The sequence below is a fragment of the Bubalus kerabau genome, chromosome 9, assembly GCF_029407905.1.
Source record: "Bubalus kerabau isolate K-KA32 ecotype Philippines breed swamp buffalo chromosome 9, PCC_UOA_SB_1v2, whole genome shotgun sequence".
Classification (NCBI taxonomy): domain Eukaryota; kingdom Metazoa; phylum Chordata; class Mammalia; order Artiodactyla; family Bovidae; genus Bubalus; species Bubalus kerabau.
The window spans coordinates 36,662,162-36,734,250 of NC_073632.1; the positions used below are offsets into that span (position 1 = coordinate 36,662,162).

The window sequence follows — 72,089 nt, forward strand, 5'->3', positions numbered from 1 at the left end:
CATGATATGAAATGGTTCAGCAATTAACAGTCTCTGCCACATACCTTTATACTGTTTTGATCAACTGTGTATTTATAATTGGAGACAAACTTTAATGCTTGGAATTTTAAAGTTACAGAAAGTAATTTCAAATTTAGTTGCAGAGAAGTGCAACAGTTACCGTCAATGTATGACTATCATGCATAATAAAAGTAGTATAAAATTCTTTGGAGAAAGTGGAATGGATAATGATGAACACCAAATCACTATGGTATTTAGATATACATTTTAGATATACATTTAAAAGCATGTAGAGAAGGCAATGGCACCCCACTCCAGTACTCTTGCCTGGAAAATCCCATGGACAGAGGAGCCTGGAAGGCTGCAGTCCATGGGGTTGCTAAGAGTTGGGCACGACAGAGCGACTTCACTTTCACTTTTCACTTTCATTCATTGGAGAAAGAAATGGCAACCCACTCCAGTGTTCTTGCCTGGAGAATCCCAGGGACGGGGGAGCCTGATGGGCTGCCATCTATGGAGTCGCAGAGTCGGATGCGACTGAAGTGACTTAGCAGCAGCAGCAGCAGCAACTTTTTAAAAATGGCAGTATTAACAGAATTCTAAATTCCTCCTGGCTACTTAAGATGAAAGTGAAAATATGAAAGTGAAGTCGCTCAGTCATATCCAACTCTTTGTGACCCCATGGACTGTAGCCTACCATGCTCCTCTGGTTCATGGGATTTTCCAGGCAAGAATACTGGACTGGGTTGCCATTTCCTTCTCCAGGGGATGTTCCCAACCCAGGGATCGAACCCGGGTCTCCCGCATTGTAGGCAGACGCTTTACCATACTTAGGATGAAAAAGTTTAAATGTCACCTTAAAAAGTACTAGGAGATACAAGGTTTTCAAAATTATTTTTAAAATACTTCTCGAGTTATCCTTAAAGGAGAAGAAACTTAATCATATCCCCCAGTGATGAAAGGAAGGGAAAAAGAAAAAGTCTCTGAAGCTATCTCTCCTCTCTAACTCTTGGCACTTTTATGCCGAAAACTGTTTTGAGTTCTTGAATTTGTTCACCAAGATCCCACTGTCAGAGCCAAGTATTTTAGGATCTGCTAAGGAAGGGTTTCTTACCCTTCTGTGCTAGGCTTTATTTCAATTTTCATATCATAGTAAAAGAAATTCCAAGATACTAAGAGAGAGTCTATAGCCAATAAGGAAAGCCATCTCTGTAATTTCTCATCAAACAGCCCTATTTTAAAAAGCATTCAGATACTAGCTCACTGCTTTCAGTTCTCTGCTTGAAGGTAGAATTCTTCAGGTGATATTTCTCTGGCCTTGCATTAAGTCTCTCTAATCCTTCTGAGCAAATGTTTCAAAGTGATTTAACTGTTTCTCTTTTCTCTCAAGGTGAAAATTAAAGGCACTTTGCATCCAGTGATAATGTTCATACCTAATTTGGACAACTGGAAGCATTCTTTTCTCAATTCTTTATTAGAAACATAGAAAGTAAGCCAGTATAATTTTTAAACAAAGAACTTAAAACACATTAAATTTGGAGTCATTGTACTTTCCTCCTTGTTGCAATATCCTCTGAGATGAGGCACAAAGAGCTTGGTATGATTCATGTTTAGAATAATGGACAACAGACAAAGTTCACAGTTTACATCTACCTACTTCATATGAAAAGGAAAGACTGTCACATGTGGATGTCACTCCAAAGAAGACACATAACAGACACTAGATACGCAACATTCATTATATTTATTTTACTAAATAGTATGCTTCAAAAAAACACAAAACAAGCCAGAAAACTTTTACTTAAAACTAGTCCAGTGAGCTGGGATGGGTTGACACCATCCCATCCCCTTCTGTCTATAATATATGCAGCTGAAGCTGTATCAGACAGCAAGCACTCAAGTATATGTTGCCTTCCTTTTGAACATGAATGAACTTCTCTGAACCAAGAGAGACAAATGAAGTTTTACAAGATACAGGCACTTTATGTTCCCAGTTTTATAAAGAAGTCATGTGAAAATACTCAATAAAAGCAACTGGAACAGAGAAAGCTTTAGGAGTTCTACCATTAGTTATCGTGACTTACACTCAAGGCAAACAAGACAGCATCAAACAAGTAAAACAAACAAACGAAAAGTTTAACTGGGGTTAATGAACATATATGTAAAAAAGAAATCCAATTTAGTGTAACTGGAGAAAACGGCCATTTGAATCCAACTTAAAGATATGCCAATAATGTGACTTAACACATCAAATCTTTATGTACCTATGTAATTGAGTAACACCTGAAAGCTTTGCAAGAGTGGGTGGTTAGTGAGAAAAGCAAAAGGTGCTTCTGATTCCACAGTTATCTGATAAAATGAAACAAAGAAATTTACAAAAAAAAGTACCAAATGATACTTTAAAATAAATAGTTCATCATTTTGATGAATATATACACGTAGAGTCCACTTCTTGGGGATTTAGCTATCTAAAAGTGGCATGTCACTATCCAGAGGTGCAGGAGCGAGTTCACATAAATAAAACAGTGTGGCTTCACTAGCTTCAGCTTCAGTCAATGGCTCCAGGCGAACAAGCTTACTTTGGGTTGGTTCTGGGTCCAAGCTGCTATCCAGAAGCTCATCAACTTCTATGGGTTTATCTACAGAGGACATAACTTCTGACGATGTGGTACTCCCCTGTTCAACAGAAGAAGCAGGGTTCCCATCGAGGAATGCAAGAAGTGGAAAAGCAGTGTACTGGATAAGCTGCTTATCTATAATGAAGATAAGAAAAATGCTCTTTTACCATCAGCTTATACAGAATTCAAGCTGAAGGTGGAAAAAACAGAAGTAGATGCACGTATGTGCAATCATTACCCTTATATACAGTCAAACATGATACTTTGTGTCAGTAAATTTAAAAATATGTAAGTCAGAAAATGTAATCTTATATTCACTAATTAAGAAATGAAGGTTCTTTCAGTTCTTCTGAAGTTAAATAGGGTGGGAAATTACAAACTTTAAGAACTATCACCACACCAATTTCCTTTATACGCTGGAACCTTGATATGTTATGAATACAATGAAGACTAATACATATCCATGTTCAATAATTAAGCATGGCAAAACCTTCCTTTGCTCACATTAGTTTCTACATAGAAACCTTAATTTTAAAAAACAAATACATTTATACCTACCTGTTTTGGGCTTAGATTTTCTTCCCTCTTCTGAAACTGGCTGAACTACATTGTTCTTGGTTTCTAATCCTTTATTCTCAGACTAAAAGAGAAAAAAAATTATAAAAATCCTTGTCTCGTATTTTTTATGTTCCTGAAAAACAGCAAAACATTTAAAATTGGTACAGTATATGAATACTGGTATGTTCTCTGAAATACATGGGAAAGGGGAGCTTCAGGAGAGATGAACTAGAGAGAGACAGAGAGAGAGAGAGATCTGAGTAGATGTAATCAAACTGGCTAAGAAAACTACTGCTGTCACCAAGTGGATGAAACAAAGAACTTGAACTAGGATGCCAGGAAGTACAAAAAAGGAGGGGCATTTCAACAGCAGAATAGACAGAATCTGTCAAGAGTAGAAGATGGTAATGAATCAAAGATGGCTAGTTTCAAATTGCTAATGAGCTAATTCTTTAAACAATTTTAAACAGTTTTGACTTAAAATGTATTACACATTCCACTCACAAACAGAATATTTAGCGTAAATAAACATATTTACAGTAGCCCAGGATGACATGATGACATCCTTAAAACTATTTATATTTGGAAGCCTCAAATGTGAGGTGGTATTTCTTCATTTCCTTTTTGTGGCTCTTTCAGTTCTTTTCTGTCATTTAAATTACTTCTTTTGACACTGTCTTTTCTCCTTACACCTGACTGTAAGGGAATTAAATCTTTAATGTTAAGTTCTTCAGTGCTCTTTTCAATGATGTTCAAACTGAAGTGCAGAGGTTCACAATTTTTCCTGAATAGCTGTTAAGTCCCAGATATCTGCATGCTTGTAAATTATATATGGTGTAACATACTAATTCCTATAATTTCCCTGATATCAACATAAAATTAAGCAGTACAAATTTCCAGAATTCACAGATAATACTGACTTCATGACATAATAAAAACTACTTAAACTTCCCCCCAAATTATTTCTCATTTAGCATTCACAATAAAAAAAAGCATTAATGCAGTAATATTTTCTTTGTGTTTCTACTTCCTGTGCTAAGTTGCCTCAGTTGTGTCTGACTCTTTGCAACCCTATGGACTGTAGCCCGCCAAGCTCCTCTGTCAATGGGATTCTTCGGCAAGAATACTGGAGTGGGTTGCCATTTCCTCCTCCAGGGGATCTTCCTGACCCAGGGATCAAACCCAGGTCTCTTATGTCTCCTGCACTGGCAGGTGGGTTCTTTACCACTAGCGCCACCTGGGAAGCCCTAAATATGTATTTTTCAAGGATGCCACTGTTGTTATTCTAATATGAGAACCAGGAAAACAAATGGGTTTCATGTCTTAAGCAAATTTTTGCTTATTCCTAGCGGCCACTGAGACTGCTATACTGAGACTGCTATACTGATACTGATTCATTAGTAAAGAGTGCTTTAATACACATCGTACAATACTTGTCCCCAGCAACGGAATGAAAGCTGATGTGCTAATTATTTAAAATTAATCGAAATTCTAAAACATGATAAAAAAATCACTCTCAATTTTAATTTTTCTATAGTATTGTAGAACACTATAGAATTTGGACTTCCCAAGTGACTCAGTGGTGAAGAATCCACCTGCCAATGCAGGTGACATGGTTCGATCCCTGGGTCAGGAAGATCCCCTGGAGAAGGAAATGGCAACCCTCTCCAGTATTCTTGCCTGGAAAACCACATGGACAGAAGAGTCTGGTGGGCTACAGTCCATAGGGTTTCAAAAAGAGTCATACATGACTCAGCAACTGAACAAAAAGTATTGTAGAGAATATGCAAACTTGCCATTTAACTTATTTCTGAAAGCTTTTGGGAACAAGATGATCCAAGAACAGAGAATGCCTTCATGTCTAACAATAAACAAACAGTGCAACACATTCACTATATATATGCATGATCCTTGTTCACTCAACCTAAGGTCTGCTGCTGCTGCTGCTGCTAAGTCGCTTCAGTCGTGTCCGACTCTATGCGACCCCATAGACAGCAGCCCACCAGGCTCCTCCGTCCCTGGTATTCTCCAAGCAAGAACACTGGAGTGGGTTGCCATTTCCTTCTCCAATGCGTGAAAGTGAAAAGTCAAAGTGAAGTCGCTCAGTCGTGTCCGACTCTTAGCGACCCCATGGACTGCAGCCCGCCAGGCTCCTCTGTCCATGGGATTTTCCAGACAAGAGTACTGGAGTGGGGTGCCATTGCCTTCTCCAACCTAAGGTCTAACATTCAGTAATACTGTATTACTAAAACACAATCGGACTGTGGTCCATAAATTCTTATAATGTAAACCTAGGCAAACTATAATCCACATGCCAAATTCAGCATTCTACCTGTTTCTTAAAAAGTTTTACAGAAGCACAACCACACTTATTCTCTTATGTATTGTCTATGGTTGACTTTGCAGACCTGAGTAGTTGTGAAAGAGAATACCTGGCTTCCTGCAAAGCCCAAAATATTTAGTCTTCAAAGAAAAAGTATGCTAACCCCTGATATAAACCATCCAAATACCAAATATATAACCAACTTCCTAGTTCAAAAATTCACAAGTACCTTCAACTTTTAAGTTACCCAAGCTATAACTGAAAATGTGGTGAGGCTATCCTCACACATGACAATAGTTAGAAAAATTCCACCTCCTCACTCTAATACCTCATATTTATTAGATATATGTTCATTTTTCATTAAAAAATATAAATTAAATTTTGATTCTACTGAAGACTTTGTACAAATTTCAGGGCAACTGATTTACCTTTTTATTCAATGAAAAACAGGAATTATGAAATGATTTGGTACAAATACAAGATAAATGAAGTATACACCTACTCAAGACAATAAGCCATACAAAGTAACAGACTGATTTCTAAATGTCCGCTCTAATAACTTGATATTATCCTTATTACTCACTGAAAACCAGTTCTAAAGAATCTGTTAACTCGTGCTAATCCCAACTATAGTTACTATGTTTAAGAAAATAAAAACTCCCCTTAAAAAAGTCCCAAATCCATACTTCACTGATTGAACTCGCCTTCCCTACAAATAATACAAATTCCTGTGCTTTTACTATATGCTAATAAAATGAAGGAATTCATTTTCAATATGAATACCCTCAAATTTCAACAAAAATGCTGAGGTGTTATTTATAGATGGAATAAGAATGTAAAATGAAGACATCAGAACATGAAGAAATAATATTTTAATAATTTTTTTCAGCAATATACCTAAGTATGCCAAATTTTGTCAGTTTATCTTCCAGAACGTTGAATGCTAATTTCACATTCACATTTAACAGCACAAGGCACAGAAGAATTGGGCAATGATTCACCTCATAACCAAAAGCTAATTTTTCATTTAGAATTTTATTACCTTGATTACATGTATTAGGTAAGGGTATAAAATGCTTTTTGTAACTGGGAGTGATACTGCTCTCTACTTACTAGGACTTTTTTTTTCAAATTCTTACAGCTATGGGTCCTGAGCAACATGAATTAAAACTTACTTTTGTATTATTGATGTAATCTGTGGGATTCATCTGCACAGAACTAGTGAAAAGCTGAAAGACCAAACAAGAAAGATGATAAGTTTAAAAAATATTTTAAAAAATTTAACTGTGTGTTCAAAATTTTATACAGCTATGTAGGGAGATGTAGTTCCTGCACTAGAAAGATTCCATATAGTAAAACAAGTTTGGAAGAGAAAAGCAAGAAAGCAGAAAGAAACGCAAACAAAAGCAGAGCAAGCTAGCCCATGCATTAGATGTTTTAAGGATTCCTACCCTATAATAATAGTAGGGTAAATCACTTGAGACAAATGGTGGTTTTCCCACCTCCCCTCTCCTTCATTTATTTTTTTCCTCCCTAAATGCCTTCAGCCTTAAATGGCAACCAGGGCTGAATTCCTTGCCCTTACAATGATCCTTCACTGACTGACTACCTGCTAATTATGCGATAATTGTACAGAATCTGCTCTATGAGAATGGTTCCTAAATTACACCTCAGGTGGAGTCCTCTGATCAAATGGTATAACTCCACGTTGATTATTTCACATAGCAAGGGAAGCCACATAGCAAGGGAAGCCACAGATGCTAAGACCACTGCTTACTGCACTCCTGAGACCAGCCACTTTACAAACATAATTTTTGTTTATGTCATAAGCTTCAAAGTCATCCCTTCCACAGGGATTTACCGAGCATCTAAGAAATAACTGACATCATGAAGAATACAAGATGACACTATACCTGCTCTCCAGGAGCTTACAATCTAAAAGGCAAGATAAGAACAACATCAAATAGCAACATATGATCAGATACAATCCAGTATTATAATAATTAATGGACAGTGGGGCTCAAAAGTACTAAGGAGCTAAGAGAAAGAGAAAAGAAAACAGAGACACACAGGATGAGACAAAATAAACTATGTGACATGTATCAGTTTCTGGAAAATGGTTAGGACCTAAAAAGGAGAGGATGTCATAGCATTAGCAACAATAGAGAAGAAATGGTTGTGAAGTAAGTTCTACAAATGAAATGACTGGTCCAAAGGACAGAGAAGTTCTGACCTGAATAGTTAAGTTGTATATGTAAGGTTTTTAAAAATAAGGCAAGGCCAATGAATGGACAGGACATTCTGTCCACAATGAGCGTCTTGGGAGTGGCCTGAGTAATGAAATATACTGACTAAAGCATTTTAAGAGAATGAGCACACCAAATGGTTTGCAGGACAGAATGAAATGCAGAGGTTCCTTCACCCTCTATAGGCACTCATTTCTCTCATTAAAAGTTCCATATTCACTGTAGCCCTAAAAATATCCTCAGCTCTTCCTTCCCTTTTCCTACTTTTATACCACCTACTGATCCAGGAAGAAGAAGAAACTCGGTTTCTTAACTATAGGTAGGTAACTATACACATCACTGCCAATCTCTACCAGTTCAGCTTGCACATGCCTTGGAGGCCTGACCAGATTTTGTCCCTACTGAGAGTAGCATCTGAGGAGGACCAGCAGTATAAACTGCTCTCTCCTCCTTTGCCCCAACCCCCCTATACGCTGACTAGGGACACCTTCATGTATTCCTAGCAGACGCATGGTCTCAAGTAGGAAAAAGGAGATCATGTATGAGGAACTGACACGGTTCAATTCCAAGGTCAAGTCTCTCCTACTGATTCCACATTGTGTCACTTAGTACTGAACTCTGCAGCAAGAACCCATGAACTTCTCAGCATACTTATTCACACATATACTTATCTTTTCCATTCAGAGAACAATGCGGCTTATGAGTAATTTTTCATTTATAACAACACCACATAATTCAAGAATGAAACAATGAAGGTCTTAGATGAGAAAGGCAACAGTGGAAACAGAAAGGAGGCGCAGTTTGTGAATGCTATTTTGGAAAATACACAGCACCTGGTAAATGGGGAGATAAAGAAACCAAGATGACGATGATTACTATCCTGTGTCAGTAAAGAGAAGTCTGATACCACTACAGAAAATAAAACTAAAAGGTAGCTACTTTAGAGAATAAACAAAAGTTTGGTGTTAAACACAAATAATTTAAGGCAAGATCTAACTGATGATCCCAAAGGCATGGAATTGGAATTCAAGCCAGGTTTACTTTAAAAAATAGTAAGAGCTGGAGATACACTTTTGAGAGCAATCCTACAAGCCAAAATCCCTTGAGAGGCAAGACAGAAAAAAGAAGAGGCAGAAAAAAAATAGGATAAAAGACTGGGTACTTTGGGGAATAACCACAAGTGTAAGACAGCAAGAAAAAGAAAAGCTCTTAGAAGAAACAGAATGGTTAGGGACACAGGAAGAGAACAAAGAGGTCCAGTGCCTTTAAAATCAACATAAAAAGTTCTGTGGAAGAAAATCATTAGTGTTAAAGAATAATAGTGTCAATTATTTATAATCTTTACAAAAGCCCTTCATGTCAGGCATTAGCCATATTTAATAGATGGGGAAACTGAGCAAGGGAGGTTAATTTTTCCAAGATTAATAACATAGCTAGTAATTAACATGAGCCAAAAATGGAACCCAAATCTGTCTGATTCAAAACAAACCTTCTTCTACTAGCCCAGTGGCCTAATTTAGGGAGAAAAAAGTTGCAGTCTATTTACAATAGGTAAACCAAGGCAGCATAGGATTTGAGTAAATAAAGATATTTACTGTCAGATTTACTTGACAGATACATATCTGTCAAGATAATCCAGAACTTCAAAAGAAAATATGGAATAAAAAAAATAACAAACACAGCCACTCATTTCTACAGTTTTGGAGTACAAGGGTTAGAGAAGCCGAATGGTAAACAAGCAGAGCAACACATCAAAATGTTTTATAAGATGGAGATCACCTGTACCTACTGAAGGCAGATGGGAAAGATCAAGGCTAGAGATAGAAAAATAGAGCGGCAGAGGGCAGGTGTACAAACTGTCTTGAAAGAGAAAATAGGTACTTACTTTCTAAGAAGTATATGAGACTGTACAATTGATGAGAGGGCTGATGGTGAATTATGGTGAATTATGCTTTGTGAATAGGGAAGAATTGGCTAGATAAGGTCGTGAGGACAAAAGAATGTGCTAACTGTTCCAAAGTTAAATGACCTAGTTGAAGACAGAGGATTTGTAGAGAGTAAGAATTACAGGATTTTATTTCCTTCTATGTGATGTAAGGGACAGATACTCTAAAAGGTCTCTAAATTCAGACTGGGAACAAAGACTGTAGAATCAAGAAGGGCTGTCAAGTTATTGTTAACAAGTCGAAGTAGGTCATTAGTATGGATGTTAAATTTACTAGAGAGCAACATGGAAAGGGAATCTTCTAAGAAGGTGAAATCCATCCTGTGAGGCACTAATGATTTAGGAAGAATAATAGCCATCTGACACTGACAAGGCTTTCCAGGTGGCTCAGAGGTACAGAATCTTCTGATGTGAGAGAAGCTGCATTTTAAGGGGAAAACATACCAAGAAAAAAAAAAAAAGGAACAAAAGTTTTCAAGAAAAAAACACAACAGAAAATGGAAATAGAGGAAAGAACAAGATTCTTCTGAATAAGACCAGGCCACGTAGGAAGCTTTACCTAAGGGAGACAGGAATGGTAGGAACAAGAGAAAAGAAAGCAAGGAAGGTGGTTAGTGCCAAAAATGATAGACAAGGACTCAAAGTCCAGACAACACTGGAATCAAGTTCATACAGGTGCTGGTGAGGACTGGAATAGGGGAATCTTGGGACTCAAAATATAAAAAATGTTTAAAAATAGCAAATATGACAACATATAGTACATTTGACTGAAAAATTAATTCCCAAATATTGAGAAGTGTCTCCATGATCTTTTTTACAAACTTCTACTAATTTCTATTCAATGACAATTTATTCCAGAGCAAAATGTAACACAGCAACAAGTCCAGACAAGACCTGGATTTAACAGTACTTTTGAGAAGAGCTGATATGTTGTTGCAGAGGGATTAACTGAACTTCTACTCAGAGACAAATAGTGATCACCCTCCTTCACTGTCCTGAAACCATCTGTCCATTCTAACAAAACCATTTCATTTAAAATAAATGAAATGCAAAAACAGGGTAGAATTCAATAAAATGATGCACTGATTTATACACAATATTCACATATACACAAACTGGTAGTACAACAAAGAATATTCAAAGTACCTACATCAACAAGGAGGTCTGGGTCTATGCTAAACTGTCTTCCTGACAGCATGGCTTGGAAGTCCTCTAAACTGCAATCAATACTGTCAAGATAATCCAACAGCTCAACCCTAAGGAAAAAAGATATTAAAAAAAAAAAAAATCAAATATAGGTTTCCTGGCTTTTATGTTTATAATCACACTGCAAACTTGCTGGCAAAATATTCCTAGCAACTGCTGAGTGCTTACCAATTCTTAACCTTAAGAGATCCTATTTAGAACTTAGGATTCAAAAATTCAGTTACTTGAGAACCTACAGCCTTTATATAAAACTTTAGTTTTTAAAGAAAAAAATTCTGCAGTAACACAGTCTGACTTTATCTTTTTCCTCTGTATCATAAATTATAAATGTTTCACCTCTTATTACTGGTCTTTGCTACTAACTTCATGTTTTCTTATACTATAAATAAGCTCCTTAATAGAGATTGTGTTATTTCGTAGTCCTGACAAAAACATAAATACACAAAAACACACACACTTTGAAGACATTCAAAAACAAGTATTTCATTAAATAAATCTAAGGAAATGACAAGAAAATCCCAAGACTGCTCTTGGAATAATCAAAGCTTTCTCAAAATAACATTTGCAGAGTTCAGTCTGGACCAAAATAGAAGGTTGACTACCTGGGTTCATAACCTGCAAGTAAAATCATTCAAAGAGAAAAAGAACATGTGAAGTAAAAAAGAATGTAAATAAATTTAAACAGCATCCAGATGAGTACTCACTTTCCTAAAAGATTGATGTTATCATTTAAAATGGAATCCATCATGGTCACGGGATCTTCTGTGGTCAGACTAGATGAGCCATTTAGCTGGACGGCACTAGACATGAGAGGGCTGGAGCCATCACTGCCTGAACTCAGGGATTCTCTGGCTGGTTCACTCTGATCTCCACTTTGGATGACAGGTGCATATTCATCTTCATTGTCATCTTCAACAATGACAATATCAGGGTACTGGCTACAGCTAGATTGGCAATGTAATAATGTAATGTAATAATAATGTAATAATGTAATGTAATAACCAATTACATTTTCAGACTAATTCAATAAATTCACCCTATCCAGTCATTCACCAGGGAAACTCTCCCCCCGTCCCCTGCAAAGCACCTGACAAAACGTTTAATTTTCTTGAATGTGAGGTTTAATGACAAATATGATACTTCATACAATGTAAGAGAACAAAGACCCAATTAAAGGTCTTAAACTCCAAACCTTAAAATGAGAATTAATTCTCATTACTTTTTGCTGAGAGTCTTTTCACTGGAAGGAGGGAGGTACTTGGTTGAATAATTTGGCTTAATTTTTCAGTTCAACAATTAAAATATGGGTGAGATATTAGTTCATCAATGAATAAAGTAGCTTTAAATTTAGATCTGTTAAGAAAAGCATTATTTTCATAAATGTTACTTCATAATCTCCTTACTTGGAGGGATCAGATATAACATCCTCATTAGTTTCTGGAATAACTGGGATATTTTCTTCATCTGCATTATCATCAGTAACATCATAAATAATGATGTCATCTGAAATCCGCTCCCTTGACTTTAAACCTTCAGTCCTACTGTGTGGAACCTAAAAAAATCAGGTAGAAAATGTATCAGAAAACAAATTATTTTGACTACCAAACAACATAGCATTTAAAAAATGGTAACTGGGCTTTGAGATACAATGGTAAGCAAAACATATTTTCTCTGCCCTTATGGGACTTATACACTAAACTGGTATTAGAAGTACCAATTCACAAAGGTATAAGGTGTATTATCTGCATGCTATTTAACTATTTCTTTCACTGTAAGGGACCATAAAGATGACATACCTCAGAATGTTTTAAAGTATTTTTTATACCCAAAGAGTTAAAAAGCTTAGGACTTCAGAAATCTCAAGCATAACCAGACGGCCACTAGGCTGGTAGAGATTATTTCATCTTCAGCTACTCTTGTTAGACACGTTTTATTCTGACTCATTAGATGGTTTCTTTAACAGGGGAAAAAAAAAAAAAAAACACTTCAACTATCCTACACTAGATGTCAGTTTGGCTTTTTAGCAATGATTTTTTTGTTTTAAATTCAGCTATAGATATATTCAGACTATAAGTACATTAATAAAAAAGCATTCTTCAGAGCAAACTTCAGTAATTATTACAATGCAAAATTATATCAATTTCAACACTAGATAATATAGAGGCATAAGAGAAATCAAATTAAATTATGAACTCTTCATCCATTTACATGAATCTTCAATCCTAAAAACAGATATCATTGATTATTTAGAAACGCTGGGAAAAGAAACCAGATGTTTGGGTGACTCTAACTTGCCTGAGAACAAAAATCTCAACACCCTAATAATAAATCTAAAACAGTATTCAGAATTCTAGGACTTTAAAGTTACAATGATAATCAGATATTAATAAGTCTGGATTCAACTAATCTTCAACTGGGTATAAGTTTGACAATTTATCCAGAGAGCTTGTAATAAAAATTAAAGTAAACAAAAATATTTTTTGCAGTTGCTATACTAAAGAAGTCTAGTCTGTATACATTTATAATAAAAGCTGGAAAAAACTTAATCAATGGACAAGTACATAATTGCATTATCATAATATTCAATTAATCCCACAGAGTAGTTAAGATGAACTAAATCTCTATGTTTAATAAATCACAAAAGAGCAAGTGAAAAAAGTCACACTGCAAATGGATACGTACAAAATAATATTTGTATAAAGTTTAGACATATACAGGCTTTCCTTGGTGGCTCAGATGGTAAAGAATATGCCTGCAACTACAATGCAGGAGACTCGGGTTTGGTCCCTGGGTCAGGAAGATCCCCTGGAGAAGGAAATGGCAACGTATGCCAGTATTCTTGTCTGGGACAGAGGAGCCTAGAGAACTACAGTCCACTGGGTCACAAGAGTTGGACACGACTGAGCAGACTTTCACAACAGAGGTATACAAAGTAATACCAAATACTGTTCATGGATTCACACATCAAATAGTCACGGGAATAATAAATACTAATTCAAGATAGTGATTTATCTCTGGATGAGAGGTGAGAGTGAGAGGGAAAGAAAAACGAACTTGGAAATAGCCAACTGAGACAACTGCATGTGTAATAGTTTATTTCTTAAAATAATCTAAATTAAATAATAAAAAATGTCACGATTTTTAAAAGCTGGAGGATGAGCAGTTAAGATTATTCAGTAAACTTTTTTAAATGCATGAGATACAGCTGTATAAAATTTAGTTTGAGATAATAAATAGAAAACACAATTTGAAAAATTACTTTATGATGGTGATTATCAGCTGGTTCTTTAACTATGTGCTGAAACAAATTCTTCTTTTGGGCTCCATTAGTGTTCAGAAGTAGAGGCCTGAAAATCAGAGGATATATATGAAGTTTGGTGAAGCAAACATACAGGGAGTTTAGGTTGCTTCTAATAATTTACCCACATATAAACACACTCACTTTAACAATGAATAAAAAATTTCAGTAAGGGTCAAAGAAACTCTTAAAAAAAATTACATCTTAGGAATAGAAACTGGGGGATGAGTGTGTCTAGGACTTTTATTTCTCCATTCTTCTGTACTATCTGTTCTAATAAACATAATAAATTACTCTTCCCAAATACACTTAATATTGTGATTGAACTATATAACTCTTTACGGTACTTACATAGTTTAAAAAAAAAAAAAAAAAGGTAGTATCACAAAGAATTAGTAGAAGCAGTTATTTTCACAGCATAAGCTGTAAGGACAAAACAAGGTCTGCTAAAATCCTCAGCCTTACAAGATAATCTTTTTAATCTTTTTCTCCTTCTCCTATTCCTTTGTCACTGTTTTTCTTGTTTTAATTGTGACAAATGTAGTTATTCACATTTATGGGTATTACAACCCATCGTCAATACACAGGTTTTTAGAGACCCTTATGAATGGATTAAACATGAGATAAAAATTTAAACAAGTAAAAATTTTTTGTTTTCTTCAGCATGTATCCTCTTCTAACAGTTTCTCTCATGAGGTCTTCTAATACCACAATAATTTGCTAATGTAAATGAAAAATGAATTCTTTATCAACCATATGTATGTAAAATGACCATTCAGGCTATACTGATCTCTCAAAAACAGCAAGAAGACAACGGTAGAAACAATACCACTTTTGACATGTTGAAAGATAATAAACAAGGGAGGACCATTCATCTGGGACAACAGGCATATTAAGCAAATGAAGGCCATTCATGATTAAACTCTAACATGTTTGGCTGTCTACAGATAGGTGAAAATGAATTATCATAAAAACTTACCTTTTACGTTTTAAACTCACAAGTTGGTTATTCTGAACCAATGTAACAATAAACTGGACAATCTAAAAGGAAAATACAGGAAATATCCCATCATAGATTCCTAATTCTTCTGTCTACAAGTTTTATAAAATTATTTCAGGTACTATATGTCCTCTAAGTCACATAATCTTTCATATTTAATAACACTTTGAATTTGAATGCATCTTATAATACTTAAAAAAACATACCAGCTTCCAGGCAGAATAACCTGTGATAAAGTTGCTGCTACTTAAAATATAGAGGTACCCCTGGTGGCTCAGATGGTAAAGCGTCTGCCTACAATGCGGGAGACCAGGGTTCAATCCCTGGGTCGGGAAGATCTCCTGGAGAAGGAAACGGCAACCCACTCCAGTATTCTTGCCTGGAAAATCCCATGGACGGAAGAGCCTGGTAGGATACAGTCCATGGGGTCGCAAAGAGTCGGACACGACTGAGCGACTTCATTATCACTTTCAGGACATCCATCTTCCCATATAACTATATCTAGCTTCCTCTCCCGCCATCCACCTATTTATCTCTCCGATATTCAATTCAATTATTTGTCTTGGTGATAAGTACCAAGCATGCCTGGATATAGATCCTTACTTTTAAAATTCTTTCAAGAAGATTATGATGCAAAAAAGAAAACTGATGTTTGACAAATATTTTTCTTATACCAGGAACATAATTAGAAACAAAAGAGATTGCCAACTCTCTCAGATCATAATGTTTTCAGATTATAAAAGTTATTGGCTAATTCTAGAAAATTATTGAGACACTGAACATCTGTCAAAGCTTCCAGATGACAATCACAGGAAGCTGATTTTCAGTCTCATTAAATTTAGAAAAAACTATTAAACAGATCCAGATATGCAATCAATTCTTTATATTTTATGACAGTGTTTCTTAAAATATGGTCCATGGACCAGCAGCACTGGCCTAAGAGCTTTTTAGACATTCAAATTATCTACCCCACTCCAGAAATGCTCTAAAATTCTGAGGACAGGGTCCAGCAATGTGTGCTGTTCACTAGCAAGAGCTCCAGGTGACACTGATGTGAATGTGAGACTCACTGGCTCAGGGTATGCCTTGAAATTGTACTGCCTAAAGGAGTTAAAGAAGTAAACTATGAAAACCAGTATATCACTGAGATGCTATGAACAAAGGCCAAGTGACTGACAACTATCTAGAATCTTTGAAGAAGAGTGCCTTGCACAAGCTTATAAAATATAATTACATAATTAAAGAGAATTGACAACCGAAAATACATAATGTATAGCTTTAATATTGAACACTCTCCCCCAAATGAGGCTACTAAATGGCTTGCCTTACAATCAATATTAACTTTTCCACAGAGAAAATAAAAATATTTTAATTGAAGAGTTAGACAGCATTAGTCTATGATGCTTTTGAACCGTGGTGTCTACAGGTAAGTCAAAATGAGTATTTATTGGAAGGACTGATGCTGAAGCTAAAGCTCCAATACTCTAGCCACCTGATGTGAAGAGCAGACTCAGTGGAAAGGCTCTGACGCTGGGAAAGATTGAAGGCAGGAAGGGAAGGGGGAGACAGAAGATGAGACGGTTGGACAGCATCACCAATTCAATGGACACAAACCTGGGCAAATTCCGGGAGACAGTGAGGCACAGGGGGGCCTGGCATGATGTCCCCCTGGCATGGGGGTCATGAAGAATGGGACATGACTTAGTGACGAAACAATAGTCTATGCAAAGGAGGTTAGCCACTAAATTTACTTGTTTAAAAGGAAATGCTGACAGCTGATGAAAAGACAACATTTAACCTTAAAGATACGTATGAAACAGTTTAATTATTTTCGTTAATTTATAAAAAACTGTTAGGGAAAATTCTAAAAGCATTAGTTAGCGGAATTTATAAGAACATGAAATGCTGGTTAAATTTCTCCTGAAATCTGTTGTAAGCTTCAGCTCTCCTTTGACACTTTGGCACTATGTTGTACAGAGTCTGTTTCCTGAAGATGAGGCATTTAACATTTATATCACTGGACTTCTGTACCTGACAAGTTCTCTAACAGATACCTCCAATATATTATTCCAGTTAATCCAAGGCCAAAGAGGAAATGGCAGAGTTAGAAACAAATTCCAGGAATAGGGAAAAAATTATCAGCTATCTATCATGCATTATGGAAACTTCCTAACCCTACTAAAACACATAGGTTCAAACTCAAATTTGAGGAGACAGAATGTTCACTTTCATGAAAAAAATGAAATATTAAGTATTTTACCAACTATCCTTGCTTTCAAGGAAAAAACAACAACAAATTATGAAGTATTATGAGTTAACATTTAACCAAACATTGTTTTGTATTGTGTATCTGAGAAAGATACACAAATTTTTTAAAAATAAAGCACAGGTTAAGATACATGTATCATTTAAAATTAGGTATTCCTAAACAGGACTTCAGGTTGGAATCAACTATGGAAATTTTAAAAATACATATACTTGGACTAAACAATAAAAACTGAATCTTACATTCAACCTTCCCCTGAAACTTATTTTTAAAAATCAGTGTATCTGTTTTGACTATAGGCCAAAGAGTGCAGCTACCATTCATCTCTGTATTCTAAACCTCTCCACTACATCCAGATCCTTTCAGTCATACTCCTATTTTTAGCTAATGGCCTCTGAATAGGAACAAACTGAAGCTCTCCCACCCTCCCTCCCCCTATAAAACCTGTTGCTTAAACTTAAGAGTACAGTTTACTCATGAGCAAAAAATAGCTGCCTTAATTACTTTTATGTTTCACCTATTAACATATGAAAGCTGATATGAGAAGATTAAATCACAAGGACACAATGCAGCAAGGAGATTTTCAGTTCCCCCAGTAATTTTCAGCTCAGATACTAAAATTTAGGATTTATAGTACACCACTTCCTCAACTGCCTTTCTGCACAAGCTAATAATGACATACTTTGATAACTAATTTTTTTTGTTTAGTTGCTTTGAAAATATTAGTCATTTATCTTTCATGACCATATCTTTGCCTTTTAGAGTAAAAAACAGTAAAACAAAATAAAAAAATTTGACTCGGTATAAATGTCTTTTACATGTTAAAAAATTAGTAGTGTATTAACTATGTTCCTAAGAATGAAGCATATTAAAGCTGTTATATCAGGCAAAAGATCTTACTAAAAGCTAAAGAAACATTAGCTGGAAGTATAGTATGATGAAATTTAGCTAACGATAAATTTTTTTAATTCAAAAGAATATGTAACACTTGGCTTGATTTCAGTTTTACTTCTGTGTACCCAATATATATAAGAAACTAAGATCAATCACTGACTATTCAACAGAGGTTTTTTTGAGGGTCACAAATGATACTCATTAAATTCAGATTATAGTCATAGAGAAAAAAACTCACCTTTCGAATCACTTGTTGCTGTTGTGCATGTTTTGCTCGTAATTCAGACACCTCCTTCCAAAGGGACTCATTCTCACTGTTATTTATCAAAAATAAAAATTTTAAAAATTCAGTCAGAAAAGCCAGATCTCAATATCTTTAATTAAGAACACCAGAGAAATAAACTAGTTTTTACTATATATCTTCATGAGAATAGAAAATTTTGGTTCAATTACAAAGAAGGGCAACTAACCTTGACACAACGCAGAATCTTTACTTTGTTAACAGTAGTACCCTGTACTCATGGCAATACATATATTCAAAAACTAAGACACATACCTACATCCATACAATAGTAGGCCATTTACTCCTCTGACAATCTGGTTCATTATTTCTTGTTTAAAAAATTAACTTTTCAAATATGGTTATCATGAGAATTCTGGACTTGTGCTTAGAAAACAATTCTTAAAACAAAGTGACATTTACTCAACACTTCTTATGCCAGGCACTATTCTAAACATTTTATGTGTATTACTTAAACTTTTCTAAAATCTGTCAAGAAAAGAATCATCTCTTTTTTTTTATAGATGAGAAGACTGAGACTCAGCTAACTGAGAAGACTTACTCAAGATCATACAATTTGGTAAGTGTTGATGTAGAACTAAAGACTATCAAGACTATAAAACAGTCTAAAGATCTGTCTCAAATACAATCATATAAATGTCTGGGTTTTTTAAAGCATATTAAAAATGTGTTCTGTTTTGTTTTGTTTTAAGGCATACCCAAATACATGACAGGGACTTTCCAGGTGGCGCTGTGGTAAAGCATCTGCCTGCAATCCAGGAGACGCAAGAGACAGAGGTACAATCCCTGGGTCGGGAAGATTCCCAGGAGAAGGAAATGGCAACCCACTCCAGTATTCTTGCCTGGAAAATTCCATGGACAGAGGAGCCTGGTGGGCTACTCCCATGGGGTTGCAAAGTGTCAGATACAAGCAAGCACACACACACACACACACAAATACATGACAAGCCAATTACATGTCCAGTAGCAATAGCTTTATTTTTTCCCTCACTCATCATCTTCTATGGAAACTGCAGTTATTAAATGTTAATAGCAACGATAATTTTGAGTAAGACATGAAAGAATTCATCTATTAAATGCTTTAATTTTTGCTCTTTTGTTAATTAACTTCCACAAAAGCTATCTTCCTCAATCTAGACTACTATAAAAGATACTGAATTTAAATACAGAAGTATAGAAAATAAGATTTTAATACTTACTGAATAATAACTGTACTTTCTCTCAGAAATATAAATATACTGTCATTTGCCTACTAAAGATAAGTAGGAGAATGGTTACCATGAAGATTTACAGGATAAATTTGGGATCCCAAGCCTTAAAAGCTAAACCTGAGATTCAAGGAACTGGGTCAAAGGACACTTCAGTAGACACAAGATACACACAGTAAACCAACATAAGAGTTTAAATAAAACATGCAGAATGAGTAAGCTTAAAATTAATGCTTATTCACAAAGGGACTCAAAGTTCAAGGTTACTCTCAATGAAAATACTTAAGAATAACTAAACTAATGATCTATGTTACAAATGGGAGAGACAATACATAAAATAACTGCCCTTTAAGACCTTGGTGCCTATTTACATTGAGAAGAATTCTAGCTACTTACTAAGAACAGAAATATAGGTCTTCTTTATATACAAGTTAATGTGGCATTAGAATAATGGTGCCAAAAATTCCAGTTTAAAAAAAACACATTTTTCTGTAGATATGAAGTATGACTAGGACCTTCTCAAGACTATGTAAAGTACCAAGTAGGGCAAGTCTCTTGTGACCTTTTTCCCCTATTTTTTGTGTCCTACTTTTTCCTAAAAGATAGGCCACATAGAAAATGTCTTAAGAAATTTCTACAGAAGAAAAGGACAGGTGACATATGTAGTTTTTATGGCTTGTGGTCCTCACATGTGTGTGAACAAATGAAAGTCAACCTAAACAGAATCATAATTTCCGACACCAACTTAATGATCTATCATCAGTAAGACTGTGAATCAAATTGTTTTGATTGCCCAAGTTTACATACATTCTTTTCACCACCATCATGAAAACATAATAATGGGGTAAAGTCTATGGCTACCAATAAAAATAGAGGGAATTAATACTTTAAAAAAATGGTTTTTGATCTTGGCTCCAACAACATAATCTAGTTACCTAAAGCACCAACTTCCAAACCTCAACACACACACACACACACACACACACACACTCAAACACCAACCCCTGTTATGATGATTATATTTGGAAATACTTTACCTTTTTAATTCAGAAAGCCTGGACTCAATTGTTTCTTGTTTTATTTGAACCTTTTGAGCACTACTTATAATTTTTGTTAAATCTTCCTGACGAATTTTATTTTCTTCTGGTTTTGAAGATGAAACCTTTCAAAAAGTAAATGTAGGAAATTAAACAAACACTAAACACTGTGGTTATAACTCAAAGTTTTCTTGTTATAAACGGTTTTGTAGCCTGTCAAGAAGGTAAGATCCAGTTCCAAAAGCCCAGGAAAATAACAGCATTCATGGCTCAAAGAGAGGATGAGGAATAATCTATTTATTTATTTTCAATGTGGAAAAGTTTCCACGAACAGAAGCAACTTAAGGGCTTTTTTTTAATTTCCTTCTGCCAAATTTCCTGTAATTCCCCCAAGCCTCTTTATTATCACATTCCACTTTTAATTAAATTTATACAGAATAGCTGCACACTAAGGCCATGTTCTTTCATGGTTCACTACCCTTTTATCCCCACCTCCCTTTGTGGATTTAGTCAAAATAGCTCATTTCAGCAAAAGATATCATACATTCAAAAATGTTATTATTAAATACCTACTATATATATGGGACTTAACCTTGGGCATAGGATATTCAGCAGTGAATTACAGAAACAGGCCCTCTAAGCAGCTGACTTTCTAGTAGGAGCGTATGTTTTTTAAGCTAAGTTATAAGGAGTGAGCCACCATAATACAGTTGACTCCTTATCCTAAGTCAGAATGTAAATATTTCCTTCCCTCTAAAAAAGTATTTAAAGACTGAGCCCTGTACAGCTGAACACAGAGGAAAAATCAGAAAATCCATAGAGGGCATACTTAAAGCATTATTAGTCTAAATTGTCCCCAACAAAATCTGTCTATTTCAGTACATTTTTACTTTCAACAAATGAAATATGTCTTGACCAAGTATACATGTTAATGCCCTAATTAAATCATGTTAACAATAACTCACCTTCCTTTTAATGTTCTCAAGTAAATCATCCTGGCCTTGTTTGAAGTAAGGATGTTGAAATTCAACAGGACCATCTCGTTCTTGCTTCACAATTCCAGAATCAATATGTACTACTTTACGAAAACCATCTGAAACACATTCAAAATTCAGGTAAGTTAAATAGACAAAAGTAAAAAACTTAAAAATTAATGGTGCTTCTATGAATATATTTTCCTTTATCATCCTAATGGGAGGAAAATGGTTTAATCAGTGACTGATGGCAGTACTCCAATTAAACTGTTGTTCTTACTTACACATATTCAATTGCCTCACAAAGCTTGCCATGTTATTGTGCTTGAAGTATTTGGGAAGAATTTCTTTTGCAAATCTTTGTTCATCCAAAACCAGAAAACTCTGGCCATTCTGAAAAAAATGGAAAATATCAGTGTTAAGATCCTCCAACAGTAGGTGATACATATGAACCTCAAAACTTGGCAGTCTTTCCATAACACCTCAGACCATTCTGTTCCTGTTAATAGCAAGAGAAACAAAATGAAATTAAGTTCTAAATTTCAATTAAGCTCCAAACTGCAATCAAGCATTTTGATGTCAATCTCAAAAGTTTAGAAAAATGCATCAGACTCTATGGCTAAATATTAAAAAGACTTCTTTCATCTACACAAAAACAAAGAGAAATACATTATGTAGCCCGTAAATTACTTAACACTGTTTTAAAGTCAATGGAATTAATACAAAAATGAGATAAATTTGAAAAGAAGCCATATTTTATTGATTAAACATAATTATATCTTTGTACAATCAAATGAAAAACCAAAGGAGAATTCAGCAGGATATCTGGCTACTAATTAATACATTAACAACAAAAGGGTCAGATGAGAAATTACAGAAACAATCTCATTCACCTTTGTATCAAAAAGAATTAAACATCAAGGAATGAATTTATCTAAGGAAACAAAAAGCCTGCACTCCAAAAGCTGTAAGACAATGATGAAAGAAATCAAAGATGACACAGATGAAAAGATATACCACGTTCTTGGATTCAAAGAATCAATACTGTCAAAATGATCATAGGATCCAAGGCAATCTACAGAGTCAATGCAATCCCTATCTAATCACCAATGGTGTCAGTCACAGAATCAAAACAAAATCTTAAAATTTATATGGAGACACTGAAGACCCTGAACAGCCAAAGCAATACTGAGAAAGAAAAATGGAGCTAGAAGAAATCAGGCTCCCTGATTTCAGGCCATATTACAAAGCTATAGTCAACAAAACAGCATGGTACTGGCACAAAAACAGAAATATAGATCAATGGACAAAATAAAAACCCCAAAAATAAACCCATGAACCTACAGTCAATTAATCTACAACACAGGAAGCAAGATTATACAGTAGAGAAAAGACAGTTTCTTCAATGGTGCTGGAAAAACTGAACAGCTACATGTAAAAAAATGAAACAAACATTCTTTAATATCATACACAGAATAAATTAAAAATGGATTATAGAAATAAATATAAGGCTGGATACTATAAAACTCTCGACATAAATCACAACAATATATTTTTTGAGCCCTCTCCTAGAGTAATGGAAATGTTAAGTTGATGAAAAAGCTAACTGCGGTTTCAGACTATGAATTTTAAATCATTATAACTAGACTCAAACACATCTTTAATCAAAATATTAACCATTACAACATTACAATAAACACATTTTTGCCAACAAGAAATAAGTTTATTCCTGTAGCATAAAAAAACCATGCTTCACAACTGGCATTTTCTGCCTCCTGCTGGCTGTGGGAGCGTTTTCCCAGCAAAAAGTTGTCAAGATGCTTGAAGAAGTAATAGTCAGTTGGCAAGAGGTCAGGTAAATATGGAGGATGAGGCAAAACTTTGTAGCCCAATTTGTTCAACTCTGAAGTACTGGTTGTGCGACGTGTGGTCAGGTGTGGTCCTGGAGAAGAACTGGGCCCATTCTGTTGACCAATGCCAGCTGCAGGCATTGCAGTGTTCCATGAATTGCATCAATCTGCTGAGCACACTTCTCAGATGTAATGGTTTCGCCAGGATCCAAAAAGCTGTAGTGGATTAGATGGGCAGTAGACCACCAAACAGTAACCATGACCTTTTTTAGGGGCAAGTTTGGCTTTGGGAAGGACTTTGGAGCTTCTTCTCAGTCCAACCACTGAGCTGGTCATCACTGGTTGTTGTATAAAAACCACTTTTTGTTGCACCTCATAATCCGATCAAGAAATGGTTCACCGCTGTTGCTTAGGATGAAAGACGACAATACTTTAAAATGATGATTTTTCTGATTTGTGGTCAGCTCATGAAGCACCCACTTATCAAGCTTTCTCACCATTCCAATTTGCTTCAAATGCCGAACGACCACACAGATGATCAATGTGGAGTCCTTTGACAATTTCTTGTGTGGCTGTAAGAGGATCAACTTTGATGATGGCTCTCAATTGGTCACTGTCAACTTCCAATGGCCAGCCACTACGCTCCTCACCTTCAAAGCTCTTGTCTCCTTTACAAAAGTTCTTGAACCACCACTGCACTGTAGGTGTGTGTGTGTGTGTTAGTTGCTTAGCCGTGTCCGACTCTGCAACCCCGCAGACCGCAGCCCATCAGGCCCCTCGGTCCATGGGATTCTCCAGGCAAGAACACTGGAGTGGGTTGCCATTTCCTTCTCCAAAAGACTATATAAAGAAAGAAAGTGAAGTCGCTCAGTCGTGTCTGACTCTTTGCAACCCCATGGATTGTAGCCTACCAGACTCCCCCATCCATGGAATTTTCCAGGCAACAGTACTGGAGTGGGATGCCATTTCCTTTGTTAGCAGTGCCTAGGCCAAATGTGTTGTTGAGTTGCAAGCTGTCTCTGCTGCTTTATGACCCATTCTAAACTTGAATAAAAAAATCGCTCATATTTGCTTTTTGTCTAACAGCATTTCTAGAGCCTAAAATAAACATAAAATAAACAGCAAGTAATATTCACTGCAGCACTATTTACAATAGCTAAGATATGGTAACAACCCAAATGTCCATAACAAATGAATGGATAAAGATGTGGTACCTATATAAAATGGCTATTACTTAGCCATTGAAACAATGAGATAACACCATTTGCAGCAACATGGATGGACCTGGAGATTACTATACTAAATCAGACAAGGAAAGACAAATACTATATGATACCACTTTTATGTGGAATCTAAAAAAAAAAAAAATGGTACATTGAACTTACTTTTGCAACAGAAGCAAACTCACAGACTTAAGCGAATGAATTTACAGTTAAAGGGTAAGGGGGGGCAGATTGGGATTAAAATAGATAACCAACAAGAACTTACTGTATAGTGCAGGGAACTATACTCAATATTACATTACAACCTAAATGGGAAAAGAATCTGAAGAAGAATGCATGTGTGTGCTTAGCTGTTCAGTCGTGTCCAGCTCTTTGAAACTCCATGGACTGTAGCCCACCAGGCTCCCCTGTCCATGGCATTCTTCAGGCAAGAATCCTGGAGTGGGCTGCCATTCCCTTCTCCAGAGGATCTTCCCCACCCAGGGATCAAATGCGGGTCTTTATGCACTGCAGGCAGATCTTTACCATCTGAGTCAATGTAACAACCTAAATGGGAAAAAAATCTGAACAATAAATACGTGTATGACTGAATCACTTTCTGTACACCTGAAACTAACAGGACACTGTTAATCAACTATGTTCTAATTTAAAATAAAAATTAAAAAAATAAAATCACTAAGTGTTTTTCTATATAAAAATAAACAATTTGAAGCTTCCTCCTCAATAACCAAAAACAGTATGGTACTGGCATTAAGAGAGACTGACCAATGAAAGAGAATAAAGAGCCTAGAAATAAACCCTCATATATACAGCCCAAGAATTTCTGACAAGGGTGCCAAGATAATTCAACAGAGAAAGAACAGCCTTTTCAACAAACAACATCAGTAAAACTAGATCCTCACACGCAAAACAATGAAGCTGACTCCTCACCTTATACCACATGTAGAAATCAACTCAAAACAGATCAAAGGCTTAAACATGACAGCTAAAACTACAAAAATCTTAAGAAAAAACACAAGAGAACACAAGGGGGAAAAGTTTCATGACAATGTATCTGGCAATAATTTCTTAGGTAACACCAAAAGCACAGGGACCAAAAGCAAAAACAGACAAATGGGGCTATTTCAAACATACAAACTTCTACATAAAGAACACTATTAAGAGAGTGAAAGGACAACCCACAAAATCAGAAAAATGATTGCAAATCATATATCCGACAAGGATTTAATATCCGTAACAATTATTTTTTTAAAACTCCTATAACTCAACAACAAAAAATAAACTACCTGATTAGGAATGGGCAAGGACTTGAATGGGCTTCCCTGGTGGCTCAGTGGTAAAGAATCCACCTGCCAATGCAAGAGACTTGGGTTTGATCCTTGAGTCAGGAAGACATCCTGGAGAAGGAAATGGCAATCCACTCCAATATTTCTGCCTGGGAAATCCCATGAACCAGAAGAGCCTGGTGGGCTATAGTCCATAGACACGATGAGTTGGGCATGACTTAGCCACTAAACAACAACAAATGACTTGAATAGACACTGTTCCCAAAAAATAAATACAAATGGCCAATAAACACAGAAAAGATGCCTCGTATCACTAATCATCAGGGAAATAAAAACCAAAGCCACAATGAAATACCATTTCACTCATTAGAATGGCTCTTAAAAAAAAAATACAAAAACCTAGAAAATAATTGTTGGTGAGGATGTAGAGAAACTGGAACCCTTGTGTACTTCTAGTGGGAATATAAAATAGTGCACCCACTGTGGAAAACAGTATGGTGGTTCCTCAAAAAAATTAAACATTTTTTGTTGGTATTGGTAATGACCAATATATCCAAAAGAATTGAAAGCAGGGACTCAAAAAAGGTACACATATGTTTATAGTAGCATTATTCACAACGGTCAAAAGGTGGAAGAAACTCAAATGTCCACTGAGAGAGGAACAGATTAACAAAATGTGGTACACACATACATTGTACAATTGACTATTATTCATCTTTAAAAAGGAAGGACACGTGCCACAGTATGAATGAACCTTGAAGACATTATGCTGAGTTAAATTGGTCACAAGAGGACAAATACTGTATCATTCCACTTACCTTAGGTATCTGGAGTACTCAATTTCATAGAGACAGAAAGAATGGTTACCAGGGGCTAAGAAGGAGGGTATTGGAAATTATTATCCAATGAGTACAAAGTTTCATTCTGGGAAAAGGAAAAACATTCTGGAAATGGATGGTAGTGATGATCACATAACCAGTGAATGTACTTAATGTCACTGAACTGTACATTTAAAAATGGTTAAAATGGTAAAAATGGTTAATTTTAAACTAAAATGGAATAAAGATTCCAACAGTATAAAAATTCAAGAATTTAAAAATAAATTTTAAAAATACACAAGACTGGGACTTCTGCGGTGGTCCAGTGATTAGGAATTCACCTTGCGATTCAGGGGATGGATCCCAAGACAGGGACCTAAGATCCCACATGCCAAGGAGCAACTAAGCCCACATGTGTCAACTACTGGGCCCTCATGCCACAACTACAGAATCTGTACCACAAAGAGAGATCCCAAGGCTGCAACTAAGACCCAACACAGCCAAATAAATAAATACTTCAAAAAAAAAAAAAAAAAAAAGGACCTTTAAGAAAAAATTAGAGGTTCAAATAGTGTTATAAAGATGTCAAGTCTCCTTAAGTTAACCAATACATTAAATTCTGTCTCAATTTAAAAAAAAGTTTTGGAGACAAGATGAAGAGGTGCTACCATGGCTACCATGACCAAATACTCGGCATTAAAGTTCATTTCATAAAGACAATTATGTAACAAATAGGCAAGAAAATACTGAAAACAATGGAGAGAGAGATGTTAATCCGACCCTATACAGATAATAGAATTATAGTGTTGACAAAATTTAATACTAAAGATGGATATTAAAGTTGGAATAGCTGAATGGACAGACTAGAGAGAACAGAAGCAGCAACAAATCTATCTGAGAATTTGATAAGCAATAATTAAGGGTAGCATTCAAACCATGAGGAAAAGGATTAGTTAATAAACTTTCCATTTGGAAGGAAAAAAACAGAAGCTCACTGATAACTGAAAGCCACCTCACTTTTTATAACCAAGCTTCTGAAAGCACCATTAAAAAAAAAAAAAAAAAAAAAAAAAAAAACCAACAGAAGTCATAAAGGTAAAAATTAAAAAATTTATTCACGGAGACTGCTAGCTGCCTACCCTATTTTCAGATTTCTCTACTTTCTTATTTTTAAAACTAAAATTGTATATATTTAAGGTGTACATCAGTGGGCTTCCCTGGTGGCTCAATGGAAAAGAATCCACCTGCCAATGCAGGAGACATGGGTTAAATCCCTGGGTTAGGAAGATCCCCTGAAGTAGGAAATGGCAACCAACTCCAGTACTCTTGCCTGGAGAATCCCACAGACAGAGAAGCCTGGCAGGCTACAGTCCATGGGATCGCAAAAGAGTCAGGCATGATTTAGCAACTAAACAACAAGGTGTATATGATGATTTGACATATATTCTCACACACGGTGAAATAACTATTACAGCCAAGCTAATTCACCAACCTAAAAAGCTTCTGCACAGCAAAGAATAATCAACAGAATAAGATGGCAACTTAATGGAATGAGTGGAAATATTTACAAGTACTGCTACTGCTAAGTCACTTCAGTCGTGTCCGACTCTGTGCGACCCCAGAGATGGCAGCCTACCAGGCTCCCCCGTCCCTGGGATTCTCTAGGCAAGAACACTGGAGTGGGTTGCCATTTCCTTCTCCAATGCATGAAAGTGAAAAGTGAAAGTCAAGTCACTCAGTCGTGTCTGACTCTTAGTGACCCCATGGACTGCAGCCCACCAGGCTCCTCCGTCCATGGGATTTTCCAGGCAAGAGTACTGGAGTGGAGTGCCATTGTACAAATATTTACAAATACACTGATAAAAGGATAATATATAAAACATAAAAAAGAACTCTCGCAACACTAAAAAGACACACCCAATTAAAAAACAGGCAAAGATTTTGATCATACATTTTCCCAAAGAAGACATACAAAAGGGCAGCAAGTATGTGGGATACTCAAAATCACTGATGAGCAGGCTTCCCAGGTTAGTGGTAAAAAACCCACCTGCCAATGCAGGAGATATAAGTAACATGGGTTTGATCCCTGGGACAGGGAAATCCCCTGGAGGAGGGTATGACAACCCACTGCAGTATTCTTGCCTAGAGAATCCCATGGACAGAGAAGCCTGATGGGTTACAGTCCACAGACTCACAAAGAGTCGGACATGACTGAAGCGACTTAGCACGCACTGATTATCAGGGAAATGCAAATCAAACCACAATGAGGTATTACCCTATACTTCTCAGGATTGTTGTTGTTGTTGTTGTTCAGTCGCTCTGTCATGTCCAACTCTTTGCAACCCCATGGACTGCAGCATGCCAGGCCTCCCTGTACATCACCATCTCCAGAGCTTGCTCAAACTCATGTCCAATGAGTCAGTGACACCATCCAACCATCTCATCTTCTGTCACCCCCTTATCCTCCCGCCCTCAATCTTTCTCAGCAGCAGCGTCTTTTCCAATGAGTTGGCCCTTCTCATCAGACAGTCCAACTAGTGGAGCTTCAGCATCAGTCCTTCCAGTGAATATTCAGGGTTGATTTCCTTTAGGACTAACTGGTTTGATCTCCTTGCAGTCCAAGGGACTCTCCCGAGTCTTCTCCAGGACCACAGTCTGAAGGCATCAATTCTTCGGCACTCAGCCTTTTTCATTGTCCGGCACTCACATCCATACATGACTACCGGAAAAACCATAGCTTTCACTATACAGACCTTTGAAAGCAAAGTAATACCTCTGCTTTTAAATATGCTGTCTAGGTTTGTCATTGTTTTTCTTCCATGGAGCAAGCATCTTTTAATTTCAAGGCTGCAGTCACCATCCACAGTAATTTTGGAGTCCAAGAAAATAAAGTTTGTCATTGTTTCCATTGTTTCCCCATCTATTTGCCATGAAGCGATGGGACCAGATGTCATGATCTTCGTCTTTTGAATGTTGAGTTTTAAGCCAGTTTTTTCACTCTCTTCTTTCACCTTCATCAACAGGCTCTTTAATTCCTCTTTGCTTTCTGCCATAAAGGCGGTATCTGCATATCTGAGGTTATTGATATTTCTCTCCACAATCTTGATTCTAGCTTGTGCTTCATCCACCCCACCATCATGTGAAATGTGTACAGCATTTCACATGATGTACTCTGCATATATGTTAATTAAGCAAGGTGACAACATACATACGGCCTTGATGTATTCCTTTCTCAATTTGGAACCAGTCCATTGTTTCGTGTCTGGTTTAACTGTTCTTTCTTGACCTGCATACAGGTTCTCAGGAGGCATGTCAGGTAGTCTGGTAGCCCCATCTCTAAGAATTTTCCACAGTTTGTTGTGATATACACTTGTCAGGATGGCTACTACTAAAAAAAGTTTTTTTTTAGAAAATAGTAAGTGTTGACGAGAAATGCAGAGACAACAGAGCCCTTGTGCACTGTTGGTGGGAATGTAAATTGGTAATGTCATTATGGAAAATGGTACTATGTATTTCATAGTACCAGAACCACTATATGATCCAGGGGCCCTTCTGAGTATACACCCAAAGGAAATGAAATCAGTACATTTAAGAGAGATGTGTGCTCCTGTGTTCACTGCAGCATTATTCACAATAACCTCACAAAAACAACCTAAGTGTCCATCAAAGGAAAAATGGATAAAGAAACTGTGATATATATATGTGTGTGTATATATATATACACACACATATACGTATTTTATCCACAATGAAACTGCTCAGCCTTAAAAAATGAAAGCGATCCTGTCACTTGCAACAACATGAATGATGCTCTAATTTCATACTAACAACACAGTTTTGTTTGATGCTACATTTCTCAGTCCTTCTTACATATAGAGGTGGCCAAATAACGTATCTGGCAAATACAATATAAGCAAGGGAAGAAGGTAGAGTCTCATACATGATAGAATGTACAACAAAACAAATAATGATTTTCACTTATTAGACTGGCAAAATTTTAAGTTTAGCAATAACCACTGTTATTAGGAAGTAGCTATTAAAATTTAAAAGTGCATACATCTCTCTCTATCTTAAAAGGACTTTCTCTCTACCTTTGACTTCTTCTTACCCACCCCATCTGTCTTTTTATTCATTACATAAAACTTCCTTCTCCAATTCAGGCCCAGCTACCTACTCTCACTAAAAACTGCTTTCAGTTTTTCTCAGTTTACTGAAACTTTTTTCTAAAATGTCAAACATCAAGTTCAATACCTTCTTTTCAGTTCTCAACTTCCTACACCTCTCTGTACCATTTCATTTGGGACTACAGACACTCCCCTCCTTAAATGCTCTGCTCTTATGGCTTTGAAACTATACATTGGGTCTCCTATCTCTCGTATTTCATTTCTTCCACCTATCAAGAGGAAGTTTGTTTTTTAGGTTTCTATCCTTTATCATGATACCTTTATACTCTTTCCTTAGGCAATCTCAGCCACACCAGTGTATCTAATTATTAACCTTATTACATATAATAATTATCACATCTATGCCTCTGCCCCTGAACCATATAAAATTTCCCCCTTGAATTATCAATCGATAACATTTATACACAATGTTCTTTAACTTACTGAGTTACAGAACTCAATGTTCTTTAAAATTGAGACAATGTTCTCAACCTATTGTCTATTTCAAACCTATCATCCTAGTCCCCCAACATCAACTTTTTCCTGTATTTTCCATCCTGGCATGCCCTGTGCCCTCTAAATTACCCAATTAATTTTATTATCAATACCAATATGGTAAATTAAAACCCCTCAATTCTAGCAGCTAATAATTTAAAGAGCAAAACTGTCATATCCAGATGCCTATGGATGTACACTTACAGAATCCAAAATCATACAACGATTAGCTCACTGGTTTATTATCAATATACAAATGTTACTTGTATTTCTAATTACCAGCAATTGTTCAATTTATTTTAAATAAATTGAATATAAAATACCTATATTATATTTTAGCTTTATTTAGATATATTATAAATATTATAAAATATCTATTATATATTATCTATTATGTTATATATTATCTATACCTATTAGTATATATAATTATATATGATAAAATATCTATATTTTATTGAGTATAAAACATCTATAAAGTCTAACAAAGATGTACAAGACCTAACTGCAAAAAACATAAAACTTTATTAAGCAATAAATGAGTTTAGAAATATGCCCTGTTCGTGGGAATACTCAATATCATAAATATATCTATTTTCCCTAATCTGATCTATACTTCTCAGTATAATTTCAATTAAAACTCCTAATAGATTTTTTTAATAGAACATGATTTTAAAACATATATGGAAGAGCAAGAGTAGTCAAGACACTTCTAAGACTAGGCTGCCCTCCCAAAAGCAAGACTTTTTACAGACCTACAGTAAATAAGACATATGACATGGGAAAAAGGATAAATTGGACCATTCCAATGGAACAAAATAGAGAACCTAGACCCCAAAAACACAATTTATCTACATATAATTTTGCTTGTAAGACAGGTAGCAACACAAATCACTAGAGAAAGAAGAAACTATTCAATAAGGGGGTTAAAACTATTAAATATTTACGTGGAAAACAATGAAATGGATCAAACAAAAATCAATTCCAGGTAAATTAAAGATTTAGGTACAAAATGCAAACCTTTAAAACTTTCAGAAGGAAAAAAAAAGAGAGATGGAAAAGTATCTCTCTCTCTTCAGGGTAAGTAAGCAAAAACTTCTTGAAAAAATGAAAACTGTGAACCCACAAAAAGGCAGATATATCATACTAAAATTAAGAACTTATATTCACCTAAATAAAGGGGACAAAATAAGACAAGCCACAACCAGGAGAAGGCATAGGCAACACATACATTCAAAAAACACAAAGAATTATAAGAAATTTCTATAAATAATAATAGATAAACCACCCAATAGAAAAATAGTCAAACATTTCATACAATAGGAAACACAGATGGCCAATAAATATGAAAAGACGTTTGAACACATTAATTATCAGGGAAATATAACCTCACTGAAATAATATTTTATACTCACTAGATAGGTAAAAATTCAGAAAAACGAGAATATCAAGTTTTAAAGGGACAAATAATGGAAAATCTCATGCATGGCTCATAGGAGTACAAGATGATTTGACTTTGGAAAATAATTTGATCTTGAAGTTGAACATTTCATATCTTATTTTCCATAAATTCCACTCTTCAAACTACCTTAGAGAAATGTTTGCTTATATATACCAGAAGAGATATATAAGACTATTCATAACAGCATTTGAAATCGTTGATCACCTCTTTCTTGAAACCATTTTCTTCCATTAACTGATATGACCTCACTCCCTTGTGTTTCCTCCTTTCTTACCATTCCTTCTCCATCTCTTTTGTTGTTGTTTTTTTCTTTTGTCTTTATACTCTCTAAATATTGGAATACCCTATCTTTCAGGTCCTTCGATCTTCATCTGTCTTGCTGAATGATCTCATCCAGTCCCATGGCTTTACCACCCGCATCCTCCAAACTCCACCTGGAATTGCCAGAGTTTTATATTATCTAAATAACCTATTCAACACTGCCACTCAAAGGTCTTGGAGTATAGAAGTCATTCATGTTGTTCTCCTTTCCAACACCGCAGTTCCCTACCTACTTTGAAATAAGGTGTGACCATATGACTGAGTATGGTCAGTAAAATGCAAGCAAAACAGAACTCTCTTAAAGTAATACTAGTAATCTATTTGTAATCTCAAAGTTAATGTGGCCAAAGAGAATCCCACCTGTACTTCTCTGAATCTTTCCACATCTCAGCAAATGGTACCATCATCTATCCTTTGCTCAGACCATATATATGACTCATTTTAATTCTTTTCTATCCCTCAGCTCCAGACAAATTTATCAGTAAGTTCTGTGACTTTGCTTTCAACATAGGTATTATATCCAAAAGTTTCTCACCACCTCCACTGCTATTATCCTAGTCTCAACCACACTATTTTTGATACCATAGAGGAAACCTATGTTTTCTATCTAGTTCCTTCATTTCCAATCTCCTTACCATACCCTAAGGCCCTATAACATCTGCTTCTGCCTACCTCTCTCTCCATACCTAAAGATAATCCAACCACATGTGCCTTCTGCAACTATACAAACACTCCATGCCCAAGGTCTTTACATCTGCCATTCCCTTTTGTTTATCTGGCCTATCCTTTCTAATCATTCGGATCTCTGCTCAAATGTCACCTCCCCAAAGAGGCTTTCCTCATCACTCTATTTAAAATATAATAAATTCCAGTCATTTTACAGGTTAGTCATGAATTTACTGCTCCAAATTCATTCTTTAGTGTCTGCTCTGCAAACATGGAGCTGAGTCTTAAGTATCTTTATTTTTTGTCAAGATGTTAAGCTTTGTCATAGAAGATACTATACAGATATTATAAGAGGAAGGGGCTTCCCCTCCTGGTTCCAGTGTGAACTTCTGTTCCTGCTGTGTAGGTTCTCCAGCACATAGCTCTCGCAGTGCATGGGCAGCAGAAGCACCCTAAGGCCAGCTTCCCCCAACACTCACTTTCCTTCGGGAGGCTTCAAACTGGAGTAGCTTTCACCAGACATCTCCCCATGAACGCCTTTCCTTGGTACTCTAGAGCACAGACAGATAAGCATATTCTTAAAGGTTCAAGTAATAAATATTTTAGGCTTGTAGGTCATAAAGTCAGAACTCTGCCCCTGTAACAAGAAAGCAACTATGGTCAATAAGTAAATCCAGGGAGCTTGGCTGTATTCCAAATAAACTTTACTTATAAAACAGATGGCTGGCTCACAGACCATAATCTGCCAACCCCTGCCCTAAAAGGCATATTTCCCACAAGTTCTGAAGGATGGATTTCTAGTAAGTTCCACAAGTGTGGTATCAGTGACTTCTCTGCCATTTAGTGAGACATCGTATGGAGATAGTCTCTCTCCAACAAGGTCTCAGAACATGGGGGGAAGGGCTCTTACTTGGGCACTGGATCTTAAGCCTACCAGTGATGGTTGCTTCTTAAAACTATTCTTATATTCTTTAGAGTTTTCTTTAGTCTAATTCTCCTGATATAGTTAGTTAATCCTATTAAACTTTACTCTGTTCAAAATACTTGTGTCTTCTGTCTCCTAATTAAACTGATACATTCTCCTTACTCTGCTTTATTTTGTTACTTATCACTAACTGAAATTATATTATTATTTGTTTGCTTACTTTTTAATTATCAGTGTCCTTCATTAAAATGTAAGCTCCATAAAGACTGCTAGTTTTTTCACTACTGAATGAATTCCTACTAGCTAGGCACACTGTCTTGTCGTAACAGATTCACAACTACCACTTGGGAGTGACTGAATGATGAGTCTTTGGTCCTAGTGGACTAAATTATATTTTTATAATTTCAACTCTTGGATTATATATAACAAATGAAAAAATGAATGCCTCTTGTTTATATCTGCTCTCTCAAACACACACAACCCTAACTCACTCATATTGTTCTGTGTCTCTCTTTATGGTATTCCTTCAGTCTCTGCTTCAAAATTAGTAAATAAGCTCTTTGTACACAAAAATTCCACCTTACTGCTGTTTAAACTTGTGAAGTTTAAGTACTGTAACACAGAACTCTCCTGATACATTTTACCTTGTATCTCAGAAGGGGGGGAAGGATGGTAGCCTCTCTTTAGGCCTTACCTAAAGTTTCCAAAGAGTAGTAATAACTGTTTCTGCTAAGATTGGTACTCTTGGTTTAAAATGTCCAAAATAATTTTAATAGTAATACTTCAGCCCCATTATTTTAAAATGGTTTTCAAAACAGAAATTGGTATTATTTTTTAAACAACCAGTCTATAATTTCTTAATGTTTACCAATCATTCCTTGTGAGCCTCTAGCTCATTCTCTCTCGTGTGTGTACATGCTAAGTTGCTTCAGTTGTGTCCGACTCTGTGATCCTATGGGCTGCAGCCTGCTAGGCTCCTCTGACAATGGGATTCTCCAGGCAAGAATACTGGAGTGGGTTGCCATGCCCTTCTCCAGGGGATCTCCCCTAACCCCAGCAATTGAACCCATGTCTCTTTTGTCTCCTGCATTGGCAGACAGGTTCTTCACCACTAACATCACCTGGGAAGTTCCATTCTCTCTTACTTATACAATAAAAAAGTACTTGCCAATGAATCGGTCAACTTTTCCGTAGGCTCATCTAAAGTGGATTTAACCCCTATTTTGCCATATTTGTGGCCTTTCTTGTTTTCACTGGAGAATACTGTCATAATACAATGTTTGCTGGGAAGGTCAAAACAATACCATAACACTGGTAAATCTAAGGATCTATTGCTCAAATTCATCCGAAACAAGTAGGAGACACTGGACACATTTTAGTTTTGCTTCATTTCCCTCCTATTTCCTTGATTTGTTTCTGCTGACTTGAGATGGACAGGGAAATAGAAACTGCCATAGGGCACAAAAAGGGGAAACAAATGAGTAAGAAGTCTTTGGTGGAAATCACTTCTTGGTATTCTCAAGCAACCTGAAGAACTGAGACAAAGCTAACAACCCTGGTAGAACAATGACCTCCAGTTCTTTCCTTTTCTAATACTGCTTCACTTCAACACACACTGAGTATCATGTATCAGTAACAGTAAAGGCTGTTCCTCACTATCAATGGCAAGAACTTCCATTCAGCTTCCACAACCTCTTGTCCCTGAATATCAAGTTTCCCCAGTTGCTACCAAGCTAAACCTGTGCTTTCTGTTTAGGGCTCTGTTACATTTAAAACAGTTTTAATTTGTCCAACGGTACTATCTCTGTCCTTGATTCCGATAACAGACTTCCTATCAGAGCCAAAACAGTTACATAAAACTTTGAAGTTATAGGAAATGTAAGAACAAACAAAAAAGAAAGGAAAAAGAAATATCAATGAGGAACTTTGGGGGATGTACAACTTCTACTGAGTCTGTAACAGTATAATTTTGATTGGTGAGAATACTGTATTTTTTAAATTAATGACATGAATGGGGATATTTCATTTTTGTTATATTACAAATTTCAAGGAAAATTAAAGCTATGTAAGTCTTCAGGAATATTAAGCCAAACTTTTCAAACTGCAGTTGGTAAGAGTTTTCTCCCCTTGCCTTATACTCAAGCTACAGGAGTAAATTATTTTCCACAAGTGAAAACAATTACATAAAAGACTGCCTGGTTTCCAAACCATCTGCTATTTCTAAAAAGTCTTAATATGATTTTCACTCAGATAGTATAAATGCTAAATTACCTCAACAGAAGTCCAGCAAAACAAGTTTGAAGGAAACCAGAAACAACCATAAATAGCAACTTTTAAAAGATGAGAGTAAATTATTTTGGTTTTTCCATCTAGCATCATTGTTCAATTAAAGTTTTACCTTTCATTGTTAACAGTGTTTTTGGAAAAATCTGTGAGAGCGTAAGACAGCTTTCCTAAGCTTAGCCCTAGACAGCATCAATCCAGAATTGTCCACTGACTTGTGGAAGTAACATTTTGATATAAGACTAACTATTCTAACAACTTGTATTACGTGCAGTGCTATTGATGGAAAATGATCTGGGAGATCAGAAATCTATATTAGAACCCTACCTCCAATAATGGTTGGCCTTGTATTTACAGATAATCTGACCTGCCTAAGTCTCAATCCTCATCTATATAATGAAGAGACTAAACCAGATGATCTTTTAAGGTTCTTTTCAAGCATCATTCTACCTTATTCTTTCCTACCACTTCCACTACATAGTCCATGGATTTCACTGCTTCATCAAACATTAAGTACCTACTGTGTCCCTTGGCACAGATACTGTTCCCTTCCCTCACTGAATTTGTTTTAATTGTCCCACCATGTATTAAAAAATGAGTAGCTAAAAAAGAAGCTTTGACTTAAAGGAAAAACTAAGAATGATTTTTAAGTGGCTTGTTTATCTGGCTTAGAATTCATAAAATGATGCTTTCATGGATTAGTATGAAACTCTACGGGGGCTTCCCAGGTGGAGTAGTGGTAAAGAATCTGCCTGCCAATGTAGGAGACATGGATTTGATCTCTGGGTTGAATCAGGAAGATCCGCTGGAGTAGGAAATGGCAACCCGATTCAGTATTCTTGCCTGGAAAATTCCAATGGACAGAGGAGCCTGAAGGGCTGCAGTCCATGGGGTCACAAACAGTTGGACATGACTGAGCGACTGAGTACCAGCAGCATTAAACTCTACATATTTGATACTGCCCCAAAAAAACATTATTAAAATATTCTGACTAATGAAAATCTATTAGACCTGTCACTGACGCACGCCTTAATTAAGACCAATTACCAATATATTTAGGTACTATTTCTTGGCAATAAAAACAAAGCACATCCAAGACAAATAGGTGTGATAAAGTCAGCAGGGAGTGGGCAGACTCTCAGTTCGGTCTCTTCCATGCACAACGCTGAGTAACAGCAGTCCGTGCTGATCCATCCTTGTCAACTTTTAATCCTTATGACTGATGAAAAGCATGAGACATATGTTTATTTTTAAGTGTATACTGGTGGCTGGCTTCCTATTTTCACCCCTTCTTTGTACAATTGCACAGAATTCATCAAATGTTTTAAATACAACATCCAGTTCATGATACTGACCTTGAGGAAAATTAAGTCCTACAGAGAAATAAAGAAAATGAACAATGACAGCATGAATACGGTATATTGAGTAGCCAAAACTCAATATACTGCCCTCTGTCAATATGAAACTAACTAATAAAACTGAAAATAGAGGAAAGAAATAAAGAAGGGAGCAAGAGGTAAGACAACATTTACTCAGCACCTAACAGGTGTCAGGCACTGTGCAGGCAGTTTTCACTTACTCTTTTCCAGACCTCTAAAACAAGATAATATCCAAAACAGATGAGTATCTACGATAAGAGAACTCCACCCCTCTTCACAAAATGATTCCATAGCTTAATATTCTAATGCAAATACTCTGTTTATGTAATAATCATTCTAATCAGAATCAGTATATGGAACTAAAGGGGGGTCTTGGATTAACTACGTAAACCATCAGACACTTGGGCCAAATGAGATAAGAAGCCTGTTTAGCGGCAGAACTGGGATCAAACCAATCATCAAGGCATCTATATACTACCCTGCCGGCAACAGTTTAGTGAAATTTAGTGATTCGTTTTTGCTCTTCACTGTGTTATTCAGCACCTGTCCATTCGCACTTTTATTAAAATAATCATTTAAAAAATCCATTTACACAAATGGCTCAGAATCGTCAAAGAATAACGTGTCATTTTCTATAACACGGTATTTTTAAAACCTACGGATAAGCAATGCCCTCCTCACAATGATCTCAGATGCGTCCTCACAGATCTCGGGCTGTGTGTGTGTTTTCAGGGACGAGAATCAGGTCGCGGAGGTGAAGACTGCCTTGCAGAAACCCCGCGTCGAAGATCCCGGCCGGGCTGCCCGGCCCCCAGCGAGCCGCAGCCCGCGAGCCGGGCGGGAGGACGGAGGATGAGTGTGCAGTAACGTGGCTCCCGCGCCCTGGGCTCGTCGGCCGCCCTGGCTCCGCCGGGCCGGTTCCGAACGCCGCCCCGGTCGGACCGTTACGGGGTCTCCCGGGCCGCGGAGCCCCGCGCGGGCCGCCCCTCCCCCACCGCGGCCTGAGCCCGCGGCGCCGGCCGGGACCCCCGCGGCTCCCCGCGCGAACAATACCGGGGTCCCCCGCGAGGCCGCACGCCGAGGCCCGCGCCACCCCACCGCCCCCGCGCCGCGGGCCCTCGCAGAGGGCGTCGAGCCGCAGGCCGCGAGAGACAGCCCCGCGGGAGAGAGCGTGAGCGGAGGACGTTAGTCAGGGGGTTCGGAGGCCGCGGTGCCCTCACCCTTACCTGACTCCAGGTGATAAACTCGTTGGTGTGCGTTTCCTCCACAAGCGTCCACAGCTTGCTGAGGAAAGCCGGCACATTAGAACTCTGCTTCATTGTTAACGAGGCGCAGGAATTCCAGATTCTACACCCAAACGCGGCGGCGGCAGCGGCAGCGGCGGCGGCGGCGGCGGCAGCTGCTGCCCGAGAACGCCCACAACGCAGGCGCAGCAGCTCCCGGGCCCCGCCCCCTCCCCGGCCCAGCCAGGCGCGCTGTGAGGCGGGGTGGCCGGGCAGCCGCACGTGACGGACAAGTCTCCAGTTCGGCCCGTGCGCACTGGTCCCGCGCGGGTCCCGTTCTCGGCCAATGCCAGAAGCCGACCGCGCAACAGAGAAAAGCGATTGGATGCTGCAGACGGGGAGGGGTGGGAGCAAAGGGGGGGCGCTGCCCTCTCATTCGCCCTTTATGTGGGAGCTCTCGCCTTAACGGACCTTGGGCTTGGGAGATTGTGTTTGGTAGTTTCACGTGGGAGAATCTTTGGGTGTTTGGGCTATGGCTGGAAGGCTACAGAAAGTCCTCAGGAGCCTTTGAGTCGTAAGTTTGGTAGGCAAGGTTGTAGGCTGCGCTAGTCAGGCAGGAGGAAGTGTAATAATTCACGTGGGGAAAAAAACAGCTTTCAAGCATGACTTGCTAGGCCCCAAATTGAAACTGTCTTAAAAATAATGACCCTTTTCCCTAAATTCTCATCAGGAAAAAAAACATTCCTTTAAAATAAGTTTATCAAAAATAGGAATTTAAATAACACACTCTTTACTGAGCATGTACTGCAGTGATCCAAGAACTGTAATAGGCAACTTACATGTTTAATTCAGCAGAAACAGAATGCCCAGTATGTGCCCAACGTAAAAAGAAATAGTATCATTTATTCTCTTTAAATCATTTAAAATAATTGTTCCTGTATGTCCTTTACAGATTTGGTATGATGGAAAAAATATTAGGCAAAGAGTCAGCATATGAGTTTAGACCCAGTTTCAAGGACACATTAGTGGATATTTAATTACACTGGTAGTGTGTTTAATTTAGGCAATCTCTTACTCTGTCTGTTCCAATCTTTCCCTTATTCTCATTGGGAATAAAACTCTTTTCACCCCTGTAGGAGAAGGCAATGGCACCCCACTCCAATACTCTTGCCTGGAAAATCCCATGGATGGAGGAGCCTGGTAGGCTGCAGTCCATAGCTTCGCTAAGAGTCAGACACGACTGAGCGACTTCACTTTCACTTTTTCACTTTCATGCATTGGAGAAGGAAATGGCAACCCACTCCAATGTTCTTTCCTGGAGAATCCCAGGGGCAGGAGAGCTTGGTGGGCTGACGTCTATGGGGTCACACAGAGTCGGACACGACTGAAGTGACTTAGCAGTAGCAGTTCACCCCTGTAAGTTAATATCGATAACATAATCAGTTCAGTTCAGTTCAGTCGCTCAGTCGTGTCCTACTCTGCCACCCCATGAATCGCAGCAAGCCAGGCCTCCCTGTCCATCACCAACTCCCGGAGTTCATAATAAGTGTGAAAATACTTTGAAAATATAAAGGATTGTACAGAGTTTTAAAAATTTTTTATAAAAGTCAAAATTTGAATATAAGAATGTACAAACAAGTTGGAGATAATGAACATTTTATAAGTAATTCAATGTAAAATTGTTTTTCTTCCTGGGTACATGTAATTTAATACAAGAAAAAAATACATATACTTTCCAACAAGCATATATTTATTGAAATTTGTTTTTGTGTTTAGCAACTGTTTGCTAAAACAAAATCAGATGTGTGGAGGGAGATATCCAATAAATGAAATAATATTTTATGAGCATTTATATAAGAGAACTTTCTAGGTAGCACCAACGGTAAAGAACCTGCCTGCCAATGCAGGAGACATAACTGATGTGGATTCCATCCCTGGGTTGTTAGGATCCCTCGAGGAGGGAATGGCAACCCACTCCAGTATCCTTGCCAGGAGAATCCCATGGACAGAAGAGCCTGGCAGGCTCGTGTCCATAGGTTGCAAAGAGTCGCACATGACTAAAGCAACTTCGCACAGCACATATATGCCCAGGGATTTACATATCTCATTTAGTCCTCACAACAACCCAGTGCAGTAGGTCTTATTATCCCATTTTTCCGATGAAGATTCTGAGACTCAAAAGCAAATTTACCTGTATCACAACTAGTGAACAAGAGAGGGTATTTACACCCAGGCTTTATAGAGTTTGAAATCCCATGTTCTTTCCATTGTATGATGATGACACCATCTCACAACTCAAGATGTTTATATTCTGATGTAAGAAACAAGAGGAACACAATGATCATCATTAACATTTTTAAAAGAGCTACATTTGTAACCAAACCATTAAAGACAAGTTTAGAAAGACAGAGTTGAGTGAGTTAAGGTCATAAGGGAAGACTTCTCAGAGGATGGGGACCTTAAATTGGGTCTTGAAGTACAAATGCATTGGGCCTGCTAAAAAGAAGACAACACTGAGAGAAGATGGGAAGCCAAACAGCATGGTCTGTCTGTGGAGATTGACAGCACAGGAGGTAATGTCTGAGTAGGAAATGTGGCCCTCTTTCATGGCACTGTACATTTCCATTGGAAAACAAAACAAAATATTATGGTTAGACACAAGCAAAGACTCCTCTTTGGGTGTTCCACCTGTGTAGTTGTAGGCCTATGTTTAATAGGACTTCATACTTCATGTAATGCTCCTCCTGTCACCATCTTGAAATTCTTATATTTTGAACAAGGACCCTGCATTTTCAAGTTGCATCGGGCCTCTCAAATTACGTTAACTGGTCTGCCTCCAATATATTACACTTATAGACCAGTGGTTCTCAAACTTAAGCATGTATCCAAATCACTTGGAGGTGGGAGATTGTCAATAGAGCAAATAATCAAGCATCACTTATAATGTTCGTGAGGCCAGCTATGGGATTAAGTTATTAACCAGATAATGTGATGAGAGCACCAGGAAATAGATAATGTGTCTTAAAATCAAATGTCTGGAGTTTGAATGGAAACCATGTATTTTATAGTCTGAAACAAACATGCCTTTTTTCTTTTATACCAATGTACCTCATACTTCAGCCTACATCAAAATCACTGAGGGCATCTGAAAAAAAAATGACTGCCTCTTCTCTCGTTCCCCTGCTCTACTCCACACCTTGCTCAGCTCAGTAGATCTGGGGTTCAGGGTAAGAATCTGTATTTCTAACAAGTTCCTAGGTAATGCACATGGCGTTGGCCATGGGATCACAGTTTGAGAACCAGTGTTACAGAGGAAAAATAAGGAAGCTGACTTTCCCTTGTCAAACAGATTTATTGCTATTCACCCTTCACCTCAATGAAATCCAGACTTTCCAGGAATAGTTTTAACTAATATGTTTTCTTTTTCTATGAACATAATCCTTAATATTTATTGTAATTAATAAACTCTGAAAACTTTAGAGATATTTGGGGGAAAAGAAAATCATTATTGGCTTAATTTCACTTAAATATAAAACTGAGAAGAGAAGAAAACCAAACCACAATTATTTGACACCTACAACATCCCACAGATAGCAGAAAAAACATATTTGAACCAGTGTCAACAGTTTTGAGATGTTTACAATATTAGAGGATAAAAATGTCACTTTCTTAAAGTGAATTGCCTCCTGTTGACTAAAAATTAGAGAAGTTGGAAATTTCCCATGGTTCATTTGCAACCTGGAGTGTAAGATTTAGAAGATATAGGATAACATTAGAAAATATGAGTGACCCAGGCCTTTGCCTAGGAAATAGAAAAACATATTGTGTCATATTTGAAGCATATTTGATGCTTCAAAGTGTCTGATTCAAATTGTAAAAATTCTATCTAATTCATTACAGAAAACCAGTTGGAGTCAGCAGTGCAACCAGAACTAGCTTGCAATTATTATTTTCAAGAAAAGCAAGATAGAAGCCAAAGGTAAACTACATAGAGGTTTCCATCTACATTCCTGTCTGAAATTGTTTATTTTTTATCAATTTTGAAATGGCCTATGGGCCCTAAACAAATTACTCGACACCTCTAAGTCTTAGATTCTTATATATAAAATGTGAGTAAAAATACCTGTTATACTCACTCCACAGGGTAGTTTTGCGAATCAGATAAACTACTTCTTCCTCTAGTCCACCCTCATCTTTCTAAGACACAAATCTAAAAAGGTCACTTTCTGACTTAAAACTGTTCCATGGTTTCTTAAAATTTTCAGAATAAATCCAAATCCCTTGAGAAGGCATAAAATGACCTTCTGTGACCTGGTGCCACCTACTATTCCAGTCATTATCTACCAGTCTTCACAAACATCTTACCCTTAACCACACCCAGTTCTTGTAGTTACCTTACTGATCATGTGCTTTCACACCTCCACATATTGGGTTGGTCAAGAAGTTCATCCGAATTTTTCTGTAACATCTTATGGAAAAACCCGAATGAATTTCTTAGCCAACCCAATATTTCCATGAGCTGTTGCCTCTGTGTGGAGAGTCGTCTTCTTCCCTATTATTCCTAACCTTCAAGGTCAAGTACAATTCCACAGAGAAGTTGCCTTTCTCAGTCAAACTCTCCCTGATTACATCATATTGTAGTTATTTATTTACATGTACTTTTGTCATACTAAACTAGGAAACATTTCCAACATAAAGACTATAAGATTACATTCATTCTCATCTACAATGGCTATCACAGTGCTGGTACACATAAAACTCTCAGCAAGTATTTGTTGGATTAATCAATGAATGCATCAACAGATGAGTGCTAACCCTCCTTTTAATCTTCCATGACCCCCAAATTTGGATGGCTTGTTCCTCTGCTGTGCCTGCATAGCATGAGGAGCTTGACCTTCATGGTATATATTTCCCAGCAACCCTTGCTAGGTTGATAGATTGTGCTTACATTGTTCAGTCTTATATCTTTAGTAGTAAACACAGTGCTATAATACAGGAACAGCTCAATAAATATTTGTTAATGAATAATTTTAGTTTCTGATACCTTTTGCATAAAATATACCCTACCCAATGATAAACACCCTACAACTTAGTAGGGCTCAGTCTGTACAAAATTTTTGTTTTTAGGAGAAGAGAACGAAGAGAAGAGGAACTTAAGGATAGCTCAGCTGAAAGACATGTGATTGAGGAGCAATTAGTGGAGTAAATATCAGAATCTTGGAAATGTCAGAATGAAATGGAATGTCATAGAGTCCCAGGCTTCAGGTCATCTGTCTTTGAAACAAGCAAACCTTTGGTGATAGTGGCAAAGTGCTTAAAGACCCTTTAATAGGTTTTCGAATAAGTACAGAGCTGGCACACTATGAAAGTTAATTTCTTAAAATTTTCAAGAAGGTCAAAGAAGAGGCTTCTTTTTTTTTCTCTAGGACTGCAGCTTGAATGTAAACGGGACTGTCTGGAGGAGTTTTTTAAGTCGGAGATGTGTAGGTACCAGCCTTGTGCTGGTGCCGCTCCACATGAAACTTCCATTGGATGCCACCTATGATAGAATCTAACCAGTCACCCAACAACAGTGACAAACTGGCCCAGATTTGCCCAGGACTTGACCATTTAAGTACTGCAAATCCTATGCCCCAGGTACTACTTCACCCCAAGGCAAACCTGGATGGTGGGTCACCCTAACTCCAGCCTCTTCAAGCTACTGATGTTATACAGGAAGCAGGGACTCATCAAACTAAACCAGGTGACTTGTATAGCAGCTGGTGTGTGCTGTGTGCTAAGTCACTTCATTTGGGTCTGACTCGGTGTGATCCTATGGACTGAAGCCTGCCAGGCTCCTCTGTCCTTGGGATTCTCCAGGCAAGAGTATAGGAATGGGTTGCCAGGCCCTCCTCGAGGGATCTTCCCCACCCAAGGATTGAACCTGCATCTCTGACATCTCCTGAATTGCCAGGCAGGTTCTTTACCAGTAGCGCTACCTGGGAAGCCCATATAGCAGCTAGCACAAATCAAAGATCTGCAACTTTAATGCATTTCTTAGCCTTTCTGGATGCAAGTTACCTTTCCCCAGAACCCCAATAGGCAGCTGATAAATAGAAGGAATATATGAACCCCACAAGCCAATATCCTGGTGGAGGCCCAAACCCATGTTGAAAGATGATGATAAGAAAGAGAATATAAAAGGAGTGCAAGCAGTAGAAAAAAATACAGAGAAAAAAAAATATAGTAGACTGGGTCATGACCTGTGACTCAGGTCTTCCACTAGTGTTCTAGTTTCCATTCACCTGGGACTGGTTTTGCTCCCAGTGAAAGTGGTAGCCAGGATAGAAGGTGTTTTGATTTCATCTTTCTAGATCCTTTTAGACAGTGGGGTTTTATTCATTTTATTCAAATTATTTGCTGGTGGAGATCTGAGCCCCTTCAATGATTAAATGAGTTGGGTTTTATGGCTTGTGGGGGCTTTCCTAGTAGCTCATCTCATAAAGAATCTGCCTGCAATGCAGGAGACCCTGGTTCAATTCCTGAGTTGGAAAAATCCCCTGGAGAAGGGATAAGCTACCCATTTCAGTATCCTTGGGCTTCCCTGGTGGCTCAGATGGTAAAGAATCCACCTGCAATGCAGGAGATTTGGCTTGAATCCCTGGGTTGGGAAGATCCCCTGGAGGAAGGCATGGCAACCCACTCCAGTATTCTTGGCTGGAGAATTCCCATGGACAGAGGAGCCTGGCAAGCTACAGTCTATGGGGTCACAAAGAGTTGGACACGACTGAGTGACTAAGCACACACATATGGCTTGTGTACAGAAATGTACCCATACCTTGAACATAAGACTGAATGGGAGAAATCTGTTTCAGTGAGGAGGTAGCCACTGTCAGAGATGTGTGTGGTGATCTGAAGGGTGTGTAGGAAGAGGTAGCAAATGTTTGTTATCTGTTTAATTTGAAGCTGAGTACAATGAGCAGCATCGAGGGACCAACTGGAAAGGGAAATGTCCTTTCTAGTCTCTGGGCTCCCAGTGCAGGTTCCGAACAGCAGAGATCAAATTGAGGCCTATTAGGATAGAGTTCAATCAAACTGGAATCAAGATTGCCAGGAGAAATATCAAGAATCTCAGATATGTAGATGACACCACCCTTATGGCAGAAAGCAAAGAACTAAAGAGCCTCTTGATGAAAGTGAAAGAGCAGAGTGAAAAAGTTGCCTTAAAGGTCAACATTCAGAAAACGAAGATCAGAAAACGACATCTGATCCCATCACTTCATGGCAAATAGATGGGGAAACAGTGGAAACAGTGGCTGACTTTATTTTGGGGGGCTCCAAAATCACTGCAGATGGTGACTGCAGCCATGAAATTAAAAGATGCTTGCTCCTTGGAAGAAAAGTTATGACCAACCTAGACAGCATATTAAAGAACAGAGACATTACTTTGTCAACAAAGGTCCATCTAGTCAAGGCTATGGTTTTTCCAGTAGTCAGGTATGGATGTGAGAGTTGGACTGTGAAGAAAGCTGAGCACCGAGGAATTGATGCTTTTAAACTGTGGTGTTGGAGAAGACTCTTGAGAGTCCCTTGGACTACAAGGAGATCCAACCAGTCCATTCTAAAAGAGATCAGTCCTGAATATTCATTGGAAGGACTATGCTGAAGCTGAAACTCCAATACTTTGGCTACCTGATGCGAAGAACTGACTCATTTGAAAAGACCCTGATGCTGGGAAAGATTGAAGGCAGGAGGAGAAGGGGATGACAGAGGATGAGATGGTTAGATAGCATCACTGACTCAATGGACAAGAGTTTGAATAGGCTCCTGGAGTTGGTGATGGACAGGGAGGCCTGGCGTGCTGCAGTCCATGGAGTTGCAAAGGGTTGGACACGACTGACCGACTGAACTGAACCGAACAGAGGATAGAGTTGAATGACTTCTGACCTTTCAGAGAAAAGTTTTGTAATGTTTGTATGCAGGATCACATTAAAGAGCTGCTAATTAGTGGCAGAATTCATAACTAGAAAGCCCTTATATATGGTGATTGTTGGACTTGCTATGCTGCTGCTAAGTCGCTTCAGTCGTGTCTGACTCTGTGCAACCCCAGAGACGAAAGCCCACCAGGCTCCACCATCCCTGGGATTCTCCAGGCAAGAACACTGGAGTGTGTTGCCATTTCCTTTCCAATGCATGAAAGTTAAAAGTGAAAGTGAAGTCGCTCAGTCGTGTCTGACTCTTTGTGACCCCATGGACTGCAGCCCACCAGGGTCCTCCATCCATGAGATTTTCCAGGCAAGAATACTGGAGTGGGGTGCCATAATTTACTTTAAAATACTGCTGTTTGAACAATGATATATAGTATGATAGTTTGGTGTAATTTACAACCTAAGGGCAGTTTGAACTGTGGTGTTGGAAAAGACTGTTGAGAGTCCCTTGTATTGCAAGGAGATCCAACCAGTCCATTCTAAAGGAGATCAGTCTTGGGTGTTCATCGGAAGGACTGATACTAAAGCTGAATCTCCAGTACTTTGGCCACCTCATGAGAAGAGTTGACTCATTGGAAAAGACTCTGATACTGGGAGGAATTGGGGGCAAGAGGAGAAGGGGACGACAGAGGATGAGATGGCTGGATGGCATCACTGACTCGATGGACGTGAGTCTGAGTGAACTCCGGGAGTTGGTGATGGATAGGGAGGCCTGGCGTGCTGCGGTCCCAAAGAGTCGGATACCTCTGAGTGACTGAACTGAACTGAAGGGCAGTTAGTTAACATTTGAATTACCCTAATTAGGTATGCAGACTTCAGGGGTGGTTAGTTAGCACTTGAAAGATTAAGCAAAGCTCACTTTCCAAAGGCTGTATCCTAATTTTATTAAAAAAAAAAAAAAAATTAACCGTCACCTAAAGTTTTGTTAATTAGAAAAATGGATGTGGAAATGATTTTTCCTTGGTGAAATGACTGAACTTCAGGTGTCAACTAGAAACAGAAAGCCAGTAGGCTCTCTGCTTTGAACTATACTGGGCAACAAGGTATAGTGAGCCAGCAGCCTCTGCCCTTGGGTAGGGGCTCTAACCTTAGGACTCTCCTAAATCCTGTATTGGGGTACTTTTCAGACTTGTTCAGAATATTCTGGTAGCCTAGATCAAAAGGAAGAGAGGCCCACATACATATTTTAAAACCTTTGAAGATCACAAATCAAGTTAACAAACTGTAAAACCAAGGTAGAATTCTTCCTACCCTGACAAATATAGCTTCATAATGACATTTGAAAGATAACGGTAAAACTATAGTTTTATAAAGTCACTAAGTTGGCAAAATATCCACAAGACCAAATTTAATTATTATTGTCTGGTGACTGTTGAATAGGAAGTGTTTTAGATGACTAATAAAATAAAAGTATATATAATTCATGAATCATTATGTGTTTATTCTATGAACTTTCTTTCTTGCCTTTATTTCAGAAAAATCATTAGGTTGTTATCAAGATTTTTACATAATCTGTGTTCTAACGATAATGATGAAAGAATTTAAAAAAGTAATTGTATTCCAAGCATGATTGCATTTAAAATCCAAATTTGAACATATTTTATAAAATGTATTCTTAAGTAAATGTAAAAGATTTAAAATTAAGATTATGTTAATGTTTTTAAGTTACAAAATATTATGAGTTATGTAATCGAATTTTAAACGCTTCTACCTTTTGGCTATTGTGAATAATGCTGCTATGAACATTGCTATAGAAACATAGTTTTATGCATTTTGCTTTTCTTGCTTGACAACACAGGGTGGAAATTCTTTCGTCATCTGGCATAGTTGTAATTTACTTCTTTTAATGACTCCGTGGTATCTGTGATATGTGTGCAGCACAATATATTCAGCCATTCTGTTACTGGTGGGCATCTGCTTTGTTTCAAGGCTTTTATCTACTTATTCACTCGGGAAGCTGCTGCTGCCGCTGCAAAAAAAAAAAAAACAAAAAAAAACAAAAAAAAACAAAACCCTAAACATAAGTTATTAAATACTCGTGCTTTTATTTCTCTAGATTAGTGAGTTCAGATATCCATGTAAAATTTGCATGGCAAATCTATACGTCCTATTATTGTACTGGCATAGAAAAAGAAAGTCCTGCTGATTAAAAAGCACCACATCTAAGCTGACAGAATGCTATTGTATACGTATGCAATGCTATGACGCTCCTAGCAACCAGAAATATCAACACCACGTTTCTATGGCAATAAGCAAATGTTTAAGCTTGACAGAGAATACTCTAATATGTGGTGTTCAGGGAAGTTTTGACTATTAGATAGAAATTAAAGGAGATACCTTTGTTCTTAGATATTTGCATAATAATGCAAAGCCAGGAAAATGTAGATTTATTACATGTGATTTTGTGAGCACTGGTGGCTGAAGATACATTCCATGTTGCTACTGGCCCTGTTTAATTCTGGTTTATTTTTCACTAGATTAAATTTACAATTGGTAATTATCTCCTCCAGTCCAACTCAGCTATGCAAAAAGAGTAAAGAAAAAGAATTAATGTTTACAGAGATGTTTACTGAATTTGAGGGCTTTCCTGGTGGTTCAGATGGTAAAGAATCCACCTGCAATGCAGGAAACCCGGGTTTGATCCCTGGATGGGGAGGAGCCCCTGGAGGAGGGCATGACAACCCACTCCAGTATTCTTGCCTGGAAAACCCCATGGACAAAGGAGCCTGGCAGGCTACAGTCCATGGGGTCACAAATAGTTGAACACCACTGAATGACTAATGCTTTCACTTTTTTCACTTATTGAATTTGAGATCCAAAGAGGTGTGATCATATTCTGACAGTTTCACAATCAGTATGACACCTATTTAGTGTTTTGATTCAGAACTTTTTCACTTTAAAGCTGATGTGCTTCCACCGCTTTGCTTAGGATCTACCCTTCAAGAACTCTACAGGAATGCAAACCAAGCCTGGTGTCCCAGGTCTCCTATCTGTTGTGCCAGGAGTGAGTGTGTGGTTTTCCCTGTCCACAGTGGCAGTCTTCTTTTTCAACTCTCTTTACTCATCTGGACCCTATAACTGAAATTCACTGATAGTCTTATGACTTGTATTCTAATTCCCATGTTAGGCCAGAGCCCTGCCTTGGCTACCCATCCACTTACCTGGGCTGCTCCCTTAGTCCTTAGTCAGGATGATGTCAGACCGACTTAGACCCTTAGAGGATAATTAATGGGACTAGTATAGTAAGTAAAAGAAATTTCTGCTTTTTCCGTGATGACTGCTTTGATGCTTTCTGAAAATATCAAAATCTGCAAAAACAAACAAACTCCAAACACAAACAAAATCATGTTTTGATTCTCCTGTTTTGCCTAGTGCTCAGTTAGGTAACTGGATGCTGCATTTTGAGTTTTGCTTCAACCAGATAGATGATTCAGATCTTGCTACTAGGTGTTAGGGGCTGGATTGTGTCCCCTGCCTCCCCAGATTTCTCTGTTGAAATTCTGATTATTAGGACATCAGAAAGTGACTGTTAAGAGGCAGGGCACTTAAAGAGCTAATTAATGAGGTCAGATGGATGGACCCTGATCCAGTATAACTGGTATCCTTACAAGAAGAGGAGATTAGGACACAGACAACACACTGACCAAGGCACGAGCATGCGAGGACATAATGAGAAGGTGACCATCTGCAACCCAAGGAGAGAGGCCTTGGAAGAAACCGAAACAGCCAATACATTGATCTTGGACTTCTAGCTTCCAGAAGAATGAGAAAAAAAATTTCTGTTGTTGAAGATAACTATTTTGTGATAGTTGGGTTATTATTAAACCTTTATGTATTAATCTTATTATAAATATTTTGTTATGGCAGTTTTAGCAGGCTATACCTTAGGTGAGCATTACAGCAGCCCAACTACTCGCTGGGTTCCCTTTCTTGGGCAACAGTACTGGCCTGGTAAGGAAGAAGTTCACTCCACCCACTGCACACTGCAATGGATCTGCTGGCCATCCACTCCCATCAGGTCTGCAGTCAGCTCCCTCTCCTCCTTTGGTTCTTTCTATTTACTCTTCCTCCCCTGCGTACTGTTATTGCTGGAAGCTCTGCTTCTGAGAGTGCTAATCTATTTTCTGCAGCAAGTCTGTGACCTTCAACTACACCAAAACCTGAGCTCTCCCCAAAAGTCCAACCACTTATATCGAAGCAACTTTAATCAAAATATTTACTAACCTAGTTGATTTATAATGATTGGATAAACCGATAAACGCATTATCAGTTCAGTTCAGTTGCTCAGTTGTGTTCAACTCTTTGAGACCCCATGGACTGCAGCATGCCAGGCTTCCCTGTCTCACCAACTCCCGGAGTTTATTCAAACTCATGTCCATTGAGTCAGTGATACCATCCAACCGTCTCATCCTCTGTTATCCCCTGCTCCTGCCTTCAATCTTTCCCAGCATCAGGGTCTTTTCAAGTGAGTCAGTTCTCATCAGGTGGCCAAAGTATTGGAGTTTCAGCTTCAACATCAGTCTTTCCAATGAATATTCAGGACTTATTTCCTTTAGGATGGACTGGTTGGATCTCCTTGCTGTCCAAGGGACTCTCAAGAGTCTTCTCCAACACCACAGTTCAAAAACATCAATTCTTTGGCACTCAGCCTTTGTAGTCCAACTCTCACATTCATACGTGACTACTGGAAAAACCATAGCTTTGACTAGACAGACCTTTGTTGGCGAAGTAATGTGTCTGCTTTTTAATATGCTGTCTAGGTTGGTCATAACTTTTCTTCCAAAGAGAAAGTGTCTTTTAATTTCATGGCTGCAGTCACCATCTGCAGTGATTTTGGAGCCCCCCAAAATAAAGTCTGTCACTGTTTCCCCATCTATTTGCCATGAAGTACTGAGACCAGATGCCATGATCTTAGTTTTTTGAATGTTGAGTTTTAAGCCAACTTTTTCACTGTCCTCTTTCACTTTCATCAAGAGGCTGTTTAGTTCTTCTTTGCTTTCTGCCATAAGGGTGGTGTCATCTGCATATCTGAGGTTATTGATATTTCTCCTGGCAATCTTGATTCCAGCTTGTGCTTTATCCAGCCCAGTGTTTCCCATGATGTACTCTGCATATAAGTTAAATAAGCAGGGTGACAATATACAGCCTTGATGTACTCCTTTCCCAATTTGGAACCAGTCTGTTGTTCCATGTCCAGTTCTAACTGTTGCCTCCTGACCTGCATACAGATTTCCCAGGAGGCAGGTCAGGTGTTCTGGTCAATGGCTGTTAATATTTTCATTTTAATAGCCAAAGGCTTATGGTGACATATTATGGCATTGTTGTAAGCCTAGGTGAATAGAAAATTATTTCTTGATAACAAAATTAAAATTTACTCTGTGATATTTGTCATTAGCTTGGAAAGGTTTAATGAAAAGCAGTACTTGGTATGTAAAAAGAAAACACTTTATTAACCCTACTCCAAGTTATCAAAGAAGTGATCCACTAATGGGTCAATAAAAAGTTTAGGTTGACCTTTAAAAATCAAAGAACTTTATTGTTATTATTTGTTCCCTCAATAAATATGTGTCTAAGATTTTCCACACCACCCATTAAAAAAATCATTTATTTCACCTTTGAAAAATTTCAGTGTAATGATTTGATACTTTATAATAAACCTACAAAGTTCTAATATTTTATATTAGTTAATTTTTGACATTTGATAATTCTTGCTAAATTTCATTGGATAACTCTAGACATATGCATTTTGATTTTTATTCCCCCTTTATTTGTATTTCCATAATCATTTTGCCTGTGTAATATAAATGTTTAATCCAAAAAATTATTTCTTCAATTCATCTTACTTCTATTAATGGAAGATTCTATAGAAGAGCATATACTAGAAGTTTGGTAGACACAGATTTGAACCCCAGCTTTGTCATTATTAATGACAGAGTGACTGTCTGAGCCTCACTCACAAAATCTCATAAGGTTGTTGTGAAAATTTCAATTAAATAATGAATTCATTGTGGATAGATATGCAACAGTAAATATCTGACAAATGTTCCCGGATACTGTCAAGTAACCCTGAGACAGCTATTTATTTATTTGAGCAGTTCTCAGATTTCTTCAGAGCTTATTTATAATTTTCAGTTTCCACTAATAAGTGTGCAGACTTGCATGTCATACTAGTCACTTACTCACTTCTAAGACGTGGAATACATTGATCAGTTTAGCTGATGTTTCTTCCAGTGTTTCTCAAGTGTTCTCAATTATATTAGTTTCATGGACAAATCAGGCAAGTATACAATACTTTGTGGGATGTGCCAAAAGGAATATGTGATCCAATGAAGATACAAAATGAAAATACATAATTAAGAGAATAAATATTAACTAGGTATCACTGTCTAGCAGCACAATGAAATTAAAAGTCAGAATGGGTTGGATTAGAAAAAACTTCATGGAAAGAGTGTAGAGCACTATTTGAATTGGCCTCAATTAACCCTTAATATAACAACAACGCCAGCAATAAGAAATAGTATTATAGCTCTTAATATGTTCTGGGGACAGTTGTTGCTTAGTTGTTAAGTTGTGTCTGATTTCTTTGTGACCCCATGGACTGTAGCTCACCAGATTCTTCTAGTCAGAGGAATTTTCTAGGCAAGAATACTGGAGTGGGTTGCCATTTTCTTCTCCACGGGATCTTCCTGACCCAGGGATCGTACCTGAGTCTTCTGCATTGGCAGGAGTATTCTTTACCCCTGAGCCACAAGGGAAACCCTCTGGTAACAGCACTTTTATTAACTCACTTAATTCTCAAAGAACCCTTATGAATTAAGTACTATTTATTCCATTTTCCAAAGAGGTAAAGAGGCAAAGGAAGGATGAGAATTAGTGGTTGTGATACTCAGTCTTTCCTACCAAATCTACAGAAGTGGAAGAGGTTAACTGAAAGGCAGAATCTATTGTAAGTATTGCAGATGGCCCATCCCAGGGATGGGGGAGCCTGGTGGGCTGCCGTCTATGGGGTCGCACAGAGTCGGACACGACTGAAGTGACTTAGCAGCAGCAGCAGCATCCTCATTGTCTGACAAAACATACAACTTCCCCTGGTATTCTTCCACCTGAACCCCATACTTTAACACGATTACATTTTCCCCTCTTTTACTTCATGATATTGTTCACAGCCATGGGGTTGCAAAGAGTCAGACACGACTGAGTGACTTCACTTTCAGTTTTCACTTTTCACTTTCACGCATTGGAGAAGGAAATGGCAACCCACTCCAGTGTTCTTGCCTGGAGAATCCCAGGGACCCGGGAGCCTGGTGGGCTGCTGTCTATGGGGTCGCACAGAGTCGGACGCGACTGAAGCGACTTAGCAGCAGCAGCAGCATTGTTCACTTTGCTTTCTATTTACACTCATCCGTATTCCTCCATCTCTCAAGATTCTTCACAAAGGTTGTGTCTTTATAAAGAGTTTTCATGTTAATCCTCAATATCCCACAGAAAGATATTATATTTTTCTGATAGTACTGATATTAAACCACCTTGATATTTATTTGCATCTGTTTTTTGCCTTATTTATGTCTTTTTTTTTTTTTATCACATCATGGCATGTGGAACTTCCCCAACCAAGCATCGAACCTATGCCCTCAGCAGTGGATAAGGAGAGTATTTAACCACTGAACCACACCAGGGAAGCCCCGCTGCTGCTGCTACTGCTGCTAAGTCGCTTCAGTTGTGTCTGACTCTATGCGACCCCATAGACGACAGCCCACCAGGCTCCCCCGTCCCTGGGATTCTCCAGGCAAGAATTCTGGAGTGGGTTCCCATTGCCTTCTCCAATGCATGAAAGTGAAAAGTGAAAGTGAAGTCGCTCAGTCGTGTCCGAATTGTAGCGACCCCATGGACTGCAGCCTACCAGCCTCCTCCGTCTATGGGATTTTCCAGGCAAGAGTACTGGAGTGGGGTGCCATTGCCTTCTCTATTTGTGTCTATTTCTTACTATATTATAAACAACAGAGGAAATGAATAATGTCTTTTTATTTTTTCTTTTCTTCATTCATCCCTTGTTGCTACTCCCAACCCTGTTGCCTGGTACCTATTTTTTGTACTGTAGACATGCCTTAAGCATTTATAAAAATAAGTAAATTAGTGATTATAGCAGCTGATTTTGTTCTTTCCACTTCACAAAAGTGGAAAAGAGGTAGCATTTCAAATAAACGTGAAAAGAGAAAAGAGGGGAAAAATCTAAACAATTGCTAATTATTAAAAAAAATCGCTAATTATAAAAGAAGAAACTTACAGATGGAAGAATATGATGAATGAAAAAAGAAATAAATTATGAAAAATAAATTAAAGAGCAATAAAAAACAGAGGTTGAAATAAAATGTGACTGGAAGAAAAGATAGAAATAGAAAAGAGCACGTAGGCATCATTTGGAGAAAAAGTTGTGGAAATGAAAGAAAAATTAAAAGTAAAATACAAAGGAAAAGAAATACATAAAAAGAATGTGAGAAAAACATGAGACAATAGAGAAAAGAGAAGTGAACAGGAATTTTAAAATGTCTCAATTGTGGGAATAAGTTTGTACCCTCACAAGTCTTTCTTAATAGAAGTCCTGAGTTAGATAATTTGATTTGGCTTAACTTCCCACCAGCAAGATGGTAGGAGGGGCAAATAACATTTAGAATCAAACCCCATACCTGCCAGAGACGCTTAGAGGGCTCAAACAAAGCTTGTGCACACCAGGACCCAGAGACCCCACGGAGACTGAGCCAGAACTGTGTTTGAGCATCTCCTGCGGAGGTACAGGTCAGCAGTGGACTGCTGCAGGGGCAGGGGCTTTGGGTGCAGCAGACCTGGGTATAGCATAAGCCCTCTTGGAGGAGGTCGCCATTAACCCACCGTAGAGCTGCCAGAACTTACACAGGACTGGGGAAACAGACTCTTGGAGGGCACAAACAGAACCCTGTGCACACCAGGACCCAGGAGAAAGGAGCAATGGCCCCACATGAGTCGGGGAGACTTGCCCGTGAGTGCCAGGAGTTCTGGCAGAGGCCTGGGTCAGCGGTGGCCTGCTGCAGGGTTGGGGACACTGAATGTAGCAGTGTGTGCATGGGACCTTTTGAAGGAGGTCCCCATTGTCTTCATTACCTCCACCATAGTTTGGCCTGAGGTCAAATAACAGGGAAGGAACACAGCCCCACCCTTCAACAAAAAGTTGGATTAAAGATTTACTGAGCATGGCCCCGCTCATCAGAACAAGACCATTTCTCCCTCAGTCAGTCTCTTCCATTAGGAAGCTTCCACAAGCCTCTTATCCTTCTCCATCAGAGGGCTGCTGCTGCTGCTGCTAAGTTGCTTCAGTCGTGTCTGACTCTATGCGACTGCATAGACGGCAGCCAACCAGGCTCCCTCATCCCTGGGATTCTCCAGGCAAGAACAGTGGAGTGAGTTGCCATTTCCTTCTCCAATGCATGAAAATGAAAAGTGAAAGTGAAGTCGCTCAGTTGGGTCTGACTCTTAGTGACCCCATGGACTGCAGCCTACCAGGCTCCTCGGCCCATGGGATTTTGCAGGCAAGAGTACTGGAGTGGGGTGCCATTGCCTTCTCTGCCATCAGAGGGCAGACAGACTGAAAACCACAATCACAGAAAACAATCTAATCACATGGACTATAGGAAAAGGAAAGTGAAGTCGCTCAGTGGTGTCCGGCTTTTTGCGACCCCATGGACTGTAGCCTACCAGGCTCCTCCGTCCATGGGATTTTCCAGGCAATAGTACTGGAGTGGATTGCCATTTCCTTCTCCGGGGGATCTTCCCGACCCAGGGAGCGAACCCAGGTCTCCCGCATTGTAGACAGACGCTTTACTGTCTAAGCCACCAGAGAAGTAGCCCACATGACTATAGCCTTGTTTAACTCAGTGAAACTATGAGCCATGACATGTAGGGCCACCCAAGACAAACGGGTCATGGTGGAGAGTTCTGACAAAATGCGGTCCACTGGAGAAGGAATGGCAAACCACTTCAGTATTCTTACCTTGAGAACCCCATGAACAGGATGAAAAGGCAAAATGATAGGACACTGAAAGATGAACTCCCCAGGTCGGTAGGTGCCCAATATGCTACTGGAGATCAGTGGAGAAATAACTCCAGAAGAGAAAGGAGTCGAGCGCCCAGAGAGGCCAGCGCGACAGTGAGCGCAGGAGCACAGCCAGCGCCTGGTCCCGCTGAGGGGCAGGCCCTGCACCCTGATCCCCCACTGGGGCCCAACTAAAGAAAGAAAGAAAGAAAGAAAGAAAGAATGAAGAGAATGAGCCAAAGCAACAACAATACCCGGTTGTGGATGTGACTGGTGATGGAAGTAAAGTCCGAGGCTGTAAAGAGCGATATTGCATAGGCACCTGGAATGTAGGTCCCATGAATCAAGGCAAATTGGAAGTGGCCAAACAGGAGATGGCAAGAGTGAACATCAACACTTTAGGAATCAGTAAACTAAAATGGACTGAAATGGGTGAATTTAACTCAGATGACCATTATATCTACTACTGTGGGCAAGAATCCCTTAGAAGAAATGAAGTAGCCCTCATAGTCAACAAGAATCCAAAGGCAGTACTTGGATGCAATCTCAAAAATGACAGAATGATCTCTGTTTGTTTCCAAGGCAAACCATTCAATATCACGGTAATCCAAGTCTATGCCCCGACCCGCAATGCTGAAGAAATCTGAGTTGAATGGTTCTATGAAGACCTACAAGACCTTCTAGAACTAACACCCCCAAAAGATGTCCTTTTCGTTATAGGGTACTGGAATGCAAAAGTAGGAAGTCAAGAAATACCTGGAGTAACAGGCAAATTTGGCCTGGAGTACAGAATGAAACTGCAAAGGCTAATAGAGTTTTGCCAAGAGAACACACCAATCATAGCAAACACCCTCTTCCAACAACACGAGAGAAGACTCTACACATGGACATCACCAGAAGGTCAATACTGAAATCGGATTGATTATATTCTTTGCAGCCAAAGATGGAGAAGCTGTACACAGTCAGCAAAAACAAGACCAGGAACATGAACTCCTTTCTGCCAAATTCAGACTTAAATTGAAGAAAGTAGGCCAAAACCACTAGACCATTCAGCTGTGACCTAAATCAAATCCCTTATAATTATACAGTGGAAGTGAGAAATAGATTCAAGAGATTAGATCTGATAGATAGACAGAGTGCCTGATGAACTATGGACGGAGGTTCGTGACACTGTATAGTAGGCAGGGATCAAGACCATCCCCAAGAAAAAGAAATGCAAAAAGACAAAATGGTTGTCTGAGGAGGCCTGACAAATAGCTGTGAAAAGAAGAGAAGTGAAAGGCAAAGGAGAATAGGAAAGCTATACCCATTTGAATGCAGAGTTCCAAAGAATAGCAAGGAGAGATAAGAAAGACTTCCTCAGTGATCAATGCAAAAAAAATAGAGGAAAACAGTAGAATGGGAAAGACTAGAGATCTCCTCAAGAAAATCAGAGATACCAAGGGACCATTTCATGCAAAGATGGGCTCAATAAAGGACAGAAGTGGTATGGACCTAACAGAAGCAGAAGATATTAAGAAGAGGTGGCAAGAATACATAAAAGAACTATACAAAAAAAGATCTTCAGGATCCAGACAATCATGATGGTGTGATCACTCACCTAGAGCCAGATGTCCTGGAATGTGAAGTCAAGTGGGCCTTAGGAAGCATCACTAGGAGCAAAGCTAGTGGAGGTGATGGAATTCCAGTTGAGCTATTTCAAATCCTGAAAGATGATGCTGTGAAAGTGCTACACTCAATATGTCAGCAAATTTGGAAAACTCAGCAGTGGCCACAGGACTGGAAAAGGTCAGTTTTCATTCCAATCCCAAAGAAAGGCAATGCCAAAGAATGCTCAAACTACCACACAATCGCACTCATCTCACACACTAGAAATGTAATGCTCAAAATTCTCCAAGCCAGGCTTCAGCAGTATGTGAACTGTGAACTTCCAGATGTTCAAGCTGGTTTTAGAAAAGGCAGAGGAACCAGAGTTCAAATTGCCAACATCCGCTGGATCATCAAAAAAGCAAGAGAGTTCCAGAAAAACATCAATTTCTGCTTTGTTGACTATGGCAAAGCCTTTGACTGTGTGGATCGCAACAAACTGTGGAAAATTCTTAAAGAGATGGGAATACCAGACCGCCTGATCTGCCTCCTGAGAAATTTGTATGCAGGTCAGGAAGCAACAGTTAGAACTGAACATGGAACAACAGACTGGTTCCAAATTGGGAAAGGAGTACATCAAGGCTGTATATTGTCACCCTGCTTGTTTAACTTATATGCAGAGGACATCATGAGAAACGCTGGGCTGGAAGAAGCACAAGCTGGAATCAAGATTGCTGGGAGAAATATCAATAACCTCAGATATGCAGATGACACCACCCTTATGGCAGAAAGTGAAGAAGAACTAAAGGGCCTCTTAATGAAAGTGAAAGAGAAGAGTGAAAACGTTGGCTTAAAACTCAATGTTCAGAAAACTAAGATCATGGCATCTGGTCCCATCAGTTCATGGCAAATAGATGGGGAAACAGTGGAAACAGTGACAGACTTTATTTTTGGGGCTCCAAGATCACTGCAGATGGTGATTACAGCCATGAAATTAAAAGATGCTTGCTTCTTGAAAGAAAAATTATGATCAACCTAGACAGCATATTAAAAAGCAGAGACATTACTTTGTCAACAAAGGTCCATCTAGTCAAAGCTATGGTTTTTCCAGTGGTTATGTATGGATGTGAGAGTTGGACTATAAAGAGAGCTGAGTGCTGAAGAACTGATGCTTTTGAACTGTGGTGTTGGAGAAGACTCTTGAGAGTCCCTTGGACAGCAAGGAGATCCAATCAGTCCATCCTAAAGGAAATCAGTCCTGAATCTTCATTGGAAGGACTGATGCTGAAGCTGAATCTCCAGTACTTTGGCCATCTCAGGCGAAGAACTGACTCCCTTGAAAAGACCCTGATGCTGGGAAAAATTGAAGGCAGGAGGAGAAAGGAAAGGCAGAGGATGAGATGGTTGGATGGCATCACCGACTCAATGGTCATGAGTTTGAATAAACTTCAGGAGTTGGTGATGGACAGGGAGGACTCGCGTCCTGCAGTCTATGGGGTTGCAAAGAGTCGGACCCGGCTGAGTGACTGAATTGAACTGAACTGAACTTCCCACCAAGGGTTGCAAGACTTCATATGAGGATTCCAGACTCTGCACTGGTTGATGACATGATGACTGTCATTGAGGTGGTGAGAAACTTGCAAGTGATGTTTCCAAAACATTTAAAAAAATAAATTGACAAAATATTTTCCTAATTATATTTTACCAAGAAATAATATTTGACAAAAACGCACTTCATTAAAAGTAGTTAGAATTTCTCATACTATTTTTAAGAATAAAGAAATCTCTCAATTATTTCCGTCAGTATACTTTATCCGCCCTCACAGTGAGGAGCTTTGCCTATGCATGCCTGTCAAGAGTTCCAGTGTGGTTCAGCTGTGGTGATGAGATACTACACTCACCGACCCTCACAGCCTAGCCTGTGCTCTCGGCTCCCTCTGCTGTTCACAATGCATTAATGCTGAGACCGGGAAATGCACCTGTTCATTTTTCTCAGTTAAAAATATACATATAGCATAAAAAAACTACCTGTAAGAAAAAATTGCCTATTAAAGCAAGCTGAATCTCATTTTCAAAAGCTCCAAATGGTGTTTAATATGATTAATTTCCTAAATTCCACAATCACAGCACTAGAATTGCCCATTCTTTAAAAAACTACATCTCTGAATATAGTGTTTCAGAGAGTTGTGTTCCTTAGGATCAGATTTTTCTCCCCTTGGTTAGTATCAGTTTTATATTAACTAGTGGTAAAACATGAATACATAGCAAGTGGTTCTATTTGTAGGTATTTTTTTAAAGTGTCTAGATGATGTTAAAGTCACATGCTTTCTCTGAATATTTCAATGACTCACAGAATTTTGTAATACTCTTAAAGTGTGGTTCATATTTACTTAAGCACTTTTTAAAGGCTATTTTCTTAAATTTTAAAAGTGTGGTCATTTCTGAGATGCCAAGAAACCATTCCAGAGTTATAGAATAAATTGCATTTATAATAGGTATTACAATAACTATATTATAGAGATGGATACATTTTAATTTCTGAAATAACTATTTCCATGGTCACCAATCCACTGAGTATTAAATAATCCCAAGAGGAATAAGTAAGCACCATAAGACAGGCCATTAACATCCTAAAACTGAGGCAGGGCCACCAGTAGAGACAGAATAAAGACAATGAAAGAGAAAAGGGGTGGGTAGGTTGCGGGGGTGGAGGAATGAAAGGAAATGAAGGGGAAAAAGAAAGGAACAATCCATGTGCATAGCAATGAGGAATAGAGCACCTAAACATTTTTACATGGAGATCATACATAGAAGGATGAGAATTTGGGTTAGTTGCACTCATGTTGATCCTTTAATTCAATTTGACTTTATAGAGATCTTTACTACTGTTATGGAGCAGGCACTAGCAATCCACTCCAGTACTCTTGCCTGGAAAATCCCATGGTCGGAGGAGCCTGGTAGGCTACAGTCCATGGGGTCGCTAAGAGTTGGCTATGACTGAGCGACTTCACTTTCACTTTTCACTTTCATGCATTGGAGAAGGAAATGGCAACCCACTCCAGTGTTCTTGCCTGGAGAGTCCCAGGGACGGGCGAACCTGGTGGGCTGCCATCTATGGAGTCACACAGAGTCGGATATGACTGAAGTGACTTAGCAGCAGCAGAGTTGAGTTAAAGTGTACATGAGGATGAGGTAGGTTATATGCAAAAATCACATTATTTTACATAAGGGACTTGGGTATCCACAGATTGGGACTTGGGTATCTGAGGAGGCTATAGAACTAATACCTTGAAGACACCAAGGGATGATAAGAGATTTATGTGTATTAACTCATTTAATCTTCACAATAAACACCTCACAATAGTATGTACTATTATTGTTCTTATTTTACAGATGAGGAAATAGGTATTGTGGTTGTTTTAGCTCTCACAAAGTTAATACATCTTCTCTAAAATATGTCTAAAATCTGCTTATATATCTGCTAGATTTATCCATCTTATTCTTTATTGACTTCTTGCATTAGGATTTAGCTTGTTTTTAGCAGGCTTCCCAGTATTCCTCTGCTTCTCAATATGTTTTTCTCAAAAAAGCCTAATTTACTGTGTTGTATTTAGTTTAGTTTCCGCGCATGCGTGCTAAGTCACTTCAGTTGTGTCTGACTTTTTGCGACCCTATGGACTCTATGTAGTCCTCCAGGCTCCTCTGTCCATGGAATTCTCTAAGCAAGAATACTGGAGTGGGTTGCCATGCCCTCCTCCAGGGGATTTTCCCAACCCAGGGATTGAACCTGAATCTCTTAAATCTTCTGCACTGGCAGGCAGGTTCTGCCTTGGTGCCACCTGGGAAGGTCTTAGTTTTGTTAGGTAGTATGATTTTTTACTACCTTGATTTCTTGTTTGTCTTACTATATAGAGTATCTACAAGGTATATACCGAGTATCTTCTGACTCCTCTCAGTAAACATGGACAGTAGCCCCGATGTCTTTCAGTTTTTCTACTTTCTCTTCCACCTTCACTTTTTGATACTGAACTTATATTTTTTTTCAAGGTTCACACCCTTTACATTCTACTCTATAACCACAGTATTTTCCTACTTTGTCCATAAGTTGATTCTAAAATAGAAAAGTCAGTCAGATCAGATCAGTTGTGTCCGACTCTTTGCGACCCCACGAATCGCAGCACGCCAGGACTCCCTGTCCATCACCAACTCCCGGAGTTCACTGAGACTCACGTCCATCGAGTCAGTGATGCCATCCAGCCAGTAGACAATGTTATTAATGATTGTGTAAAATATAAATATTGTTGACTGAAGAGTCAAGAAGTGCCTTGTATTTAGATTGCCTTTTACAGTTGTTTCTTTCTTGTAGGGTTTCTAGTTGATTATGTTTTTTTCCCTTGAATCATTTGCCTTTATTACATTTTACATTCTGTTCAGACTGCCCATCATGTTTTCTATGATACTGTGGGCTTTATTCCCCCACCAAATTCTCCTGCTTGGAGATTTCCATCATCCTCCGGGCCCAGCCGGTATGACTTGCTGTTCTGATCCCCCACTGTTGCCTTGCAGTTTACTGTCATTGCCCTTCTGAGTAGGAGCTGCTCTTGCTGGCATTTTACTTTTTCTTGGCTTATCCCTTCTTTATTTTGATGTACATCCTAAAAAGAATTTCATCAGAAAGCACCATGGTGGCTAACCTTTCTGATTGCATACACGTCTGAAAGTGTTTCTTGTTCCCGCCCTCACATATCATGGGTGATTTAGCTGTACATAAGCTTCTAGGTGGAAAATCACGTTCCGTCAGAATTTTAAACATTTACCTACTGTTTTCTATCATCTAGTATGGCTGATAATATCGATGACAGTCTGTGTTTTGTTCCTTTTTTAAGGAGCTTATTTTTATTTCCACACTGGGAGTTTTAAGTATATTCTCTTCTTTTATTGTTCTGAGGTTTTAAAATGAAATGACTCTGAATGTCTTCCTTTTAGTCGTTGAGACAGACATATTATGTGCTTTGTCGCTCAGTTGTGTCTGACTCTTTGCGACCCCATGGACTGTAGCCCACCAGGCTCCTCTGTCCATGGGGATTCAGGCAAGAATACTGAAGTGAATTGCCATGCCCTCCTCCAGGGGATTTTCCCAACCCAATGATCAAATCCAGATCTTCTGCATTGGAGGAAGAGTCTTTACCATTTGAAGCACCAGGGAAGCCCTATTATGGGGTATTTCTTTCTGCAGACTTCCACTGAAATACTTTAGTTGTAGGAGATTTCTTCTAGGATGATTGTTAGTGTTTATTATTATTATCATATCTCTTCTATGATCTCTGTTCTTTCTTTCTAATGTTGGGCATTTGGGAATAATCATCTGTTTTGTTTTACATCTTTTGATTTTTTGTCTTTTAGTTCTACTACACTGGGAGAGTCTTAGCATTTGTATTTTAATTTGACATATATTGTAACACATTTGCTTTCTGATATTTGAGTTTTAATAGCATCCTGTCCTTGTTTTTTATTTGTTAAAAATGCAATAGATATGATATCTTATTGAATGTTTCTTAGGATGCAATAAGAAGTTGTGTTTTTTTTAATCCACTTGTTGATTAATTGCCTCTGTTTTTCCTAGAGTCATTTTTTGCTTATTTTGATCTTTCTCATTCATAGTACAGGTTTTTTTTTTTTCCTTCAGATATTTGGTGGTTCTTGCTTGTTCATTTATACCAGTTTAGTGAGTTTTTGTCCAAGGCGGTTACTGCTCTGACAAGCCTTGTTTTAAGGTGTGTGGGTGGGGAGCTGCAGGTTATAATCTGGGACTCAAATGACAGAGTTGCAACTCCCACACAAGCTGCCCTACTTCTTCTCAAGCATTGTATTCAATTTTTATGGAGAGGAGTGGTTACTTTACTCTTTCCTTTCTTGCCCGCTCACCCTCCTTCACCCTCTTTACTTCCCTTCTTCCTTTTCATTGTTTCTCTTTTCCTCCCTTCCTCCCTCCCTCCCTCTCTTTTCCTTTCTTCCCTCCTTCTTTCTTTTATTCTTTTCTTCCTTTCTCTCTCTCTCTTTTACCCACCTTTGGGATGAGTGTGAATGCTAGGTCATTGGACCTTTTGAGAAAGATTCTCGATGAGAGAGGAGGGTGTGCAGGGACACAACATGTTTTCCCTAAAGACTTTCAATGAATCGCTTCATTTTTTGGCCAGGCCTCACTTTTACTTTCTACTGTAGTTGATGCAGTGTACTCAGTCGTCTAGATTCCACTGGGCAGATGAGCTTTCTACTGCAGCCCACTGTGTGTGCACACTTATAGCATCTTCATTTGCTTTATTACTCACTAGTTCATCACCATTTGCTTCCCCCCCAGAATTTCTTGCAATCATTTGTTGAGTGCACTGCTTTTGACCTTCTTTTTCATTGTTCATGTATATTATTTTTAAGTATCAGTTCAGTTCAGTTGCTCAGTCGTGTCTGACTCTTTGCGACCCCATGAATCGCAGCACGCCAGGCCTCCCTGTCCATCACCAACTCCCAGAGTTCACTCAGACTCACGTCCATCCAGTCAGTGATGCCATCCAGCCATCTCATCCTCTGTCGTCCCCTTCTCCTCTTGCCCCCAATCCCTCCCAGCATCAGAGTCTTTTCCAATGAGTCAACTCTTCGCATGAGGTGGCCAAAGTACTGGACTTTCAGCTTTAGCATCATTTCTTCCAAAGAAATCCCAGGGCTGATCTCCTCCAGAATGGACTGGTTGGATCTTCTTGCAGTCCAAGGGACTCTCAAGAGTCTTCTCCAACACCATAGTTCAAAAGCATCAGTTCTTCAGCGCTCAGGCTTTTTCACAGTCCAACTCTCATATCCATACATGACCACAGGAAAAACCATAGCCTTGATTAGACGGACCTTTGTTGGCAAAGTAATGTCTCTGCTTTTGAATATGCTATCTAGTTTGGTCATAACTTTCCTTCCAAGGAGTAAGTTTCTTTTAATTTCATGGCTGCAGTCACCATCTGCAGTCATTTTGGAGCCCCAAAAAATAAAGTCTGACACTGTTTCCACTGTTTCCTCATCTATTTGCCATGAAGTGATGGGACCGGATGCCATGATCTTTGTTTTCTGAATGTTGAGCTTTAAGCCAACTTCTTCACTCTCCACTTTCACTTTCATCAAGAGGCTTTTTAGTTCCTCTTCATTTCTGTGTTATTTTTACTGAGTCTTAGGAAAAAGAAGAGATAATTGTAGGTACTCTTATCTTTCATCTTGATTCTTTTTTTGGACTGAAGACAAAAGTGGCCTTTGTCATTTGTCTATTTGTTCATTGAAGAAATATTATTGAGTGCTTACTAACTCTATTCCATGCACTGAAAATATAATGATAAGCAGAACCAGAGTTTTTCTATGCTGATAAGGATGCCAAAGTGGGCAGATAAGAGCCAGGATGTGGCCTAATCTTAAAGGGCATGTTCCCTGAGAAAGTGAATTTGAGTTAAATTCTGAAGAATAGCTGAGAATGAGGTGATTAGATTAAAATGGAGTAGGAGGAAGTATGTTCTAGAAGAAGCAAAAGTATTTACAAAGGGAGATAAATTTGGATGTTAGGACAGTCGACCAGTTCAGAAGTGTTGGTTGTTTGAACTAGGACTGCAGAAGTGGAAATGGACAGGAGTTGAGAGTTATTTAGTGGTCTGGACAATGGAGTAGACTTGAAGAGCAGGGAAGAGGCAGTTTTAAAGGATGACTTTCAAGTTTCATGATGTCATAGCCTAAATAAATGGGAGCTGCGAAAGAATCAGACTTGCAGGGAGAGAACATGATGGTTCCTAACACGTTGAGTTGAAGTGTCCTTGAGATATACAAAGAGAGATGATGAGTTGGCTTTTTTTTTTTAAATTGGGGTATAGTTGCTTTACAATGTTGTGTTACTTTCTGCTGTACAACAAGGTGAATCATCTATATGTATACATATATCTCCTCCCTTGTGGCCCTCCCCTCCCCCACTCCCCGCCATCTAGGTCACTACAGAGCCCTGAGCTGAGTTCCCTGCGCTATGCAACAGGTCCCTACTGGCTGTGTGCAAACAATAAATGCTGGGGAGCGGGTGGAGAAAAGGGAACTCTCTTGCACAGTCACTATGGAGAACAGGATGGAGGTTCCCTACAAAACTAAAAATAGAGCTAACATGATCCAACAATCCACTCCTAGGCATATATCCAAAGAACATGATAGTTCAAAAAGACAAATGCACCTCAGTGTTCACTGCAGCACTATTTTCAATAGCTAGGACGTGGAAGCAGCCATCCACAGTGGAATGGATAAAGATGTGGTACATTTATACAATGGAATATCGCTAAGTTGGTTTTTGAGTATGTAGATGTATTATATCGGAGAAGGCAATGGCACCCCACTCCAGTACTCTTGTCTGGAAAATCCCATGGGTGGAGGAGCTTGGAAGGCTGCAGTCCATGGGATCGCTGAGGGTCGGACACGACTGAGCAACTTCACTTTTACTTTTCACTTTCACGCATTGGAGAAGGAAATGGCAACCTACTCAAGTGTTATTGCCTAGAGAATCCCAGGGACGGGGGAGCCTGGTGGGCTGCTGTCTCTGGGGTCGCACAGAGTCGGACACAACTGAAGTGACTTAGCAGCAGCAGATGTGTTATATAAGATCTGTATTGAACGGAAAGGTGAAAGTGTTAGTTGCTCAGTCGTGTCCAACTCTTTGTGACCTCGTGAACTGTAGGGTGCCAGACTCCTCTGTCGATGGAAATCTCCAGGCAAGAATATTGGAATGGTTAACATTTCCTTCTCCAGGGGATTTTCCTGACCCAGAGATTGAACCGGGGTGTCCCACATTGCAGGCAGATTCTTTATTGTCTGAGCCACCAGGGAAGCCCAAGATCTATATTACAGATATTAATCTGAAGTGAGTGGCATATAACTATTAACTGAGACTTTAGTTTTAAATGAGACTAATTAGGGAGAGAGTATATAGTGAGAAGAGATGAAGACCTAGAGTTTTAGTCTTGATAAAGTATTTTCAGTATAGCATAGTAAGAGTAAGGAGCATTTTCTCATTAAAAAATTGTGTTTATAAGTAATATTAATTTTTCCTAGAAAATAAGTTGAATATATGCCAGAAAGACACAGTTGAATATTTAAAATGTTTACTCATAGAAAGTAACGTAACATTAATTAATTTTAATTTATTATTTAATTTACAATAAATTTGTGATTTATAATTAAATAATTTGTTTTATAAAATATTATATAATATATATTTAATTAATTATATCTATATATTAAATATATTAATATAATATAATTAATTTATATACATATTATAATTAAACAATTTTAATTTATTTTTTAATTTTTAATTTAACAAACTCTGCTATATAGAGGCTATGAGGCCCAGAACGATATTTGATAAAAATGTTTGATGATGAAATTAAATTCTTTTTCCTTCTCTTTTTTGGTATGAAGAATAAAAGAGAGGAAGGTTTTTCCTTGTATTTTAAACTTTTTGTTGGTAACATAAGTGTTACATTTAATTTTAAATAAATAATAGACTTTGGTTTAATGTTAGAAGAAAATCTAGCTGTCGGCTTTCCAATTTATTAAGGGAAACTAGGAATTTACCTAGGTGGTTCAGGGGTAAAGAATCTGCCAATGCACAAGATGCAAGAGACGCGAGTTTGATTCCTGGGGTGGGAAGATCCCTTGGAGTAGGAAATGGCAATCTACTCCAGTATTCTTGCCTGAATAACCCCATGGACAGAGGAGCCCAGCAAGCTACAGTCCAGGGGGTTGCAGAATTGGACATGATTGAGCAACAGAGCACACACACATGTATGGGAAATTAGTTTAAATTATGTTCAAGAAAACATTTTTAGTAACTGCAAAAATAAGTATGCTAGACTTCAACTGGCATCTACTTCATCTTGATAAGATTGGAAGTCATATTTCCGTAGGAATACCTGAAAATCATCTCAGGTAGATGAAAATGTTATCTATGTATGATTTCAAGGATGACATTGTTCACTCAGTTTCTATTACCAATACTATGTTCATTAGACTAGAGATCTCTTCAAGAAAATTAGAGATACCAAGGGAACATTTCATGCAAAGATGGGCTCGATAAAGGACAGAAATGGTATGGACCTAACAGAAGCAGAAGATATTAAGAAGAGGTGGCAAGAACACACAGAAGAACTGTACAAAAAAGATCTTCACGACCCAGATAATCACGATGGTGTGATCACTGACCTAGAGCCAGACATCCTGGAATGTGAAGTCAAGTGGGCCTTAGAAAGCATCACTACGAACAAAGCTAGTGGAGGTGATAGAATTCCAGTTGAGCTTTTTCAAATCCTGAAAGATGAAGCTGTGAAAGTGCTGCACTCAATATGCCAGCAAATTTGGAAAACTCAGCAGTGGCCGCAGGACTGGAAAAGGTCAGTTTTCATCCCAATCCCAAAGAAAGGCAATGCCAAAGAATGCTCAAACTACCGCACAATTGCACTCATCTCACACGCTAGTAAAGTAATGCTCAAAATTCTCCAAGCCAGGCTTCAGAAATACGTGAACCGTGAACTTCCAGATGTTCAAGCTGGTTTTAGAAAAGGCAGAAGAACCAGAGATCAAATTGCCAACATCTGCTGGATCATGGAAAAAGCAAGAGAGTTCCAGAAAAACATCTATTTCTGCTTTATTGACTATGCCAAAGCCTTTGACTGTGTGGATCACAATAAACTGTGGAAAATCCTGAAAGAGATGGGAATACCAGACCACCTGACCTGCCTCTTGAGAAATTTGTATGTGGTCAGGAAGCAACAGTTAGAACTGGGCATGGAACAACAGACTGGTTGCAAATAGGAAAAGGAGTTCGTCAAGGCTTTATATTGTCACCCTGCTTATTTAACTTATATGCAGAGTACATCATGAGAAACGCTGGGCTGGAAGAAGCACAAGCTGGAATCAAGATTGCTGGGAGAAATATCAATAACCCCAGATATGCAGATGACACCACCCTTATGGCAGAAAGTAAAGAGGAACTAAAAAGCCTCTTGTTGAAGGTAAAAGAGGAGAGTGAAAAAGTTGGCTTAAAACTCAACATTCAGAAAACAAAGATCATGGCATCTGGTCCCATCACCTCATGGGAAATAGATGGGGAAACAGTGTCAGACTTTATTTTTTTGGGCTCCAAAATCACAGATGGTGACTGCAGCCATGAAATTAAAGACTCGATGGATGTGAGTCTGAGTGGACTCCGGGAGTTGGTGATGGACAGGGAGGCCTGGCGTGCTGCGATTCATGGGGTCGCAAAGAGTCGGACAAGACTGAACTGAACTGAACTGAACTGATGTTCATTATAAATTTTACGTATTTCCTCTAGATGGTGCATGAAACACAGCTTCTTCTGTTGTTGGAAAATCCCTAAAGCTTTTCTTGATTTCATCTTGTATCTGAATAAAACCAAATCTTCTCTATCTATATACTCTAATAACTGAGATGACATTTTGTCATATCTTTGAGATAGTGGCATGTATGTAATAACTGTTTGGAGTATACTAAAATGCAGGTATATATACATTTTTTCTTGGTATTATTATAAAATTAATTTCTAGCCCTCAATGAAGAAAAATTTAATATATCTATTCCATTTCTTTCAGCTTTTCCAAGTGAATGGTAAGTATCCAAATATTATCACATGACATCATCAAGTGTACAACTATCGACATAGAATGCAAACTAGGCCTACATTCAAGTACTTCAGACTAGCTCTTAGAGATGTGTGCTGCTACTGACATTAAGCCAGTCCCATCTCTTCCTTAACATCAGTGAAAGATACAGGACGTCTGAATGCCTGATTTACAGTTTGGATTAATTTTCCTCCGTTTGTTGCATAGGACAGAAGCTACCACAAGAGTGCAGGGCAGGCTTTTGCAAGAAATGATAAGGTCGTGGATTGGTGAGCACTAGACTGGTATGGCGGGACAAGAGTCCCTTTTTAAGTGTTAATCTGGGTTTTAATTTTTAAAAGTGTTGCTTTTCTAAAAGAAGTAGCAGTGTTCAAATAACCCTAAAATGTTTCTTTATTACACCTGAATAATTCTTTAAGATTGCATTTTGTTTTCTTTTGAATGACTAATAGACTCAGAAGTTTAAGACTAAAACTTAATTTAAAACTCGTTACTTAAGTAAGGTCCATGTTTTTCAAATTAGCACCTTCTTTGTTCTTCTCTCTATGGTAGATAATGTGGTACAGATAATTTGTGAGCAATCCATTTTTAGGAAATATGAAGTATTACTATTACCATGATAAACATTTCTTGAGAACCCACCTATTCCAGGGTCTAGTATTTTCAGCAAGACTTTTCTAAATCCCAGATCCATAGTGTAGACAATGGCTAAAATACTTCTGGAGTTCAGAGTTCTGTTGAGACCAGGCCCTCTGTTGAGCCTTGAAGAAATGGGATGAACAAAGGTTCAGAGGAAGAAATTCCTTCT

General features: G+C 38.3%; 1 protein-coding gene across 2 annotated transcripts; it reads right to left on the reverse strand.

The window, feature by feature from the left end:
* Window positions 1-1,725: 1,725 nt before the first annotated feature.
* HSF2 (heat shock transcription factor 2) lies at window positions 1,726-40,234 on the reverse strand. 2 transcript variants are annotated; one of them, XM_055535041.1, is made up of 13 exons: window positions 39,972-40,234; window positions 22,159-22,267; window positions 21,866-21,993; window positions 20,901-21,025; window positions 18,593-18,668; window positions 15,174-15,235; window positions 14,156-14,243; window positions 12,300-12,448; window positions 11,601-11,840; window positions 10,841-10,946; window positions 6,675-6,728; window positions 3,177-3,258; window positions 1,726-2,753 (listed from the first exon to the last, which is right to left on the reverse strand). In XM_055535041.1, the coding sequence occupies exons 1-13, from the start codon at window positions 40,062-40,064 to the stop codon at window positions 2,461-2,463; spliced, it is 1,605 nt and encodes a 534-aa protein (XP_055391016.1). In that variant the 5' UTR covers window positions 40,065-40,234; the 3' UTR covers window positions 1,726-2,460. The 2 variants fall into 2 exon arrangements, with proteins under 2 accessions (XP_055391016.1, XP_055391017.1); XM_055535042.1 differs by lacking the exon at window positions 6,675-6,728 and having other exon boundaries at window positions 39,972-40,233.
* Window positions 40,235-72,089: the final 31,855 nt, after the last annotated feature.

Coding starts and splice junctions, on each gene's coding strand:
- HSF2 (XM_055535041.1), bottom strand. CDS start 40,064: ATGAAGCAGAGTTCTAATGTGCCGGCTTTCCTCAGCAAGCTGTGGACG. Junction 21,994..22,158: donor TGTGAGGCAATTGAATATGT/GTAAGTAAGAAC, acceptor AATGTGTTTCAG/ATGGTTTTCGTAAAGTAGTA. Junction 3,259..6,674: donor ATTACATCAATAATACAAAA/GTAAGTTTTAAT, acceptor TTTCTCTTTTAG/TCTGAGAATAAAGGATTAGA.